General features: G+C 57.3%; 5 long non-coding RNA genes across 6 annotated transcripts; 1 reads left to right on the forward strand and 4 right to left on the reverse strand.

The window, feature by feature from the left end:
* The first annotated feature begins 4808 nt into the window (after positions 1-4808).
* On the forward strand, positions 4809-5513 carry LOC135408125 (uncharacterized). Its single transcript, XR_010427264.1, has 2 exons — positions 4809-4980; positions 5062-5513. It is a non-coding gene; the product is annotated as an uncharacterized LOC135408125 (long non-coding RNA).
* Positions 5514-9046: 3533 nt separating this feature from the next.
* LOC135408124 (uncharacterized) lies at positions 9047-17750 on the reverse strand. The gene is made up of 4 exons (XR_010427263.1): positions 17528-17750; positions 16546-16668; positions 10456-10578; positions 9047-9155 (listed from the first exon to the last, which is right to left on the reverse strand). It is a non-coding gene; the product is annotated as an uncharacterized LOC135408124 (long non-coding RNA).
* Positions 17751-19372: 1622 nt separating this feature from the next.
* LOC135408121 (uncharacterized) lies at positions 19373-21452 on the reverse strand. Its single transcript, XR_010427259.1, has 3 exons — positions 20308-21452; positions 19654-19765; positions 19373-19448 (listed from the first exon to the last, which is right to left on the reverse strand). It is a non-coding gene; the product is annotated as an uncharacterized LOC135408121 (long non-coding RNA).
* Positions 21453-24803: 3351 nt separating this feature from the next.
* LOC135408123 (uncharacterized) lies at positions 24804-26375 on the reverse strand. The gene is made up of 3 exons (XR_010427262.1): positions 26044-26375; positions 25390-25501; positions 24804-25072 (listed from the first exon to the last, which is right to left on the reverse strand). It is a non-coding gene; the product is annotated as an uncharacterized LOC135408123 (long non-coding RNA).
* A 1603-nt stretch (positions 26376-27978) lies between these two features.
* LOC135408122 (uncharacterized) lies at positions 27979-29016 on the reverse strand. 2 transcript variants are annotated; one of them, XR_010427260.1, is made up of 3 exons: positions 28910-29016; positions 28529-28653; positions 27979-28004 (listed from the first exon to the last, which is right to left on the reverse strand). It is a non-coding gene; the product is annotated as an uncharacterized LOC135408122 (long non-coding RNA). The 2 variants fall into 2 exon arrangements; XR_010427261.1 differs by having other exon boundaries at positions 27991-28001.
* Positions 29017-69706: the final 40690 nt, after the last annotated feature.

Raw genomic sequence — 69706 nt, forward strand, 5'->3', positions numbered from 1 at the left:
TATTACTTGATTTAAAAGTTTTACATTTCAATTGCATTTTACGTTTAAACAGTTATCAACTAAGAATTAATCTATTAGGTCTAATACAAGATGTTATCATATAATAAATTATTTACTGATAAGGGATATGCTTTCATAAAGTCATGGATATTGGTTTTTATATTTATAATGTTTATAAAGTTTTCTAAACGGTAAGTGTAATATATATATATATACTATGTATGAGCATATATGTTAAACGATTCTTTCCACCCCTTCCCCTACCTTTCCCTTTTATGTATTTCCATTATATATGTAACATATATAAAACATAAAATATTAAATCTAAAAAAAGGTATTCGCGAATAAAGCAATTAAATATTGTAACTACATTATACAACCAATTAAACACACAATAGCTTATCGCGATTAATTATTAATCAACGCTAATTAAAAAAGAACTAAAAAAATGCTCTAATACTTTAAAAGTAATAAGCAAAAAAGATTGCTTCTACAACAGTAGGTAGAATAAGTTAATAAACTAAAGTCATTGCGACACACTGTATGAAGATAATTCTTATACATCACATTATATATACTATATATATACAAAGATAAAACAGAATCATTAAGAATCTTTAAGAATCTAATCCCCCCCTTCCCCCCCCCTTCCCCCCCCTACCCCCCCCCTTCCCCCCCCTTCCCCCCCTTCCCCCCCACCCCCCCCTTCCCCCCCCTTCCCCCCCCACCCCCCCCTTCCCCCCCCTTCCCCCCCCTACCCCCCCCTTCCCCCCCCTACCCCCCCTTCCTCCCCCTACCCCCCCCCACCCCCCCCTTCCCCCCCCTTCCCCCCCCCTACCCCCCCTTCCCCCCCCGTCCCCCCTCGCCTTGCCTCCCACCCCCCCTCCGCCACTACTCCCCCCTTCTCCTTCCCCCCCCCCCCCCCCCCCCGCCTTCCCCCCCCGTTCCCCCCCGGGCAGGGGGTCCCGGGATGGGAGGAATCGCGGGGCGGATCTCCCCGCTCTGACCCCTCCCACCGCAGGACCCCACTCCCCCGGACGGGGGTCCCCCCGACCGCCCCCCGGGGCGGGGAGTCCCGAGGTGGGAGGGGCCAGAGGGGGGAATTCGCCCCTCCTCCCCTCCCACCCCGGGACCCCCTTTCCCGGAGGGGGCCCCCGCCCCCGACCGCCCCCCGGGGGAGGAGTCCCGGGGTGGGAGGGATCAGTGGGAGGAGTTCGCCCCTCTGACCCCTCCCACCGCGGGACCCCACTGCCCTGGAGGGGGTCCCCAGGCCACCCCTCAGGGCGGGGAGTCCCGGGGTGGGAGGGGCCCGACAGGGGGAAAACTCCCCCCTCCCACCCCGGAACCCCCTTCTCCGGAGGGGATCCCCCTGCCCCCCTCCCCTGGCCCCTCCTCCTCCCTCCTCCCTCCTCCCCCCTCCCCGAGCCCCCCCTGCCCCCGCCCACCTCCCCGAGCCCCCTCCTCCGGAGGGGACCCTCATCCCCTGCCCCCCCCGCCTCCCCCTCGTCCCCCCCGAGCCCCCTCCTCCGGAGGGGACCCTCATCCCCTGCCCCCCCCGCCACCCCCTCGTCCCCCCGCCCGCGGAGCCCCCCGTGTGATGTCGGGACGGGCCGGAGCCCCGGCGGTGTCGGGCGGTGCTTGTGAACTGCAGGGGGGACCCCGCCGAGCGGGCCCGGCCCCGTGGAAAGGGGGATCCAGGGGGGGCGCCGGCTCCGGCCCTCGCGGCTTTATTAAAGCGGCGCCCCCAAGCCCGCGGCTGCGGGGGACACGGCCCGGGGGACAGGGGGACGGACGGGACGGGCGGGGGGGGCAAGGACGGAGCGGGGGTGCGGGCAGGTCGGAGCAGCGAGGGGGGAGCAGGGGCAGGCAGGGGGGGCCGGGGGCAGGAGGGGGGGCCGGGCTGTGCAGGAGGGCAGCGACAGCGGCCGGGGAGAGGCGGCGTGCGGGGAGCGGGTGGAGGGTGGGGAGGAAGGGAGGGGACGAAAAAAAGGGGGAAAAGCAAAAGAAAGACAAAAACAAAAGCAAAGAAAAAGGGCCGCGGCAGCGAGAGGCTCCCGCGGCGCTGCTGCCTCCCCGCGCACTGCCCGAGCAAATGGCCGCGGGGGCGAGTTCCGGCGCTTAAATACCCCCGCCCCGACCCGCCCCCTGCCCGTCCCCGCCCCGCGCACCTGGACGGGCCCCGCCTCGCACACCTGTGCGGGCCCCGCTCCGCCCCGGCCCCGCCCCGGCCCCGCCCCGGCCGCGCCGTTTAAAGCCGGCAGAGCCGCGCTCGTCCCGAGTTTGCGGAGGAACCTCGTACCGGGATGCTGCGGGAGCGGTCGGCGCGTCGGAAGACCGAGGGTGGCGATGGAGCTCGGCAGGAGGACCGGGACAAGGATCGGGGCCAGGACCGGGACCGCGACCGGAGAAGCGAGGTTGGTTTGGGGCTGGGATGGGGCTCGGCATCCGGACGGGGACCAGGATCGGTGCCGGGCTCATCCCAGCCCGGCCTCGCCGCCTGTGCCCCGGCAACGCGGGCGAGAAGAGCCGCTCCGGGCCGGGCGCTGGGGCCGAGCGCGGCGGGGCCGCTCGGGCCGGGGCTCGGCCGGGGCCCGGTCGGGGGAGAACGGCGGCGCGTTCGTCGTGTAGACGCGGAGCCGGGGGCTGGGACCGGCCGGGGAGCGGGGACACGCCGGGCCGGCCCCGGGACCCCCCGAGGAGGGGTGCCGCCCGTACCCCCCCGCGGGATCGGAGCTTCCCCGCTCGGGCACCCCCGAGGCCACCGCACCCGCTCCCGGGGCGAACATCGCCCGTCTCCCCCTTAAACGCGGCCCCAGGAGGTTCCCACCCCCCAGGGCCCCCCGGGAACGAGGGCTCTGGGGCCCGCCGGGGCTCCGGCCACGGGCCCGCTCCGGCCGCGGGGAGCTGGGGGCCTGCCGGGGAGGGAAGAACGGCGGCAGCCCTTTCCCCCGTTCCTCCCGTGCTCCGGGACCCCGAGCAGAGCTGCTCGTTTGTCCCCGTGTCCCTGTGTCTGTCCTCAGGCGGCCCCAGGAGCTGGCACTGACCGTGCCGCGGGTGGTCTCGGGCACAGGCTGCTCCCAGCTCTGCCTGCGGAACTTCGGCAATTACCGACAGCAGTTCTTTGCCCTGCCATCCATAAGGTGCGGCTCATCTGACACCAGCCAGGTGAGACCTGAGGCTCTCCTTCCTCTCCCCCGCTTTCTCGGCAACTCGCACCCTCCCGGGGCAAACCCTCTGGTTTTCAAAATCCCGTTGAAACATTTCCTCTTGATTTGCAGACGGGGAAGGCCTTGCCTGGGAGGGAAACGGCTACAGGGGAGGAAACCAAGAAATGCTCCAACCGGATGGTGCTGCGCGAGTCAAAAGAGGGGCAAGACCGCGGGCAAATACAGTCAGGAAATGAGCTTTTATTCAATCTCTGCAGGAGCCCTTCGCAGCCACGGGCCGGAGGGAGCGCGGCCGGCTGGGCTGTGCCCGGCTGGGGACGGGCACCAATTCATCACTGCCCTGCTCAGGGAGGTTTTCCGGCCCCGTCCGGGCTTCACCCGACGGCTGCAAAGGTGCTCGTGCGGCATCCGAGCTCATTTCCAGGGATAAAGGAGCCAAACGAGTCCGGAGGGATCCCTCGCTCCGAGGCAAAGGCGTTTGGTCGAGTGTCGCCGCCTGGTCCCGCCTGCGGGGGAGCGTCTCCTCCAGGTGAGCCTTCGGAACCCAAAATGCCGGGGGGGCTCAGGTCGGGGCCGCTTTTCGGGCCCGGAGTTGGACGGAGCCCTCGGCGGCTCCCGCTTCCCGCCAGGAACGTTCTCGGGGCTCCCTGGGCAGTCCCAGCAGGGCAGGGAACGCGGACCGGGAGGAGGCCGGAGCGACAGACAGCGACCCAGCCCTGCTTGGGCTTCCTATTGCCAGGGGATGGATGAGCTGTGCCCTGGAGCCGTGCCCTACAGCCCCCGTGGGGTGGGCACGGGGAAAGGGCTGCCCGCGGCTCCTCAGCCGGGCGCTGCTCTGAACGGGGCCCCCTGAGATGCCTCACCCTGGACACGCCCCAGCGCCAGCCCCAAAGGACCCAAAGAATCCAGCTGGCACTCGGCAGTGTCGGCACGGCGGGGCTGCAGAGCAGCGCGGGCAGCCATTCCCAGGGCCCACCTCCCAGAGCTCCCCCGCGCCCCCCACGTGTGTCCCGCCCGCCCCAAATCCCTGCCCTTCCAGCCGGAGGTGCTCTGAAAGCAGGGCTGTGCATCCCTTTCCTCGGGGAAAAGAATTCCCCGGGGTCGCTCCCGAGGCTCGGAAGAGACAGCGGCTTCCCGGCCCGGAGAGACGTCCTCGCCCGTGCTCAGGGGCTGCCTCGCCCCGGGCCGGGAGCGCGTCCGGCCCCCGCCTTCTCCTGGGCGAACACATCCCCTGGAGCCCGGCCCGGGGCGGAGAATCGGCCGAATTCCAAGGAACTCGCTCAAGTCCCCCCAGCGCCACCGGCGGGGCTGGGGGAGGAGGGTTATAAACAGCAAAGTCTGTGGAAAATGAACCTGTCCTTGTCCCGATCCCGCTGAGCAGACCTGGAACCGTGGCTGCTTCCTGGCAAACCTGGCGTTAAAGTGGCAGCTCTGCGGGGGAAGATCCGGGCTCCAGGAGGCACTGGGAGGCTATTGCAGCAGGAATTCCCCATGGAATTGCGGGCTGTAGGTAGAATTCATCCAAACCTGCAATGCTGAGACCGGAACCCAAACCTGGGCCCCCCGCAGAGAACAATCTTTTTGCTGCCCTGTCGGCCAAAGCCGCTGCGCTGAGAGATCTTGGCGGCCTGAGAGAGGGCATTCTCTGCATCCCAGCAACCTCCATCTCCCTAGGGGACAATCAAAGTCCCAACCAATTCCTTTTGCCTTTCCACAGGGACACTGACCCTTATTTGGTCCTGCTCTTCCACGGTCCATTTTGGGGGATGAGTTTGTGCTGGTTTACGTTCCACGACTCCACCCACAGCTGGAGGTTTGGGGTTGTGCTTCTCTACTCCCAGCAAGTTCCCTAAGGAGCCAGATACTCCAACAATCCCCTCGTTTGACTTTCTAGGTGAATTGTGCACAAGCCAGTCCCCCATTCCCTATCCAGGCTGGGAGTGCTCTTGCCCTTGGTACAGTTGGCTCTGGCTGGGCAGGAACTGAGAGCAGGACACGGGGCAGAGTGGATCAGCTGCCCAGGGAACCTCTAGGAGATGAAGCTACGGGATCCTCATTCCAATCAAGGGAACACATTCTGTCTCTGGCAGAAGCCGGGAGCCAAAGCAGATCCCGCCTGGCCAGGCTGGGGGGCAGCAGTTGGATCCACTCTGGGGGAAACCCCCTGTGCCTGCCAGGAGCTCTGACTCTGTTTGTCCTGCCAGCTCCTGACCAGTGTCAGGGCCCCTGGGAGGGATTCAGAATCCAAAGAAACCCCAAATCCTACCGCAGGATTCAATCAAAGGAAGAAAGCCATTATTGTCATAAAAAGCTTAAAAAGCTGTTAAAAATTCTAGGACAGCAATACTGGGATTCCAGGAAACTTAGTAGTGTCTTGGTTCCATTTCAATGTATCTTTAGTCCCTCAATGAATAGCTTGGAGAACTTCCCCTGGGATTTGGAGGCTGAGCAGGGTTTGCTTTGGATTGCTTGGCACCTCTGGCCCCAGCTGGTGCAAACACAACTTGGGCCAATGTGGTTAAACACACTTTCCCACACAAACAGTTATTGCTGTATCCTGCAGAAATTACCCCAAGTTTGCAGATAAAACCTTCATCTCTGTCCCTCCTCAGTTATCCCAGGTTTTCCGGGCTGGGAGTTACAAGGAGGCTGTAAATTCAAAGGCAAAAAGAGAAGGTCTGTCAGTAAAAGGCACAAAGAAGGGGACAGGTTTCAAAAAACATTTCTGCAATCCAATGAATACCTCACTGAGGACCTCATTTATCCTTCAAAATATTCATTCTCTGCCCTGGACATTCCCTCAAGTTTTACCCCAAAGGTTTCCCCTCCTGCCCACCCCTGACTGCCTCAGTGTCCATCAGGAGGTACATCCTCTCTGCTGCAGGTGACCTCACACTGGACCCACTGCATTTTCCTGACCTCTCCACATCTCAGCAACTCACTTCTACCTCAAGATGTTCATTCTCTACCCAGCAGACCACCTCCAGTTTACTCTCAACACTTTCCCCACCTCTCCACCACCCAGGAACTCATTTTCACCTCAGAAGATTCACTCTCTGCCCTGCAGATTCCCACAAGTTTTACCCCCCACATTTTCCCTGCAGGTCCGCAAGGTTTACCCCAGTTTACCCCAGGAGGTGCATTCTCTCTCCTCCACATCACCTCTGATTTTACAAACACAAATTTTCCCTCCCTGCCCACCACTGACTGCCTCACTGGACCTCAAAAGCCTCATTTTCTCCCCTAGGTGACATCCACACTTACCCTCACAGTTTTCCCTGCTTGCAAACTACTTATTACCTCATTTTTACCTCCAAACATTCATCCTCTGCCACAGAGATGACCTCAAAGTTTCCCCCAAAACCTCCTCACCTGTCCACTACTGTTTGCCCCAGTTTACCCCAGGAGGTGCATTCTCTCTGCTGCACATTACCTCAGGTTTGACAAACAAAGATTTCCCTCCCTGCCCACTGCTGACTGCCTCACCTTACCCCAAAAGATTCATTCTCTCTGTGACAGATTGCCCCACATTTTACTCCCAACATCTGCCTTACTTGTCCACGTCTGACCAGCTCCTTTGTACCTACAGAGGGTCATTCTGCACCCCACACACACCTCAGGCTTATCTCAAACCTCTCCCCACCTGTCTGCCACCCAGTGCCTCATCTTTACCTCAACAGGTTCCTTCTCTTCCCAGCAGATCACCTGAACTTTAACACCCACAATTGTCTGTGTCTCTCACCACTCATCACCTCAGGTTACCTCAGTGTGTTCATTCCCTGCCCTGCAGAGAATGAACCTCCTTTTTAACCCCCAAACTTTCCCCTTCCAGCCCACTCCTGATTACCTCTTCTTGAACACAAAAGAGTCATTCTCTCCCCAGAGTCTTCCCTACTGCACACTCCTGATTACCTCTTTTGGACCTCCAAATATTCATTCTCTGCCCTCCAGATTTGCTCAAGTTTCACCCTCAGAAATTTCTCTGCCTCTCCCCTACTGACTGCCTCACTTTATTCCAAAATGTTCCTTCTCTCTGCTGCACATTGCCACAGATTTGACCCCCACAATTTTCCCTACAAGTCCACCACTGAGTACCTCATGTTCATCTCTCAATATTCATCCTCTACCATGCAGATTGCCTCAGATATTTCCCTCCCAATTTTCCCTACGAGTCCACAACTGATTACCCCAGTTTACCTCAGGATGTACATTCTCTGCTCCACGTGACCTCAAATTTTACAAACAGAATTTTTCCCTACCTGCCCAACACCGACTGCCTCACTTCACCCCAAGATATTCATTCTCTCTGCTACAGATTGCCCAGATTTTACTCCCAAAATTCTCCTTACCTACCCACACGTAGGGGTAGGTCAGCTCCTCTGTACAAATACATGTTCATTCTCTACCCTGTGAACTAACCCAAGTTTACCCTAAAACACTCCCCAGCTGTCCACCACTGAGTACCTCATTTATCCTTCAAAATATTCACTCTCTGCCCTGGATGTTCCCTCAAATTTTAACCCCAAAGGTTTCCCCCCATCCTGCCCACCCCTGACTGCCTCAGTGTCCATCAGGAGGTACATCCTCTCTGCTACACGTGACCTGAAATTTTACAAACACAAATTTTCCCGACCTGCCCACCACTGACTGCCTCACTTTATCTCTAAATGGTCCTTCTGTCCTCTACAGAGGAGACCAAGTCTTACCCCCAACATTTCCCTTCCTCTACATCACCCATTTTCTCTTCCTGACACCCCAACTTTCCATTCCATCCCTACACATTCCCTGAGTGTTTCCCTCCCAAGCATCCTTCCCTTCTTCCCTGTTTAAGAACTCACACTCCAGCCCCAGGCTCTCCACTCCCCCCTCAGTGGGACCCCTCCAAAATGCCACCTCCCTCCCCTTTGCAGCACCTCACCTTTTCCTACACAAACAGTTGCTGGGTCCCCTCAAAATTACATTTTTGCAATCCAATGAATAACTCTTTCCAGTTTCCCAGGGAGAAGAACAGGAACTCACAGCCACCAAGGCCTGACAGTCCCCTGCAGCCAGAGCTCAGCACACAGCCAGAGAGGCAATTCCAGCATCTGAAAGAAAAAAAAAGAAGAAAAAAGTGATTTATTTTGGTTTAAAGTTATTTTAAGTTGTTCCAAGCAAAGCAAGCCTTGCTCTGGTTTCAGTTGGGTGAACAGGGAGCGCTGGGCACAGGGCATGTCATTAATGCCCAGGGGATGGGGCTTTGTGGGGGAGGGAAGAGCAGCTGATGGAGTTGCCCAGTCCAATTCCTGCCCCAGGCCTGACTGGCCCAGGACAAACCCTCTGGCAGGCAGTGGTTTTGTTCCCTCTCATGGTCTGTGCCCAGTGTGTCCCTGTGGGCAGTGCCAGGCTGGGGACAGGCACACGCAGCTGGCAGCACTCTCTGCTCCAAAGACACTTCTGGCCTCCTTGGCAAACTGCCTCTGACACTTGGTTTTCTCCAGCAGAAATTAAGGAATTGCTCATGGCAGTTTGGAGATGAAGTTATCCCAAAGGGAAGGAAAGAACAAATATTCCTGTCAGAGCCCTTGGGATCTGCTGGGCTGAATTGGGAAGGGTCCATTATCTGCAGAGCAAATACAGGACAACCTCAAACACAAAGCCCAGCCTGTCCAGTGGGGTGTGAAAGCACCACTGGGACAAACCTCCACTCTCCTGATTCTTTTCAGGGACTGCTCCAATCCAGCTCTGAAGCTGCCAAGCCCAAACTGTCCCCAGCGCTCTGGAACAACAGGATCTTCTCAGGGATGATGCATTGGAAGCACAGCCCTCGTTCTCACCTTCCACACGCTCCCAGGCTCACCCCAAATTCAGGACAAGGGGCCAAAGGTCACTCAGGCCGGGGCTCTCTCTGTCTCTGCGGGCTCAGGGACTGCAGCCACCAGGGCCCTCCAGCACGGACAGCCTGGACCCAGAGCAGATCCCTGGGCATTGGCAGCGTCCTGGGCATACCTGGAGACCCACTCAGGGCTGGCTCCTGTTCCCTGGAGAACCTGCCCCAACCCCACTCTGGGCCAGCCTGAGCAGAAGCCACTGGGCTGCACAAGGAAGAACCCTCCCCTGGCTGCTGCAGCTGGAGGGAGATCCAGCTCCCAATGGAATCCTGGCAACAGCCTCCCAGAGGGTCTCTCCCCAGCCCTTGGCAGTGGCTCAGAATGGCAGCAGCTCCAGTGCCAGCTGGGTCCCTGCACGAGTCCTTGTCCCAGCCCTGCCACACGGACACACACGGGAGACACCCACGGGCACACAGGCCTTGCCTGCACAATTCCTCACCCACAGCTGAGGGAAAGCCACACAATATCAAGAAATACCCTGGGCTCAGAGCACTCATCACTCCAGTCCATCAGGACTTGGAGGCAGTTGGGGAGGCAACAGACCCAAATTCTAATCCTACCTCTACATTTCTAACAGGTTCTCTTAGAAAGATCCTGGACAGGAACTCAGACAACAGAACCCAAACACTGCACAAGCAATAGCAGAAGGTTTGCCAGGAAGAACAGAAGTTCCTTGTTTTCCTTAACACTCTGGGACTGTAGGACCCAATCTCTGCAACCAGGGGACACCAGAGATGGGATTAATACTTAAACCTCTCCCCCATGGTTCTGTCTCAGAGAACTGGGCCAGCCCTGAGCTACTCCCAGGTGCCTGCAGTGCTTTGGGGAGGGGCAGGACAATGTCCCACTTCTGCTTGGAAACATTCCAGATGAGGAAAAGCCACTTCTCTTCTCTCTCTCTGACCCAGAACCAAAGCAGTCCTGCGGGACAACACGGACTATACACGGAAGGCCCGAGTCAGTGGGGGGAAAAAAACCTAAACAAACCAAACCACCCCAAATTTCAAGATCAAAACAGGCTGCTTCCTTAACAGGAGCACATCAAACTCATTGAAGCCAGAGAGGAAATTACAAACAAACAAACAAACAAAAGACCCAAAGAGATACTTTGCATTGATCATTCCGAAGGAAATTCTCCACAGATCAGAAGCAAGTACCAATACTTTGTCCTTTGTTGAAAATTAATGACTTGAGGGGCTGGACATGTCCAGTGAGGGTTCAGGGCTCTGGTGGGTCCTTTATGGCTGATCCTGACCAGCCCAGGCCAAACCCAACCACTCCCATCCCAAACCTGGGGGCAACATTCAGACAGTTTGGAAATACTGCCCTTCCCTGCTACTGCGTCCTTCCTTACACATTCAGGGCCCAGGGAGCAAATGCCAACACCAGGAGGAGAGAAACGTGTCCCTCTGACTTACCCCACCCCACGGGCAGCACCAGGAGCCCCCAGCCCGGCCGGCGGGGCTGCAGCCTCTTGCCTTTGGCTGCTCCCAGCCCAGGGCACTTGGCAGAGCTGGGCTGGATCAGGGCTTTGGCCTGGCCTGGAAGAGAAAAGAACAAGGCAATTAAGGGCACGGGGCAAGTCAAAGGCTCCTGCCCTTCACCCTTCTCTTCAATTGCTCACTAGAGAGTTTTAGCCATGAAAAATCCAGGGGGGACAACAAATAAAATGGGACCTTTTCCAGCATTTTTATTCCTCTCTATTTCAGGCACTAAAAGGAGGCTCATCTTTCTTACTGCATTCCTTGCCCCATTTGAACAGAACCCTTTTCATTCCAAACCTCCCTTGGGAGTCAGTCAATCCTCTGCCATTGGACTTTGGGCAAAGGAAGAGACACCTGGGACGCTGGACCCCAGGAAATGAGGGAGAGAAACCTGACAGGGAAAGGATTCAAGGCACTCCAGAACTCAGAAATGTGTTCATGCCTTGCCAGCCCACCCCCATTCTGTGCCACCCACCTGAGCTGGGCAGGTGAGGCCAAGGCTCCCCTTCCTGCTGCCAATCACTGTCCCAGCACATGGATCCCTGTGCTGGACAGCACTTGGAAAAACCTGGGAAAGGCAAAAGGAAAATGGCACTGCCTGTCAGAAAACATGTCTGTGAACAAACCTTCTGGACAAATGTAATCCCATCCCTCTGCCCCAATAAACCCAGGGCAGGCAGGTCTCTCCAGCCCAGGGAGAACAGGAAGGAGAACTGCAGGAACACAGGCAGGCACAGGCAGCTCTTGGCACTGATTCCCTGCAGACCTCTCTGCACTTGGGGCTCCTGGCACTTCATTTATAAGGAATGGGGGGACAGCAGCCCAGGAATGCCCCTCAAAAACAGGGGCCTGGGCACCTGGAGATCAGAGGAGGGGAGTTGTGAGGGGAGACACGGAGAGAGAACAGGAACAGGGGTTGTTCGGGAACAGGCTGTGTCCAGCAGGGACGGGAACTGTAAGGAGGGAGGCTGGAGGAAGGCAGGGGGTGAGCACGGGCCTGCCTTGGATGGATCCTTTCTCCCTTTGCTCAGGGGCCTCAGCTCCACCCTCTCTGAGAGCAGCAGGGAACTGCTGCAGGGGAAGAGTTCATTTAGGCACAAGCCAGTGATGCAGCCACTGGGGCAGGGCAAGAGGGGAGAGGAACTGACATAAAAATGACACAATCACCACTGAAAGGGACTTTATTGAGCTGCAACACAAAGACATTCACAGCAGGCCAGGGCAAGAGGTGCCCCCAGGACCACCAACACAGCAGCTGGGCTTGAAGGAGCATCATCTACTCAAGTTATGGAGCCAGGGGCTGACAGTTGGGATCCATCCCAAAGATGCACTCAGGCATCAGGGCCAAGTCCTGCCCAGTCACTGCACACAGTTCAGCCCCAGCAGCAGTGGCATTTTCTGCCTCTCCCTCCAATATTATTTGGGACCCAACAGCTCAGTGCTGTGGAATTTCAGCTTCATAAATGTTTTACAAAGTTGTACTTCCTGAGAACTGGTGCATTTTTGAGTCTTCCTGACTCTTCCAGGGCTGCACTTGCCAGGATCCTTTGGGCCTGGTGTTTTGCTGACAGGCAGGGCACTCTAGGAAACAACTCCTCACCACTCATGGAATAACAGGAACAGCTGGAATCAGAGTGGGGAAAGGAATTCTGTTATCCTGATGATGTTGGGCTGCAGGACACAGGCAGCAGGTACCCAACAGTTGGACCAATATTCGCCTCGGGAGGATGATGCCAAACTGTGCCATCCCCTGCCCCAGCCGATCCCTTTGCTCTTTTGGCAGCACTTCCCAGAACAGCCCAGCAGGCAGAGCCCAGGGGACGGCCCTGCTGCTGTGACACTGGGGCTGTGACTGGCACCGCTCACACAGGGGGACAACGATGCCAGGGAGACCCCTGGAGCCAGCACCGTAAGGGAAACCACAGCACTGCATGGCAACAGTGCTCCCAGCCCCTGGAATCACATCCATCCAATCCCACTGAGGGCACCAACAGCCGCCCGCACAATGAGCCCGACAGACCCCGGCCCTGCCAGAGAGTCCCCCCGGGCACAAAGGGAGACTGACCCCTGGCCAAGGGCCATTTGCTTCCCAGGTCACCTTGTCCTGGGGTCCTGGTTTGGAGCTGCTTTTCCACCTCCATCCAAATCAAACCAAGTCACCCGACCCAGGCACCTTTTCCAGGGAACTTTCCAGGGAACAGCATCGCCCAGAGGGACCACAAGGGCTGTGAGGATGGCCAGGATCCACAGTTTCTGTAAGATATCAAGCTACAACATGGCAATATCATTCCCTCCACTAACATTTATTCACAGGAATATATTCCCATTTTCCTTGTCTGCATTTAATCACTAATTCCGTGATGGTGTCACTTGGGAGCCAAGTAGCCAAACCACTGCCAACTGACCCCAAATCCCTACAAACCTGACACTGCCCTAGTTCTTCCTGTTTCATTCCCACAGGTACAGTGTCTCACTCAGCTCATGGACTACTTTTGCCTCCCCCCTTTGTGACTTTAAACTCCCTCTGGCACGGGTTATAAGCTCCTGCTTTCCAAAAGTGCTTCCCACTGACACATGTGGCTGACCCAGCAGTGAGCCATGCATGCTCCCTCTCTGCTCCCAGCACTTGCTCTGGGGCTTTTCCCCATTTCCCCAGTGATTTGTGCTCACTGTCCAGGGGATCTACACTTGTTGCTTCAACCACAGGGCCAGGGGCAACTCCCTCCCGAGGCCTCGCTCCTGCCCCGACCCCTGCTCTGGCTCTGGCTTGGATACACCATCTCCATTCCATGGGGCTGCCTTCCTGAGCAGGGCCTGGCCTGGGCATCCTGGAGGAGCTTTTTACCCAAGGCCTTAGGGGGATTTCAGGCCCTCTTATCATTTATTAAGTTTCCACTAAAGCCCAAGAACATACTCAGAGCTGCTTCTCCAACAGGGTGTATCTTGGGCTGGCTGCCAGTAACTTCCTATTCCCAAATCCTAAGGGCACTTCATTCCTACCTGGAACAGTTCATTAGGATACAGGCCCAAAATAAAGACAAGTGCCACAAGCATTCAAACACACAAGATATCTTTATTGCAGTGAGAAGAATAATAATAATAAACTTAGCAAAGAGAATCAAAAGTTAAAAAAGGATACAAATGAACTGCCTTATCATGTGGCATTAAAACAAATACTAAGAACAGCATTCAATACAGTATAATATTAACTAGTGAAAAGGGAGTTAAAGGGATACCAAAAAGGATCTTAACACAATCTTATGGATAACTATTAACACGATATTTGGTCAGTACAAGGGGAAAGTAAAGGGAAAATATGAATACTAAATAAAGGGTATTAAAGGAACACTATAGGATGTTTAAAGTCTTCTTTCTCAGTTGCTTCCTATCACTAACCTGTGCCCACCCCCACAGCCAGGCAGGGCTGTCAGGATCTGCAGCAGCTGGTCGGTGCCCATCCCTTAGCGGGCGTCCCCGCGGAGCAACACAGGCTCGGTGGCAGGATGAGGATCGCTCAGCTCAGCAGTCCTGACAGCCCATTTGATCAGCTCCACATTACACCACGTAGGGCCAGGACGCAGTGTAAGGGGAGGCCTGACTGGCAGCCAAACCCCGCCTGATCATTGCCTGGTGGCAACAGTCTGGGCCTGCCCTACTTGTAGGGCAAGTGGCCAGCAACCCCTGACCACATCATCTTCCTCTCACCATCATCTTTCTCACCCCTAGGGATGACCTCTCCCATGGTGTTTCAAGGGTAGATGTACCTACCTTGCAAGATGTAGCAGAACCAAGGAAGAACTCAGCTCTGATAACAGGGGATATCAGGCTGACTTGCTGAAAAGCACAATGGACCTTACAATTAGCTTGTGCCATCAAGTTACATTGTACCACACTCCAGCTGGTTTCACAACCTAATATGATTTCTTTCTCACGCCTCTATGCTCCATTGATCATCTAATTCAAAAGTACCCCCCTTTCATTACCCTACTTCTGCCAGAGGCTCCAATTGGCATCATTAGCACTGGCAGGAACCTTCCGTTCCCCCTCTGGAGCTCGTATTGGCCACAGCTCTGGAGCCTGTTGAATTGCTCCCTGAGCTGTTTCCAACCCTCCCTGCTGCTCATTTCCCACTCAAACTCACACTTCTGCCCTGGGACTTTATGGCCCAGGCCAAGGATTGGTCCCAAAGGAGGACCTTGTTGTCACCAAAAGCCAAACCAACCAATAAACTGCTGGGCTTCCACCTTGCTCTGGGGGTGACCAAGCCTGAAGTCTCCTGCCTAGTCCTGGGCAATACTTCCTGGGGACCACAACACCTCTGAGTTCCTAAAACTATCACAGGTTGGGCAGGTGCTTGAATTCTGTCTGGATTAACTCCCCCCTTCCTTTCCATGTGCTGCCCTACTCATTCTAATGGTGCTTGTACTCCCTGAACCATTCCCTCACCCATCCAACCATCCCTTGTGCCCTCTCTGGCAAGGACAGTGGGTCCAGGTGTTCTGCCACGCTCCCAGGGCAGAGGGTGGGACTGTGGAGCCACCCTCGAGGGGGGAAACGTGCCCTGCCTGCCCTGCCCAGGGAAAGGGAACTGCCCCCAGTGTTCCCCAGCACAAGGCACCCTTGGGAATATCCACTGCAATGGGACACTCAGGGACAGCAACAAGCACTGCACAAGGCTGCTCTGGCACAGGACCAATTTTAAGCTCAGCTTTTCTCTGGACCACTGCACTTTGTTTCCCACCTCATCCTGCAGTCAGAACTTGCTGTCCTTGCAACTTTTTAGGGTGACCATAAATTACAGAGGCCTCTGCTCCAGCATCCACAAGGGCCTGAACCATCTGACAGGATCCATTTTTCCAGGGAATTCAAAGCTCCACCTGAGGACCAGGGTCTTTTCTCGCCCACCCCTCTGCTGCAGCTTGGCTTCCATCTCACTCTGCTTTCAGTTCTCTCCATGGTTGAACATTGGCAGCCCTGGCCCTGGGCGGAGCTCAGCATCCTGATCCCATCCCTCCTGGCCCCCGGAACCGCTGGCTCAGCAATGGGGGGCCCTCCATTGCCAAGGGCACGGTCCCGTCGGGGCTCACGGGGGGAGCAGGAGGTCGAAGGCTCCGTCCCTGCTGCTACAACCTTCCACCACTACAGCCAACAGAGGGGCCTCTCCAGCCCTGCCTCCCAAGGCATCCTGAACTAACCCATCCCAACTCCACAGGACAAACTGCTCCCTCTCTGCACAGTCCAGTCTACTCTCAGGAATGCCTGAATCCATGGCAGGGACCTTGCTTTGAGCTCCCCAGGGCCGGGCACCCCGAGGATCTCCCCGAATAATCCTTTCGGTGCGCGCTGGAGTCCTCGGGGTGCCCCAACCCGGGGGGCACCAACAGCACTGTCCCTCCAGGGGGCCAATTTGGTCTCAAGCTTGCCATGGACAGCCCAAAAGGCATTTCAGGAGCCCTTCTTTGGAACCCACCAACGGGGACGGGGAGGAAGCCACAAGAAGGCCTCATTTCTAAAGGCAGGGGGATCTTGCCTGTGTCCCAGACTGGTCCGGGGATCTGAGGCCCTTCCCGAGAAAATCTCGGTGCCGGCGTGAAGGGCCAGAGATCCCTTGGAGCCACGGGAGAGCAGGCACAGAGTCCCTCCTGCAGGGCCAATTCTGCTGCCTCAACTCAGCTCTTCAAAGAAGCCTCTAAGACTCAGCTGGTGAGTTTCAGAAGCCAGGCATTCCTTGCTTACAACACCCTGCCATGATCCCAGGCCCACGGGTGCCCTGGTAATCAGCTCCTAAAGGGCACACACAGGTATCTCTACTACAGCTGATGGGAGGGGTCAGCATTACAGGAGGATTCATTTTCCTTCCCTGCATTCCTGTTCCACAGTCAGGACATTTTCCAACACTTATCACCATACACACCTACCCTTAGAAGGTTTCCAAGGGGCTTCACCGAGGGCCTTCCCAGGTCTGCTCTGTCTGGAGCCCTCAAAGTCCTCAGTGCCTGCCTTAGGAACCTCAACACAACTCACCTGCTTACACAGCAACTTGCTGCTGCTTGGCTGCTGCCTCACTTTAATTCTTTCTTCACCTCCCTTTGTTGGTCCCTTTCAATCCCTTGGCTCAGCTCTGTGCAGTTTCCAGGCTACATCCCACTGCAAAAAGGATCAGCTCGTGTTACATCTCAACATGCACATATCATTCCCACTTTATACTTGACCCTAAGGATCCACTTTGTTCTGCTCACCAACCAAAAGGAGCTTTCTGAACTCAAGAATAACAGACCCCAGGTCCTTTTTCTGCAACTTCAGCTGCTATCAATGTGACCCACAAGACCTGGAAAGGCCCTTCCCACTTCACCTGCAGGGCTGGCAGTGCCACCACTGGACACGGACCCAGTGGCTGGGCAGGAACGGAGGGGCTGGGGCGTCCAATCCATCGGCCCAGGCGGCACCAGGAGTTCCTGGAGTTCCTGCAGGGGAGAGCCTCAAGACAACAAAGGATTATGGAGATCATTTTAAACTTTAATATGTATATCTCCTGGAATATGGGGACTTTGACAAGGCCTACTGGGGCAACAAGGACACACTCAAGGCTATCTATTCAAAGGATCTACCAGCACTCAAAAGCTATCACTATCCTTCTTGCAGGGCAAACTCAGCAAACTCTCTTTGCCAAGAGCCTCCTGGAGGATTTCCAGCTTTTGGGGCTCCCTTTTAACCATTTCTCCCATCACTGTAGCTGGGACTATCACCTGCCCTCCAGGGGGAACAGCCCACAAAGTTCACTTGCAGGGATGCCATTAACTCCAAGTCCCTTCTCAGGGGGGTCACTGCACACCTTGGCCTTTGTTTGCCCTCCCCACCAAAGATGCTTCCAACAGTTCTGAGACATCTGGCAGACCCAGAGCTCTCCTCAGGGAATGCTTCAGCTGCTTAAAGGCTGCCCTTGCACCATCTAGCCAAGGCAGCAAATGCTTACAGGCTGTTTGAGAAGTTGGCATAACAGTCTTACCACACATGCAGAGGGAGCAATCCAGAGTCCACCCTGTCCTACCATTCCCAGGAAGGCAGTTCATGGGCTGTCTGGGGCTCAGGGAGGAGTCAGGGGGCTTCTTTTCTTCCTTCCCGCTTTCCAGATTTTCTCCTTCCAAAGCAAAGGTTTCTTGGCTTTCCTTGCTCAAGGAGATGCAGCAAAGGCCATCTTTGCAATCCAATACTGGAAACTGCTTCAGGTTGTCATTGAAGATGGTTCTCTCAGGTCCTGCACTAATCAATCATCTTGGACATTGGTTTTCCTGGCAGATTCTTGCATTCACATCCTACAAGCAAACCAGGAGGAGCAAATTTAGCTGTTACTGCAACCAATCCAGTCTGGCATTCTGATTTTAAAGGATACTGGCTTTGCCTTACCAGGAGAGATCCCACATCAGGGGTAATACCTACAGGTTCTGCCCTCTCCCACTTTCCTGCAATTCCACTGGCCCACACCACAGGAACAACTGCAGCTGCCACTTCAGTCAGGACCTTGCTGCTGACAGGAGTTATTCCCTGCACAACAAGAGCTGCTGCTTGGACACATTTAGTGCCAGGAATTACAGTTTCAACATCCCCAGTTTTCCATTTCATTTCTGCCTCAACTTTTCCAGTGCATCTCTTCCGAGCACAGGTTTGGGTGAGTCTGGCAAATAGACCAACCGAGGAATTCCCCAATGTTTTCCCAGTTTAACCCCTGTCACACCAATCACCTTAACACTGCCAGTCCTTAATTCTCCCTCTACTGGGTTAAGGACTGAGGAAGTTGGACCTGTGTCTGACCAGGACATGTGCAAACCAAATGCTGGGGACTGGAACACACACCTGGCACTCCTGCACCTCTTACCATTACATTCAAGAGAAAACAGCCAATTGGACCATCACTGCTCATTTCTTAATCCCAATCCCACACTGCTTTGGCACTTGGAGCACCACTTTTAGAACCCAATTCCAGTCCATTAGAGAGCTCCATGTCTAGCAGGGACAGCTACCCCTGGGATACTCTCAGGAATGCCTGAATCCATTGCAGGGACCTTGCTTTGAGCTCCCCAGGGCCGGGCACCCCGAGGATCTCCCCGAATAATCCTTTCGGTGCGCGCTGGAGTCCTCGGGGTGCCCCAACCCGGGGGGCACCAACAGCACTGGCCCTCCAGGGCCAATTTGGTCTCAAGCTTGCCATGGACAGCCCAAAAGGCATTTCAAGAGGCCTTCTTTGGAACCCACCAACGGGGACGGGGAGGAAGCCACAAGAAGGCCTCATTTCTAAAGGCAGGGGGATCTTGCCTGTGTCCCAGACTGGTCCGGGGATCTGAGGCCCTTCCCAAGAAAATCTCGGTGCCGGCGTGAAGGGCCAGAGATCCCTTGGAGCCACGGGAGAGCAGGCACAGAGTCCCTCCTGCAGGGCCAATTCTGCTGCCTCAACTCAGCTCTTCAAAGAAGCCTCTAAGACTCAGCTAGTGAGTTTCAGAAGCCAGGCATTCCTTGCTTACAACACCCTGCCATGATCCCAGGCCCACGGGTGCCCTGGTAATCAGCTCCCAAAGGGCACACAGACCTATCTCCACTGCAGATGATGGGAGGGGTCAGCATTACAGGAGGGTTCATTTTCCTTCCCTGCATTCCTGTTCCACAGTCAGGACATTTTCCAACACTTATCACCATACACACCTACCCTTAGAAGGTTTCCAAGGGGCTTCACCGAGGGCCTTCCCAGGTCTGCTCTGTCTGGAGCCCTCAAAGTCCTCAGTGCCTGCCTTAGGAACCTCAACACAACTCACCTGCTTACACAGCAACTTGCTGCTGCTTGGCTGCTGCCTCACTTTAATTCTTTCTTCACCTCCCTTGCTTGGTCCCTTTCAATCCCTTGGCTCAGCTCTGTGCAGTTTCCAGACTACATCCCACTGCAAAAAGGATCAGCTCTTGTTACATCTCAACATGCACATATCATTCCCACTTTATACTTGACCCTAAGGATCCACTTTGTTCTGCTCACCAACCAAAAGGAGCTTTCTGAACTCAAGAATAACAGACCCCAGGTCCTTTTTCTGTAACTTCAGCTGCTATCAATGTGACCCACAAGACCTGGAAAGGCCCTTCCCACTTCACCTGCAGGGCTGGCAGTGCCACCACTGGACACGGACCCAGTGGCTGGGCAGGAACGGAGGGGCTGGGGCGTCCAATCCATCGGCCCAGGCGGCACCAGGAGTTCCTGGAGTTCCTGCAGGGGAGAGCCTCAAGACAACAAAGGATTATGGAGATCATTTTAAACTTTAATATGTATATCTCCTGGAATATGGGGACTTTGACAAGGCCTACTGGGGCAACAAGGACACACTCAAGGCTATCTATTCAAAGGATCTACCAGCACTCAAAAGCTATCACTATCCTTCTTGCAGGGCAAACTCAGCAAACTCTCTTTGCCAAGAGCCTCCTGGAGGATTTCCAGCTTTTGGGGCTCTCTTTTAACCATTTTTCCCATCACTGTAGCTGGGACTATCACCTGCCCTCCAGGGGGAACAGCCCACAAAGTTCACTTGCAGGGATGCCATTAACTCCAAGTCCCTTCTCAGGGGGGTCACTGCACACCTTGGCCTTTGTTTGCCCTCCCCACCAAAGATGCTTCCAACAGTTCTGAGACATCTGGCAGACCCAGAGCTCTCCTCAGGGAATGCTTCAGCTGCTTAAAGGCTGCCCTTGCACCATCTAGCCAAGGCAGCAAATGCTTACAGGCTGTTTGAGAAGTTGGCATAACAGTTTTACCACACATGCAGAGGGAGCAATCCAGAGTCCATCCTGTCCTACCATTCCCAGGAAGGCAGTTCATGGGCTGTCTGGGGCTCAGGGAGGAATCAGGGGGCTTCTTTTCTTCCTTCCCGCTTTCCAGATTTTCTCCTGCCAAAGCAAAGGTTTCTTGGCTTTCCTTGCTCAAGGAGATGCAGCAAAGGCCATCTTTGCAATCCGATACTGGAAACTGCTTCAGGTTGTCATTGAAGATGGTTCTCTCAGGTCCTGCACTAATCAATCATCTTGGACATTGGTTTTCTTGGCAGATTCTTGCATTCACATCCTACAAGCAAACCAGGAGGAGCAAATTTAGCTGTTACTGCAACCAATCCAGTCTGGCATTCTGATTTTAAAGGATACTGGCTTTGCCTTACCAGGAGAGATCCCACATCAGGGGTAATACCTACAGGTTCTGCCCTCTCCCACTTTCCTGCAATTCCACTGGCCCACACCACAGGAACAACTGCAGCTGCCACTTCAGTCGGGACCTTGCTGCTGACAGGAGTTATTCCCTGCACAACAAGAGCTGCTGCTTGGACACATTTAGTGCCAGCAATTACAGTTTCAACATCCCCAGTTTTCAATTTCATTTCTGCCTCAACTTTTCCAGTCCATCTCTTCGTAGCACAGGTTTGGGTGAGTTTGGCAAACAGACAAACTGAGGAATTCCCCAATGTTTTCCCAGTTTAACCCCTGTCACACCAATCACCTTAACACTGCCAGTCCTTAATTCTCCCTCTACTGGGTTAAGGACTGAGGAAGTTGGACCTGTGTCTGACCAGGACATGTGCAAAACAAATGCTGGGGACTGGAACACCCACCTGGCACTCCTGCAGCTCTTACCATTATATTCAAGAGAAAACAGCCAATTGGACCATCACTGCTCATTTATTAATCCCAATCCCACACTTCTTTGGCACTTGGAGCACCACTTTTAGAACCCAATTACAGTCCATTAGAGAGCTCCATGTCTAGCAGGGACAGGGACCCCTGGGATACTCTCAGCAATGCCTGAATCCATTGCAGGGACCTTGCTTTGAGCTCCCCAGGGCCGGGCACCCCGAGGATCTCCCCGAATAATCCTTTCGGTGCGCGCTGGAGTCCTCGGGGTGCCCCAACCCGGGGGGCACCAACAGCACTGTCCCTCCAGGGCCAATTTGGTCTCAAGCTTGCCATGGACAGCCCAAAAGGCATTTCAAGAGGCCTTCTTTGGAACCCACCAACGGGGACGGGGAGGAAGCCACAAGAAGGCCTCATTTCTAAAGGCAGGGGGATCTTGCCTGTGTCCCAGACTGGTCCGGGGATCTGAGGCCCTTCCCGAGAAAATCTCGGTGCCGGCGTGAAGGGCCAGAGATCCCTTGGAGCCACGGGAGAGCAGGCACAGAGTCCCTCCTGCAGGGCCAATTCTGCTGCCTCAACTCAGCTCTTCAAAGGAACCTCTAAGACTCAGTTGGTGAGTTTTAGAAGCCAGGTATTCCTTGCTTACAACACCCTGCCATGATCCCAGCCCGACGGGTGCCCTGGCAATCAGCTCCCAAAGGGCACACAGACCTATCTCCACTGCAGATGATGGGAGGGGTCAGCATTTCAGGAGGGTTCATTTTCCTTCCCTGCATTCCTGTTCCACAATCAGGACATTTTCCAAAACTCATTACCATACACACCTACCTTTAGAAGGTTTCCAAGGGGCTTCACTGAGGGCCTTCCCAGGCCTGCTCTGTCTGGAGCCCTCAAAGTCCTCAGTGCCTGCCTTAGGAACCTCAACACAACTCACCTGCTTACACAGCAACTTGCTACTGCTTGGCTGCAGCCTCACTTTCCTTCTTTCTTCACCTCCCTTGCTTGGTCCCTTTCAATCTCTTGGCTCAGCTCTGTGCACGTTCCAGGCTACATCCCACTGCAAAAATGATCACCACTTGTTACGTCTCAACACTCAGAGAGCATTCCCCCTTTATTCTTGACACTGGGCCATCAGGCCAGTGTCTCATTATTTAAAGCAGAGTTTGACTCCTCAGTGACAACAACAGCTACAGCCCTGAATCCTAACACAGGCTGAGACACAAACACGGATGGGAACTCTGAAGGATCCACTTTGTTCTGCTCACCAATCAAAAGGAGCTTTCTGAACTCAAGAAAAAGAGACCCCAGGTCCTTTTTCTGCAACTTCAGCTGCTATCAATGTGACCCACAAGACCTGCAAAGGCCCTTCCCACTTCACCTGCAGGGCTGGCAGTGCCACCACTGGACACGGACCCAGTGGCTGGGCAGGAACGGAGGGGCTGGGGCGTCCAATCCATCGGCCCAGGCGGCACCAGGAGTTCCTGGAGTTCCTGCAGGGGAGAGCCTCAAGACAACAAAGGATTATGGAGATCATTTTAAACTTTAATACGTATATCTCCTGGAATATGGGGACTTTGACAAGGCCTACTGGGGCAACAAAGACACACGCAAGGCTATCTATTAAAAGCATCTACTAGCACTCAAAAGCTATCACTGTCCATCTTTCAGGGGCAACTCAGCAAACTCTGTTTGCCAAGAGCCTCCAGGAGCATTTCCAGCTTTTTGGGCTCTCTTTTAACTATTTTTATCATCACTGTAGCTGGGATTGTCACCTGCCCTACAGGGGGAACAGCCCACACAGTTCACTTGCAGGGATGCCATTAACTCAAAGTCCCTTCTCAGGGGGGCCACTGCACACCTTGGCCTTTGTTTGCCCTCCCCACCAAAGATGCTTCCAACAGTTCTGAGACATCTGGCAGACCCAGAGCTCACCTCAGGGAATGCTTCAGCTGCTTAAAGGCTGCCCTTGCACCATCTAGCCAAGGCAGCAAATGCTTACAGGCTGTTTGAGAAGTTGGCAGAACAGTCTTACCACACATCCAGAGGGAGTAATCCAGAGTCCATCCTGTCCTACCATTCCCAGGAAGGCAGTTCATGGGCTGTCTGGGGCTCAGGAGGAGTCATGGGGCTTCTTTTCTTCCTTCCTGCTTTCCAGGTTTTCTCCTTCAAAAGCAACAGCCATCTTTTAATCCTAAGGTTGTCATTGAAGGGGGTTCTCTCAGGTCCTGCACTCATCATTCATCTTGGACATTGGTTTTCTTGGCAGATTCTTGCATTCACATCCTACAAGCAAACCAGGAGGAGCCAATTTAGCTGTTACTGCAACCAATCCAGTCTGGCATTCTGATTTTAAAGGATACTGGCTTGGCCTTACCCATATAGATCCCACATCAGGGGTAATACCCACAGGTTCTGCCCTCTTCCACTCTCCTGGAAGTCCACTGGCCCCCACCACAGGAACAACTGCAGCTGCTACTTCAGCCAGGACCTTGCTACTGACAGGAGTTATTCCCTGCACAACAAGAGCTGCTGCTTGGACACACTTAGTTCCAGCAATTACAGTTTCAATAGCCCCAGTTTTCCATTTCATTTCTGCCTCAACTTTTCTACTCAATCTCTTCCGAGCACAGGTTTGGGTGAGTTTGGCAAACAGACAAACTGAGGAATTCCCCAATGTTTTCCCAGTTTCACCCCTGTCACACCAATCACCTTAACACTGCCAGTCCTTAATTCTCCCTCTACTGGGTTAAGGACTGAGGAAGTTGGACCTGTGTCTGACCAGGACATGTGCAAACCAAATGGTGGGGACTGGAACACACACCTGGCACTCCTGCACCTCTTACCATTACATTCAAGAGAAAACAGCCAATTGCACCATCACTGCTCATTTCTTAATCCCAATCCCACACTTCTTTGGCACTTGGAGCACCACTTTTAGAACCCAATTACAGTCCATTAGAGAGCTCCATGTCTAGCAGGGACAGCTACCCCTGGGATACTCTCAGGAATGCCTGAATCCATTGCAGGGACCTTGCTTTGAGCTCCCCAGGGCCGGGCACCCCGAGGATCTCCCCGAATAATCCTTTCGGTGCGCGCTGGAGTCCTCGGGGTGCCCCAACCCGGGGGGCACCAACAGCACTGGCCCTCCAGGGGGCCCAATTTGGTCTCAAGCTTGCCATGGACAGCCTAAAAGGCATTTCAGGAGGCCTTCTTGGAACCCACCAACAGGTATGGGGAGGAAGCCACAAGAAGGCCTCATTTCTAAAGGCAGGGGGATCTTGCCTGTGTCCCAGACTGGTCCGGGGATCTGAGGCCCTTCCCGAGAAAATCTCGGTGCCGGCGTGAAGGGCCAGAGATCCCTTGGAGCCACGGGAGAGCAGGCACAGAGTCCCTCCTGGGGGGCCAATTTTCCTGCCTGAAATCAGCTCTTCAAAGAAACTTCTAAGACTCAGTTGGTGAGTTTTAGAAGCCAGGCAATCTTTTATTCCTATGCTCTTGAATCATTCCAGACCGCCAGGTGCCCTGGCAATCAGCTCCCAAAGGGCACACACAGGTATCTCCACTGCAGCTGATATGGAAGCAATACAGGAGGGTTCATTTTCCTTCCCTGCATTTCTGTTCCACAGTCAGGACATTTTCCAACACTCATTACCATACACACCTACCCTTAGAAGGTTTCCAAAGGGCTTCACCGAGGGCCTTCCCAGGTCTGCTCTGTCTGGAGCCCTCAAAGTCCTCAGTGCCTGCCTGAGGAACCTCAACACAACTCACCTGCTTACAGTGTAACTTAGAGGTGCTTGTCTACTGCCTCAGTTCCCTTCTTCCTTCTTTCTTCACCTCCCTTGGTTGGTCCCTTTAAATCCCTTGGCTCAGCTCTGTGCGGTTTCCAGGCTACATCCCACTGCAAAAAGGATCAGCTCTTGTTACATCTCAACACTCAGGTATCATTCCCTCTTTATTCTTGACACTTGTCCACTAGGCCAGTGTCTCATGATTTAAAGCAGAGTTTGACTCCTCAGTGACAACAACAGCTACAGCCCTGAATCCTAACACAGGCTGAGACACAAACACGGATGGGAACTCTGAAGGATCCACTTTGCCCTGCTCACCAATCAAAAGGAGCTTTCCGAACTCAAGAAGAGACCCAACATCCTTTTTCTGCAACTTTGGCTACTATAAATGGATCCACAAGACCTACAAAGGCCCTTCCCACTTCACCTGCAGGGCTGGCAGTGCCACCACTGGACACGGACCCAGGGGCTGGGCAGGAACGGAGGGGCTGGGGCGTCCAATCCATCGGCCCAGGCGGCACCAGGAGTTCCTGGAGTTCCTGCAGGGGAGAGCCTCAAGACAACAAAGGACTATGGAGATCATTTTAAACTTCAATATGCATATCTCCTGGAATATTGGGACTTTGGCAAGGCCTACTGGTGCAACAAGGACACACTCAAGGCTATCTACTCAAAGGATCTATCAGCACTCAAAAGCTATCACTGTCCTTCTTGCAGGGGGAAGTCAGGAAACTCTGTTGGCCAAGAGCCTCCAGGAGGATTTCCAGCTTTTGGGGCTCTCTTTTAACCATTTCTCCCATCACTGCAGCTGGGACTGTCACCTGCCCTACAGGGGGAACAGCCCACAAAGTTCACTTGCAGGGATGCCATTAACTCCAAGTCCCTTCTCAGGGGGGTCACTGCACACCTTGGCCTTTGTTTGCCCTCCCCACCAAAGATGCTTCCAACAGTTCTGAGACATCTGGCAGACCCAGAGCTCTCCTCAGGGAATGCTTTAGCTGCTTAAGTGTTGCCCTTGCACCATCTAGCCAAGGCAGCAAATGCTTACAGGCTGTTGGAAAAGTTGGCAGAACAGTCTTACCACACATCCAGAGGGAGCAATCCAGAGTCCACCCCGTCCTACCATTCCCAGCAAGGCAGTTCATGGGCTGTCTGGGGCTCAGAAGGAATCAGGGGGCTTCTTTTCTTCCTTCCCGCTTTCCAGGTTTTCTCCTGCCAAAGCAAAGGTTTCTTGGCTTTCCTTGCTCAAGGAGATGCAGCAAAGGCCATCTTTTCAATCCAATACTGGAAACTACTCGAGATTGTCATTCAAGGTGGTTCTCTCAGGCCCTGCACTCATCAATCATCTTGGTCATTGGTTCCTTGGCAGGTTCTTGCATTCACATCCTACAAGCAAACCAGGATGAGCAAATTCAGCTGTTACTGCAACCAATCCAGTCTGCCATTCTGATTTTAAAGGATACTGGCTTTGCCTTACCAGGAGAGATCCCACATCAGGGGTAATACCTACAGGTTCTGCCCCCTCCCACTTTCCTGCAATTCCACTGGCCCACATCACAGGAACAACTGCAGCTGCCACTTCAGTCGCGACCTTGCTGCTGACAGGAGTTATTCCCTGCACAACAAGAGCTGCTGCTTGGACACATTTAGTTCCAGCAATTATAGTTTCAACATCCCCAGTTTTCCATTTCATTTCTGCCTCAACTTTTCCAGTGCATCTCTTCCTAGCACAGGTTTGGGTGAGTTGGGCAAACAGACAAACTGAGGAATTCCCCAATGTTTTCCCAGTTTCACCCCTGTCACACCAATCACCTTAACACTGCCAGTCCTTAATTCTCCCTCTACTGGGTTAAGGACTGAGGAAGTTGGACCTGTGTCTGACCAGGACATGTGCAAAACAAATGCTGGGGACTGGAACACACACCTGGCACTCCTGCACCTCTTACCATTACATTCAAGAGAAAACAGCCAATTGCACCATCACTGCTCATTTCTTAATCCCAATCCCACACTTCTTTGGCACTTGGAGCACCACTTTTAGAACCCAATTACAGTCCATTAGAGAGCTCCATGTCTAGCAGGGACAGGGACCCCTGGGATACTCTCAGGAATGCCTGAATCCATTGCAGGGACCTTGCTTTGAGCTCCCCAGGGCCGGGCACCCCGAGGATCTCCCCGAATAATCCTTTCGGTGCGCGCTGGAGTCCTCGGGGTGCCCCAACCCGGGGGGCACCAACAGCACTGGCCCTCCAGGGGGCCCAATTTGGTCTCAAGCTTGCCATGGACAGCCCAAAAGGCATTTCAGGAGGCCTTCTTTGGAACCCACCAACAGGTATGGGGAGGAAGCCACAAGAAGGCCTCATTTCTAAAGGCAGGGGGATCTTGCCTGTGTCCCAGACTGGTCCGGGGATCTGAGGCCCTTCCCAAGAAAATCTCGGTGCCGGCGTGAAGGGCCAGAGATCCCTTGGAGCCACGGGAGAGCAGGCACAGAGTCCCTCCTGGGGGGGGCAATTTTCCTGTCTGAAATCAGCTCTTCAAAGAAACTTCTAAGACTCAGTTGGTGAGTTTTAGAAGCCAGGCATTCCTACACACTGTGAGATATTTTAAAAGCTTACTGAGTGAAAAAACAAAGCTTTTATCAGTGACATCTGATCTCAAACAGACAGCTCCTTTCTCCTTTCAGTACAAAATTATTTTCATGGAATCATTTAATAGGAAGTGCCCAGGAACCCCAGACTGTGCTTTCCAGAACAGAAAATAAACAGAGGGAAGGAGCTTTGCACAAGTGTAACATACCCCAGAACACACCTGACTTTAGTTTTACTCTGTATGTTCAAATATAGCAGAAGACAAAAACTCCAGCAGGAGAGCTGGCACATTACCCATGGTACCCTGAAAGTCCACCTTAAGAGACCTGGAGAAAAATCGCAGTTGTGCGAGTCCCTTTTGCCTGCAGATGTCTGGGGATCCTCTCCATCCACCTCGTGCTCTCCCAACAGCAGAAAGGGGAACCTCAGGGACACGGTGTCACTCGACATCCTGCTGAGAGAACAAGGAAACCTTTAGCATAAAGGGGAGTTGGAATCTAAAACTTCCTTTCCTGGGAGCTTTGTGAAGCCTGCAACCAAGAGGGGGGAAATTTGCATCTCCTTTGGTGCAGGTGTCAACAGAGGCCAACAGAGCTTTCACCTTTTTCAGACCACTGTGCCCTTTTTGGCTCCCTGGCAGCTCCAATGGCACCAGAACCCCCTTCCTGCACACCCACGGGTGTCACACACAGGCACCCACACACCTTTGCTCCAGCCCACACGGGGCCAACATTTCCTCAGCATGGACATCCCAAGGGGAGTATTTTTGCTAGAGAGCACAGCAACCCCCCTGTCCTCACAAACTGCCTCCCTGCAAAAAAAAGGAATAATTTCTCCTGGACACTCCTCCCACAGTCAAGGGCTTTTCAAATGTGCTCAGGGTCCCTCCCAGCTTCTGCCTGTCCTTGCATTTAAAGGCATGGGCATGTTTCAACAGCAAACCCAGCTCCTCACTGGCAGTATAAGCCCTGCTCTCACCTGGACAGACTCCCGGGCTCGGCACAGCTGTGGCTCATGGAGCAGCTTCCCAAGGCCCTTCTCTCTCCCAGCAGGAAGCACAACTCGCCTCCACTCCCCAGCACCAGGGGAAACCACGAGCCAGGCTGGAAACTGACACACAACGAGCAAAAAGCATTAATGCAGCACCAAAAAAACAAGTTAAAGAAGTCTTTGTCTCATAACCCTGCACGGGGAAAGGCTTTGGGATTCCGAGGCAATCCCTGAGACACCCAGAGAGCAACAGCCCCGCAGCCCTGCCACGGCTCCCCCGGGGTCACCCGGCAGGTAAGGGGCTTACCCGGCCCCCGCTGCCCAGCACAAGGCGCCCCTAAACGCCCCCCGGCTCCCCCGGTCCATAACCCAGCGGCCAAGGCGCTCTCCCCTCCGCAGCCCGGGCAGCAGCGAGGCCGCACCCTCAGCCCTCACACACAACCGACCGCACCCGCCCCGCCGGCCCTTTATACCGCGGGCCGGCAGCGCTGCCCAATCAGCGCTCGAGCGCCGCCGCCCAATCCCAGCCCGCCTGGCCCTGCGGCCCCGCCCCGCCCGCTCAGCTGAGGGAGATCGGGAACTGGGGACAGGAACCTGCTGCTGGGGGAGAGCCTGGAGATGGAATTGCACACGGGCACCTGAAACCCAGGCGATTTGCTTGCCTTGGCAAGGCCCTGTCACAGGAAATCTTGCTCCCAGTCACAGGAAATCTCTGTTTCCCTGCCCATCCCTGGAGACAGGTGGCCCCTAAAATGCCCGGCAATCAGGAAGCACAGGCTGGAGGAGCTGGCAGGACCCAGTGGCCATGTGTGCTGTGTGACACCGTGTCCTGCAGCCCCACGGACCTGCACAGCAGGGACAGGTCCTGGCAGCGTTTCAGTGCCGAGGCCAAAGCTGGGGCTCAGGGACAGCTGGGGCACGTGGCAGCTCTGGGAATCTCTGCCATGGATGGCTGGGCATTCCAGGACTGCCTGCTGGGCAAAGGAGCTTCTCTGCAGACTGTGGAACCAACAGGTCTCGGACTGTAAGAAGCCAGAACTGCTGCAGGACTGTAGAGGAATCTGGGTCAGAAGAGACAGTTCAAGGTCTCTAAGTGTGACCTCCTGCTCAGGCCACAGCCACCAATGGGATCGGACCGGGCTGCTCAGGGAGGGATCCAGTCATGGTTTGAAACATTCCACGGATGGGGATACAACAACCTCCCCAGGCAACCCGTTCCATGAGCGACTGTCCTGACAAAATACCTCCCCTCCTATGCGGTTGGCAGCAACAGCTGGGCTGGCAGGAGCAGAACCTCCCTGCTGGGCCATTCCCCAGCAGCCCAAATGCCCTGCACAGGGCTTGGTGCGGAGGCCTGGGCGGCTCATTCCTACAGCTGGGCATTTTAGGAGCTGCCCTTGCCCCGTCACTGCCAAGTCCCTCTGGCAGTGGTGCAGCTCCTCAGCTGGAGTGCCTCTGAGGGACCCCCGGCCATGTTTCCCAGCAGCTGAAGGAAGGGAGGGTCACCCCCCAAGCTGGGCTGCCTTTCTCTCGCTGCCTTTTCCCCACCTTTACACCGCAGTGACAAGAGCTGCACTTTCCCAGGGAACGGGGCAGTGACAGGGCAGAGCAGCAGGCAGGAACCCCCTTCTTTTCTGCAGGCCAATGACTAACTGTGTGTGAAAGGACAGCGACTCTGGTACCAACTCCACCTCCCACTTCTTGTCACAGATCGATCTGAGGCACTTGTCAGGTCAATACCTGCTCTTTTCAGGAGCATCAGGCTTTTGTTCAGTGTCCTCATTGTAGCCCATGAATCCCTCTAGGTGTTAAATCAGCCTCTCTGTCCTGATTCTTCTCATGAAGAATTAGCATTTAATGAGATATACAAATTATCCTGAGAGGGTCTATGTTACAAGCTCAGTTTGGCAGTGTTGCTATCCTGAAAAGTGTGGAACAGTGACTGTCAGTTCTCCTTATGCTGCTCTTAAACACCATCCCTACATTCCCAGGAGAACTCTGGAGGGAGAGACAGAGAGTTTAGAACATGAAACCTTGGCATTGCAATTGTTATTTCTAAGGATGTGTTTCTATCTGATACAGTTGTTGGGGTGATTACTCTGGAGAGTGTTTTGTACCTCAGGCAGTAAGTCTGGTGTATCAGCCTCCTCGTGAGCAGGAACCAGCAGGTTCCCCAAAGGAATGTTCTGTCAGACTCTGTCAAACACAGCACGGAGGTGAGCAGGAGTGGTGCTTGTGCACAGCTGAAGTGAAGCACCCTTGGATTCGAACTGCTCTGGGAGATCTTTGTTGAGATGGGTATTTCTGCACAGCTTCTTGTGACATGTTGAATTTAGAGATGAGCTGATAAAGGCAGTGACACTGTTCTGTCATCACTGAGCTTTTGAGGATTTCAAACCCCTTCCTCTTAAGTCGGGGGCTCGTTGCCGGGGGTCCGTGCTCGGGGGTTTGTTCCCGGGGCTCGTTGCCGGGTCCCGCCCGTGCCCGCTGCGGGTCCTGGCCGGTGCCGCCTCTCGCCCGGCAGGCGGAGTGGGGGCCCCGCGGCGGGAGGACCGAGGTGGGATTGGGGCTGGGACCCCCCCAGGGAACGGGACACGGTCCCGCTCGGGCCGGGGGAGCCGGGGCTGTGCCTTGGCACGGGAGAGCGGTGACCCCGGTGGGCACGACCGGGACTGCAGCCCCGGGGCGCGACCCAAAAGCGGGGGATGGACCCCAAAGCACGGCTGGGATCAGAGAGTGTGTCGTGGGTGGCCATAACCACTTGTCCCTCCCGCAGTCCTCGGCCCTGTCGGTCAAGTCCTGCAGTGCGGACTCGCCGTTCCCGGTAGCCGGAGAGGGCTCCCAGCCCCGGGCAGCCCCAACGCCCCTAAATCCCGCAGCTCCTGCTCCCGATCCCGGGGTGCCGGGTCTTCTCGTCCCGCCCCTGCCGCAGGTATCTGTACGAGTACGCCAGCAGCTACAGCCAGGCGCCTCTGCCTGTGCTCCTGGGCTCCACCAGGACCTTCCTCTCCATGGTCTCCACCTGCTGCATCTCCCCTGCACCCAGCACCTGCTTCCTGAAGGAGGTGACACCCCTGGCACCAGTGGGCTCATCTCCGTGCTGCTCCTTGGCAATCCAGGCGAACCAATGACGCCTGCTTCCAAATTGCCAGCCACTCCCCCATACCACCACAGTGATCCTCAGATCTCAATTCAATCAGACAAGACTCGACACATAAGGAGCGAAAATGGACATGAACTCTCCCATAAATGCATAAAGCTACTTTATTTTCAGTATACATTTCATTTTGAAAAATATAAATGCTAAAGTATCTCATCATCTTCATCTTTTGATTCACAAAAGTCACAATAGAGAGCTTCATAAAACTCTAAAATACTATAATGTTATAAAGAATTTCATGGTTTATATTACTGGAAAAAAAAAATCACTTTAATAATATTTGAAACGTTTTCCGCTTTTTTCCTTTTTGTTCCACCATCCTGATCCACTTCATTTCATCCCAAGTTTTCATTCTCTCCTCCAAAGCAAATACAGACTTAGGAGAATTAAAAACAATAATAAAAGTAGCTGAAAGTGCTGTTGATTCAAAATACAAATACAAATACAAAGGTGTATCAGCAGGCCAGAGGCTGGTGGCCACCGTGTTCCCGGAGCTGGGACAAAGCTGGCTGTGGCTGGTGGCCGTCGGGGTCCCACCGGGAGCTGGGACCTTGGATTTGTGAGGGGAAGGTCGTTGTTGACGGCCGACTCTGATCTCAGAGGGCTTTGGGTCAGCCTCCACACCTATTCCCTGAAGCGCCCACCCAGGCTTTTCCTACGAAATACCCAATTTGGATTGAGCTGCTCCTCTTCAGGCCTTTTCCCATGTCTCTCGAGCCTTTTCAGAGTAGGTTTCAGCTGCGTTCCTGTGACACACAACACAGCTTTCATGGAAACGGAAGCGAAGACCCCTTGAGAGTGAGCGGGGGATGTACGGAGGTGACGGCTCCTTCGTGGGAACAGATGCTAAAATTTGGCATTTAAGGTCTCAGCACAATCAGAAAATCCTCTCGACTTCACCAACAGGAACTTTGGTTTCACAAGGACCAAGCGGCAGCACGTGCCCTTCCTCTGCAGTGGGGTTGCCTCCATCAGGGAATTCAACTGGACAGCTCAGGGATTCTTTCTTCTTTTAATTTTTGGACGAAGCTTTTAGTGTGTTCCCTCATGTCCCCAGCGTCCTCCTCTAAACCCGACACAAATGAGAATTCCTCGCAGGGAAAAGGTGCCAGCACAGAAAGTCCAGGTTGGCCAGAGAGTGCCCAGGCTGCGCCACACACTGCACCTGAAAGCCAAACCTCACAAGCTTTCTGTCCCAGGAAAAGAAGACTGCTGCTGTCACACTTTGGTCAGCCCCGCCCCGCCATTACCGGCCACCCGATACAAATCCGATCCAAATGAGGATTCCTTGCAGGGAAAAGGTGCCAGCACAGAAAGTCCAGGTTGGCCAGAGAATGCCCAGGCTGTGCCACACACTGCACCTGAAAGCCAAACCTCACAAGCTTTCTGTCCCGGGAAACAGAGCTGCTGTCCCCCCTTTGGTCAGCCCCGCCCCGCCATTTTAGCAGCCCCCCCAAAACCCCATCCAAATGAGGATTCCTCGCAGGGAAAAGGTGCCAGCACAGAAAGCCCTGCCTGCCCACAGAGTGTCCAGGCAGCGCCACACACTGCACCTGAAAGCCAAACTTCACAAGCTTTCTGTCCCGGGAAACAGGGCTGCTGTCCCCCCTTTGGTCAGCCCCGCCCCGCCATTTTAGCAGCCCCCCCAAAACCCGATCCAAATGAGGATTCCTCGCAGGGAAAAGGTGCCAGCACAGAAAGGTCTGCCTGCTCACGGACACCCCAGTCTGCGCCACACACTGCACCTGAAAGCCAAACCTCACAAGCTTTCTGTCCCGGGAAACAGGGCTGCTGTCCCCCCTTTGGTCAGCCCCGCCCCGCCATTGCCGGCCACCAGATCCAAACCCGATGCAAATGAGGATTCCTCGCAGGGAAAAGGGGCCAGCACAGAAAGCCCTGCCTGCTCACGGACACCCCAGGCTGCGCCACACACTGCACCTGAAATCCAAACCTCACAAGCTCTCTGTCCTGGGAAAAGAAGGCTGCTGCTGTCACATTTGGTCAGCCCCGCCCCGCCATTGCCGGCCACCCGATACAAATCCGATCCAAATGAGGATCCCTCGCAGGGAAAAGGTGCCAGCACAGAAAGTCCAGGTTGGCCAGAGAGTGCCCAGGCTGTGCCACACACTGCACCTGAAAGCCAAACCTCACAAGCTTTCTGTCCCGGGAAACAGGGCTACTGTTCCCCCCTTTGATCAGCCCCGCCCCGCCATTTTAGCAGCCCCCCCAAAACCCGATCCAAATGAGGATTCCTCGCAGGGAAAAGGTGCCAGCACAGAAAGCCCTGGCTGCCCACAGAGTGCCCAGGCTGCGCCACACACTGCACCTGAAAGCCAAACCTCACAAGCTTTCTGTCCCGGGAAACAGGGTTGCTGTCCCCCCTTTGGTCAGCCCCGCCCCGCCATTGCCGGCCACCCGATCCAAACCCGATGCAAATGAGGATTCCTCGCAGGGAAAAGGTGCCAGCACAGAAAACCCTGCCTGCTCACGGACACCCCAGGCTGCGCCACACACTGCATCTGAAAGCCAAACTTCACAAGCTTTCTGTCCCGGGAAACAGGGCTGCTGTCCCCCCTTTGGTCAGCCCCGCCCCGCCATTTTAGCAGCCCCCCCAAAACCCGATCCAAATGAGGATTCCTCGCAGGGAAAAGGTGCCAGCACAGAAAGGTCTGCCTGCTCACGGACACCCCAGGCTGCGCCACACACTGCACCTGAAAGCCAAACCTCACAAGCTTTCTGTCCCGGGAAAAGAAGACTGCTGCTGTCCCCCCTTTGCTCAGCCCCGCCCCGCCATTTTAGCAGCCCCCCCAAAACCCGATCCAAATGAGGAATCCTTGCAGGGAAAAGGTGCCAGCACAGAAAACCCTGCCTGCCCACAGAGTGCCCAGGCTGCACCACACACTGCACCTGAAAGCCAAACCTCACAAGCTTTCTGTCCCGGGAAAAGAAGACTGCTGCTGTCCCCCCTTTGGTCAGCCCCGCCCCGCCATTGCCGGCCACCCGATCCAAACCCGATCCAAATGAGGATTCCTCGCAGGGAAAAGGTGCCAGCACAGAAAGCCCTGCCTGCCCACAGAGTGCCCAGGCTGCGCCACACACTGCACCTAAAAGCCAAACCTCACAAGCTTTCTGTCCCGGGAAACAGGGCTGCTGTCCCCCCTTTGGTCAGCCCCGCCCCGCCACTGCCGGCCACCCGATCCAAACCCGATGCAAATGAGGATTCCTTGCAGGGAAAAGGTGCCAGCACAGAAAGTCCAGGTTGGCCACAGAGTGCCCAGGCTGTGCCACACACTGCACCTGAAAGCCAAACCTCACAAGCTTTCTGTCCCGGGAAACAGGGCTACTGTTCCCCCCTTTGATCAGCCCCGCCCCGCCATTTTAGCAGCCCCCCCAAAACCCGATCCAAATGAGGATTCCTTGCAGGGAAAAGGTGCCAGCACAGAAAGCCCTGCCTGCCCACAGAGTGCCCAGGCTGCGCCACACACTGCACCTGAAAGCCAAACCTCACAAGCTTTCTGTCCCGGGAAAAGAAGACTGCTGCTGTCCCCCCTTTGGTCAGCCCCGCCCCGCCATTGCCGGCCACCCGATCCAAACCCGATCCAAATGAGGATTCCTCGCAGGGAAAAGGTGCCAGCACAGAAAGCCCTGGCTGCCCACAGAGTGCCCAGGCTGCGCCACACACTGCACCTGAAAGCCAAACCTCACAAGCTTTCTGTCCCGGGAAACAGGGTTGCTGTCCCCCCTTTGGTCAGCCCCGCCCCGCCATTGCCGGCCACCCGATCCAAACCCGATGCAAATGAGGATTCCTCGCAGGGAAAAGGTGCCAGCACAGAAAGCCCTGCCTGCTCACGGACACCCCAGGCTGCGCCACACACTGCACCTGAAAGCCAAACTTCACAAGCTTTCTGTCCCGGGAAACAGAGCTGCTGTCCCCCCTTTGGTCAGCCCCGCCCCGCCATTTTAGCAGCCCCCCCAAAACCCGATGCAAATGAGGATTCCTCGCAGGGAAAAGGTGCCAGCACAGAAAGCCCTGCCTGCCCACAGAGTGTCCAGGCAGTGCCACACACTGCACCTGAAAGCCAAACCTCACAAGCTTTCTGTCCCGGGAAACAGGGCTGCTGTCCCCCCCTTTGGTCAGCCCCGCCCCGCCATTTTAGCAGCCCCCCCAAAACCCGATCCAAATGAGGAATACTTGCAGGGAAAATGTGCCAGCACAGAAAACCCTGCCTGCCCACAGAGTGCCCAGGCTGCACCACACACTGCACCTGAAAGCCAAACCTCACAAGCTTTCTGTCCCGGGAAAAGAAGACTGCTGCTGTCCCCCCTTTGGTCAGCCCCGCCCCGCCATTGCCGGCCACCCGATCCAAACCCGATCCAAATGAGGATTCCTCGCAGGGAAAAGGTGCCAGCACAGAAAGCCCTGCCTGCCCACAGAGTGCCCAGGCTGCGCCACACACTGCACCTAAAAGCCAAACCTCACAAGCTTTCTGTCCCGGGAAACAGGGTTGCTGTCCCCCCCTTTGGTCAGCCCCGCCCCGCCATTGCCGGCAACCCGATCCAGACCCGATCCAAATGAGGATTCCTCGCAGGGAAAAGGTGCCAGCACAGAAAGCCCTGCCTGCCCACAGAGTGCCCAGGCTGCGCCACACACTGCACCTGAAAGCCAAACCTCACAAGCTTTCTGTCCCGGGAAACAGGGCTGCTGTCCCCCCTTTGGTCAGCCCCGCCCCGCCATTGCCGGCCACCCGATCCAAACCCGATGCAAATGAGGATTCCTTGCAGGGAAAAGGTGCCAGCACAGAAAGTCCAGGTTGGCCAGAGAATGCCCAGGCTGTGCCACACACTGCACCTGAAAGCCAAACTTCACAAGCTTTCTGTCCCGGGAAACAGAGGTGCTGTCCCCCCTTTGATCAGCCCCGCCCCGCCATTTTAGCAGCCCCCCCAAAACCCGATCCAAATGAGGATTCCTCGCAGGGAAAAGGTGCCAGCACAGAAAGGTCTGCCTGCTCACGGACACCCCAGGCTGCGCCACACACTGCACCTGAAAGCCAAACTTCACAAGCTTTCTGTCCCGGGAAACAGGGCTGCTGTCCCCCCTTTGGTCAGCCCCGCCCCGCCATTGCCGGCCACCCGATCCAAACCCGATCCAAATGAGGATTCCTCGCAGGGAAAAGGTGCCAGCACAGAAAGCCCTGCCTGCTCACGGACACCCCAGGCTGCGCCACACACTGCACCTGAAAGCCAAACCTCACAAGCTTTCTGTCCCGGGAAAAGAAGACTGCTGCTGTCCCCCCTTTGGTCAGCCCCGCCCCGCCATTGCCGGCCACCCGATCCAAACCCGATGCAAATGAGGATTCCTTGCAGGGAAAAGGTGCCAGCACAGAAAGTCCAGGTTGGCCACAGAGTGCCCAGGCTGTGCCACACACTGCACCTGAAAGCCAAACCTCACAAGCTTTCTGTCCCGGGAAACAGGGCTACTGTTCCCCCCTTTGATCAGTCCCGCCCCGCCATTTTAGCAGCCCCCCCAAAACCCGATCCAAATGAGGATTCCTCGCAGGGAAAAGGTGCCAGCACAGAAAGCCCTGCCTGCCCACAGAGTGCCCAGGCTGCGCCACACACTGCACCTGAAAGCCAAACCTCACAAGCTTTCTGTCCCGGGAAAAGAAGACTGCTGCTGTCCCCCCTTTGGTCAGCCCCGCCCCGCCATTGCCGGCCACCCGATCCAAACCCGATCCAAATGAGGATTCCTCGCAGGGAAAAGGTGCCAGCACAGAAAGCCCTGCCTGCCCACAGAGTGCCCAGGCTGCGCCACACACTGCACCTGAAAGCCAAACCTCACAAGCTTTCTGTCCCGGGAAACAGGGTTGCTGTCCCCCCTTTGGTCAGCCCCGCCCCGCCATTGCCGGCCACCCGATCCAAACCCGATCCAAATGAGGATTCCTCGCAGGGAAAAGGTGCCAGCACAGAAAGCCCTGCCTGCTCACGGACACCCCAGGCTGCGCCACACACTGCACCTGAAAGCCAAACTTCACAAGCTTTCTGTCCCGGGAAACAGGGCTGCTGTCCCCCCTTTGGTCAGCCCCGCCCCGCCATTTTAGCAGCCCCCCCAAAACCCGATGCAAATGAGGATTCCTCGCAGGGAAAAGGTGCCAGCACAGAAAGCCCTGGCTGCCCACAAAGTGCCCAGGCTGTGCCACACACTGCACCTGAAAGCCAAACCTCACAAGCTTTCTGTCCCGGGAAACAGGGCTGCTGTCCCCCGTTTGGTCAGCCCCGCCCCGCCATTTTAGCAGCTCCCCCAAAACCCAATCTAAATGAGGATTCCTCGCAGGGAAAAGGTGCCAGCACAGAAAGGTCTGCCAGCCCACAGAGTGCCCAGGCTGCACCACACACTGCACCTGAAAGCCAAACCTCACAAGCTTTCTGTCCCGGGAAAAGAAGACTGCTGCTGTCCCCCCTTTGGTCAGCCCCGCCCCGCCATTGCCGGCCACCCGATCCAAACCCGATCCAAATGAGGATTCCTCGCAGGGAAAAGGTGCCAGCACAGAAAGCCCTGCCTGCTCACGGACACCCCAGGCTGCGCCACACACTGCACCTGAAAGCCAAACTTCACAAGCTTTCTGTCCCGGGAAGCAGGGCTGCTGTCCCCCCTTTGGTCATCCCCGCCCCGCCATTTTAGCAGCCCCCCCAAAACCCCATCCAAATGAGGATTCCTCGCAGGGAAAAGGTGCCAGCACAGAAAGCCCTGCCTGCCCACAGAGTGCCCAGGCTGCGCCACACACTGCACCTGAAAGCCAAACCTCACAAGCTTTCTGTCCCGGGAAAAGAAGACTGCTGCTGTCCCCCCTTTGCTCAGCCCCGCCCCGCCATTGCCGGCCACCCGATCCAAACCCGATCCAAATGAGGATTCCTCGCAGGGAAAAGGTGCCAGCACAGAAAGCCCTGCCTGCTCACGGACACCCCAGGCTGCGCCACACACTGCACCTGAAAGCCAAACCTCACAAGCTTTCTGTCCCGGGAAAAGAAGACTGCTGCTGTCCCCCCTTTGGTCAGCCCCGCCCCGCCATTGCCGGCCACCCGATCCAAACCCGATGCAAATGAGGATTCCTTGCAGGGAAAAGGTGCCAGCACAGAAAGTCCAGGTTGGCCAGAGAGTGCCCAGGCTGTGCCACACACTGCACCTGAAAGCCAAACCTCACAAGCTTTCTGTCCCGGGAAACAGGGCTACTGTTCCCCCGTTTGGTCAGCCCAGCCCCGCCATTTTAGCAGCCCCCCCAAAACCCGATCCAAATGAGGATTCCTCGCAGGGAAAAGGTGCCAGCACAGAAAGCCCTGCCTGCTCACGGACACCCCAGGCTGCGCCACACACTGCACCTGAAAGCCAAACCTCACAAGCTTTCTGTCCCGGGAAACAGGGCTGCTGTCCCCCCTTTGGTCAGCCCCGCCCCGCCATTGCCGGCCACCCGATCCAAACCCGATCCAAATGAGGATTCCTCGCAGGGAAAAGGTGCCAGCACAGAAAACCCTGCCTGCCCACAGAGTGCCCAGGCTGCACCACACACTGCACCTGAAAGCCAAACCTCACAAGCTTTCTGTCCCGGGAAAAGAAGACTGCTGCTGTCCCCCCTTTGGTCAGCCCCGCCCCGCCATTGCCGGCCACCCGATCCAAACCCGATCCAAATGAGGATTCCTCGCAGGGAAAAGGTGCCAGCACAGAAAGTCCAGGTTGGCCAGAGAGTGCCCAGGCTGTGCCACACACTGCACCTGAAAGCCAAACCTCACAAGCTTTCTGTCCCGGGAAACAGAGCTGCTGTCCCCCCTTTGATCAGCCCCGCCCCGCCATTTTAGCAGCCCCCCCAAAACCCTATCCAAATGAGGATTCCTCGCAGGGAAAAGGTGCCAGCACAGAAAGCCCTGCCTGCTCACGGACACCCCAGGTTGCGCCACACACTGCACCTGAAAGCCAAACTTCACAAGCTTTCTGTCCCGGGAAACAGGGCTGCTGTCCCCCCTTTGGTCAGCCCCGCCCCGCCATTTTAGCAGCCCCCCCAAAACCCCATCCAAATGAGGATTCCTCGCAGGGAAAAGGTGCCAGCACAGAAAGCCCTGCCTGCTCACGGACACCCCAGGCTGCGCCACACACTGCACCTGAAAGCCAAACTTCACAAGCTTTCTGTCCCGGGAAACAGGGCTGCTGTCCCCCCTTTGGTCAGCCCCGCCCCGCCATTTTAGCAGCCCCCCCAAAACCCCATCCAAATGAGGATTCCTCGCAGGGAAAAGGTGCCAGCACAGAAAGCCCTGCCTGCCCACAGAGTGCCCAGGCTGCGCCACACACTGCACCTGAAAGCCAAACTTCACAAGCTTTCTGTCCCGGGAAACAGGGCTGCTGTCCCCCCTTTGGTCAGCCCCGCCCCGCCACTGCCGGCCACCCGATCCAAACCCGATGCAAATGAGGATTCCTTGCAGGGAAAAGGTGCCAGCACAGAAAGTCCAGGTTGGCCACAGAGTGCCCAGGCTGTGCCACACACTGCACCTGAAAGCCAAACCTCACAAGCTTTCTGTCCCGGGAAACAGGGCTACTGTTCCCCCCTTTGATCAGCCCCGCCCCGCCATTTTAGCAGCCCCCCCAAAACCCGATCCAAATGAGGATTCCTTGCAGGGAAAAGGTGCCAGCACAGAAAGCCCTGCCTGCCCACAGAGTGCCCAGGCTGCGCCACACACTGCACCTGAAAGCCAAACCTCACAAGCTTTCTGTCCCGGGAAAAGAAGACTGCTGCTGTCCCCCCTTTGGTCAGCCCCGCCCCGCCATTGCCGGCCACCCGATCCAAACCCGATCCAAATGAGGATTCCTCGCAGGGAAAAGGTGCCAGCACAGAAAGCCCTGGCTGCCCACAGAGTGCCCAGGCTGCGCCACACACTGCACCTGAAAGCCAAACCTCACAAGCTTTCTGTCCCGGGAAACAAGGTTGCTGTCCCCCCTTTGGTCAGCCCCGCCCCGCCATTGCCGGCCACCCGATCCAAACCCGATGCAAATGAGGATTCCTCGCAGGGAAAAGGTGCCAGCACAGAAAGCCCTGCCTGCTCACGGACACCCCAGGCTGCGCCACACACTGCACCTGAAAGCCAAACTTCACAAGCTTTCTGTCCCGGGAAACAGGGCTGCTGTCCCCCCTTTGGTCAGCCCCGCCCCGCCATTTTAGCAGCCCCCCCAAAACCCGATGCAAATGAGGATTCCTCGCAGGGAAAAGGTGCCAGCACAGAAAGCCCTGGCTGCCCACAAAGTGCCCAGGCTGCGCCACACACTGCACCTGAAAGCCAAACCTCACAAGCTTTCTGTCCCGGGAAACAGGGCTGCTGTCCCCCCTTTGGTCAGCCCCGCCCCGCCATTTTAGCAGCCCCCCCAAAACCCGATCCAAATGAGGATTCCTCGCAGGGAAAAGGTGCCAGCACAGAAAGGTCTGCCTGCTCACGGACACCCCAGTCTGCGCCACACACTGCACCTGAAAGCCAAACCTCACAAGCTTTCTGTCCCGGGAAACAGGGCTGCTGTCCCCCCCTTGGTCAGCCCCGCCCCGCCATTGCCGGCCACCCGATCCAAACCCGATGCAAATAAGGATTCCTCGCAGGGAAAAGGTGCCAGCACAGAAAGCCCTGCCTGCTCACGGACACCCCAGGCTGCGCCACACACTGCACCTGAAATCCAAACCTCACAAGCTCTCTGTCCTGGGAAAAGAAGGCTGCTGCTGTCACATTTGGTCAGCCCCGCCCCGCCATTGCCGGCCACCCGATACAAATCCGATCCAAATGAGGATTCCTCGCAGGGAAAAGGTGCCAGCACAGAAAGTCCAGGTTGGCCAGAGAGTGCCCAGGCTGTGCCACACACTGCACCTGAAAGCCAAACCTCACAAGCTTTCTGTCCCGGGAAACAGAGCTGCTGTCCCCCCTTTGATCAGCCCCGCCCCGCCATTTTAGCAACCCCCCAAAACCCTATCCAAATGAGGATTCCTCGCAGGGAAAAGGTGCCAGCACAGAAAGCCCTGCCTGCTCACGGACACCCCAGGCTGCGCCACACACTGCACCTGAAAGCCAAACTTCACAAGCTTTCTGTCCCGGGAAACAGGGCTGCTGTCCCCCCTTTGGTCAGCCCCGCCCCGCCATTTTAGCAGCCCCCCCAAAACCCCATCCAAATGAGGATTCCTCGCAGGGAAAAGGTGCCAGCACAGAAAGGTCTGCCTGCTCACGGACACCCCAGGCTGCGCCACACACTGCACCTGAAAGCCAAACCTCACAAGCTTTCTGTCCCGGGAAAAGAAGACTGCTGCTGTCCCCCCTTTGGTCAGCCCCGCCCCGCCATTGCCGGCCACCCGATCCAAACCCGATGCAAATGAGGATTCCTCGCAGGGAAAAGGTGCCAGCACAGAAAGCCCTGCCTGCCCACAGAGTGTCCAGGCAGCGCCACACACTGCACCTGAAAGCCAAACCTCACAAGCTTTCTGTCCCGGGAAACAGGGCTGCTGTCCCCCCCTTTGGTCAGCCCCGCCCCGCCATTTTAGCAGCCCCCCCAAAACCCGATCCAAATGAGGAATCCTTGCAGGGAAAAGGTGCCAGCACAGAAAACCCTGCCTGCCCACAGAGTGCCCAGGCTGCACCACACACTGCACCTGAAAGCCAAACCTCACAAGCTTTCTGTCCCGGGAAAAGAAGACTGCTGCTGTCCCCCCTTTGGTCAGCCCCGCCCCGCCATTGCCGGCCACCCGATCCAAACCCGATGCAAATGAGGATTCCTTGCAGGGAAAAGGTGCCAGCACAGAAAGTCCAGGTTGGCCAGAGAATGCCCAGGCTGTGCCACACACTGCACCTGAAAGCCAAACTTCAAAAGCTTTCTGTCCCGGGAAACAGAGGTGCTGTCCCCCCTTTGATCAGCCCCGCCCCGCCATTTTAGCAGCCCCCCCAAAACCCGATCCAAATGAGGATTCCTCGCAGGGAAAAGGTGCCAGCACAGAAAGGTCTGCCTGCTCACGGACACCCCAGGCTGCGCCACACACTGCACCTGAAAGCCAAACTTCACAAGCTTTCTGTCCCGGGAAACAGGGCTGCTGTCCCCCCTTTGGTCAGCCCCGCCCCGCCATTGCCGGCCACCCGATCCAAACCCGATCCAAATGAGGATTCCTCGCAGGGAAAAGGTGCCAGCACAGAAAGCCCTGCCTGCTCACGGACACCCCAGGCTGCGCCACACACTGCACCTGAAAGCCAAACCTCACAAGCTTTCTGTCCCGGGAAAAGAAGACTGCTGCTGTCCCCCCTTTGGTCAGCCCCGCCCCGCCATTGCCGGCCACCCGATCCAAACCCGATGCAAATGAGGATTCCTTGCAGGGAAAAGGTGCCAGCACAGAAAGTCCAGGTTGGCCACAGAGTGCCCAGGCTGTGCCACACACTGCACCTGAAAGCCAAACCTCACAAGCTTTCTGTCCCGGGAAACAGGGCTACTGTTCCCCCCTTTGATCAGTCCCGCCCCGCCATTTTAGCAGCCCCCCCAAAACCCGATCCAAATGAGGATTCCTCGCAGGGAAAAGGTGCCAGCACAGAAAGCCCTGCCTGCCCACAGAGTGCCCAGGCTGCGCCACACACTGCACCTGAAAGCCAAACCTCACAAGCTTTCTGTCCCGGGAAAAGAAGACTGCTGCTGTCCCCCCTTTGGTCAGCCCCGCCCCGCCATTGCCGGCCACCCGATCCAAACCCGATCCAAATGAGGATTCCTCGCAGGGAAAAGGTGCCAGCACAGAAAGCCCTGCCTGCCCACAGAGTGCCCAGGCTGCGCCACACACTGCACCTGAAAGCCAAACCTCACAAGCTTTCTGTCCCGGGAAACAGGGTTGCTGTCCCCCCTTTGGTCAGCCCCGCCCCGCCATTGCCGGCCACCCGATCCAAACCCTATCCAAATGAGGATTCCTCGCAGGGAAAAGGTGCCAGCACAGAAAGCCCTGCCTGCTCACGGACACCCCAGGTTGCGCCACACACTGCACCTGAAAGCCAAACTTCACAAGGTTTCTGTCCCGGGAAACAGGGCTGCTGTCCCCCCTTTGGTCAGCCCCGCCCCGCCATTTTAGCAGCCCCCCCAAAACCCCATCCAAATGAGGATTCCTCGCAGGGAAAAGGTGCCAGCACAGAAAGGTCTGCCTGCTCACGGACACCCCAGGCTGCGCCACACACTGCACCTGAAAGCCAAACCTCACAAGCTTTCTGTCCCGGGAAACAGGGTTGCTGTCCCCCCCTTTGGTCAGCCCCGCCCCGCCATTGCCGGCCACCCGATCCAAACCCGATCCAAATGAGGATTCCTCGCAGGGAAAAGGTGCCAGCACAGAAAGCCCTGCCTGCTCACGGACACCCCAGGCTGCGCCACACACTGCACCTGAAAGCCAAACCTCACAAGCTTTCTGTCCCGGGAAAAGAAGACTGCTGCTGTCCCCCCTTTGGTCAGCCCCGCCCCGCCATTGCCGGCCACCCGATCCAAACCCGATGCAAATGAGGATTCCTTGCAGGGAAAAGGTGCCAGCACAGAAAGTCCAGGTTGGCCAGAGAGTGCCCAGGCTGTGCCACACACTGCACCTGAAAGCCAAACCTCACAAGCTTTCTGTCCCGGGAAACAGGGCTACTGTTCCCCCCTTTGGTCAGCCCAGCCCCGCCATTTTAGCAGCCCCCCCAAAACCCGATCCAAATGAGGATTCCTCGCAGGGAAAAGGTGCCAGCACAGAAAGCCCTGCCTGCCCACAGAGTGCCCAGGCTGCGCCACACACTGCACCTGAAAGCCAAACCTCACAAGCTTTCTGTCCCGGGAAAAGAAGACTGCTGCTGTCCCCCCTTTGGTCAGCCCCGCCCCGCCATTGCCGGCCACCCGATCCAAACCCGATCCAAATGAGGATTCCTCGCAGGGAAAAGGTGCCAGCACAGAAAGTCCAGGTTGGCCAGAGAGTGCCCAGGCTGTGCCACACACTGCACCTGAAAGCCAAACCTCACAAGCTTTCTGTCCCGGGAAACAGGGCTGCTGTCCCCCTTTGATCAGCCCCGCCCCGCCATTTTAGCAGCCCCCCCAAAACCCTATCCAAATGAGGATTCCTCGCAGGGAAAAGGTGCCAGCACAGAAAGCCCTGCCTGCTCACGGACACCCCAGGCTGCGCCACACACTGCACCTGAAAGCCAAACTTCACAAGCTTTCTGTCCCGGGAAACAGGGCTGCTGTCCCCCCTTTGGTCAGCCCCGCCCCGCCATTTTAGCAGCCCCCCCAAAACCCGATCCAAATGAGGATTCCTCGCAGGGAAAAGGTGCCAGCACAGAAAGCCCTGCCTGCCCACAGAGTGCCCAGGCTGCGCCACACACTGCACCTGAAAGCCAAACCTCACAAGCTTTCTGTCCCGGGAAAAGAAGACTGCTGCTGTCCCCCCTTTGGTCAGCCCCGCCTCGCCATTGCCGGCCACCCGATACAAATCCGATCCAAATGAGGATTCCTTGCAGGGAAAAGGTGCCAGCACAGAAAGTCCAGGTTGGCCAGAGAGTGCCCAGGCTGTGCCACACACTGCACCTGAAAGCCAAACCTCACAAGCTTTCTGTCCCGGGAAACAGAGGTGCTGTCCCCCCTTTGATCAGCCCCGACCCGCCATTTTAGCAGCCCCCCCAAAACCCGATCCAAATGAGGATTACTCGCAGGGAAAAGGTGCCAGCACAGAAAGGTCTGCCTGCTCACGGACACCCCAGGCTGCGCCACACACTGCACCTGAAAGCCAAACCTCACAAGCTTTCTGTCCCGGGAAAAGAAGACTGCTGCTGTCCCCCCTTTGGTCAGCCCCGCCCCGCCATTGCCGGCCACCCGATCCAAACCCGATCCAAATGAGGATTCCTCGCAGGGAAAAGGTGCCAGCACAGAAAGCCCTGCCTGCTCACGGACACCCCAGGCTGCGCCACACACTGCACCTGAAAGCCAAACCTCACAAGCTTTCTGTCCCGGAAAAGAAGACTGCTGCTGTCCCCCCTATGGTCAGCCCCGCCCCGCCATTGCCGGCCACCCGATCCAAACCCGATGCAAATGAGGATTCCTTGCAGGGAAAAGGTGCCAGCACAGAAAGTCCAGGTTGGCCAGAGAGTGCCCAGGCTGTGCCACACACTGCACCTGAAAGCCAAACCTCACAAGCTTTCTGTCCCGGGAAACAGGGCTACTGTTCCCCCGTTTGGTCAGCCCAGCCCCGCCATTTTAGCAGCCCCCCCAAAACCCGATCCAAATGAGGATTCCTCGCAGGGAAAAGGTGCCAGCACAGAAAGCCCTGCCTGCTCACGGACACCCCAGGCTGCGCCACACACTGCACCTGAAAGCCAAACCTCACAAGCTTTCTGTCCCGGGAAACAGGGCTGCTGTCCCCCCTTTGGTCAGCCCCGCCCCGCCATTTTAGCAGCCCCCCCAAAACCCGATCCAAATGAGGATTCCTCGCAGGGAAAAGGTGCCAGCACAGAAAGCCCTGCCTGCTCACGGACACCCCAGGCTGCGCCACACACTGCACCTGAAAGCCAAACCTCACAAGCTTTCTGTCCCGGGAAACAGGGCTGCTGTCCCCCCTTTGGTCAGCCCCGCCCCGCCATTGCCGGCCACCCGATCCAAACCCGATGCAAATGAGGATTCCTCGCAGGGAAAAGGTGCCAGCACAGAAAGCCCTGCCTGTCCACAGAGTGTCCAGGCTGCGCCACACACTGCACCTGAAAGCCAAACCTCACAAGCTTTCTGTCCCGGGAAACAGGGCTGCTGTCCCCCCCTTTGGTCAGCCCCGCCCCGCCATTTTAGCAGCCCCCCCAAAACCCCATCCAAATGAGGATTCCTCGCAGGGAAAAGGTGCCAGCACAGAAAGCCCTGCCTGCTCACAGACACCCCAGGCTGTGCCACACACTGCACCTGAAAGCCAAACCTCACAAGCTTTCTGTCCCGGGAAACAGGGCTGCTGTCCCCCGTTTGGTCAGCCCCGCCCCGCCATTTTAGCAGCTCCCCCAAAACCCGATCCAAATGAGGAATCCTTGCAGGGAAAAGGTGCCAGCACAGAAAACCCTGCCTGCCCACAGAGTGCCCAGGCTGCACCACACACTGCACCTGAAAGCCAAACCTCACAAGCTTTCTGTCCCGGGAAAAGAAGACTGCTGCTGTCCCCCCTTTGGTCAGCCCCGCCCCGCCATTGCCGGCCACCCGATCCAAACCCGATCCAAATGAGGATTCCTCGCAGGGAAAAGGTGCCAGCACAGAAAGTCCAGGTTGGCCAGAGAGTGCCCAGGCTGTGCCACACACTGCACCTGAAAGCCAAACCTCACAAGCTTTCTGTCCCGGGAAACAGAGCTGCTGTCCCCCCTTTGATCAGCCCCGCCCCGCCATTTTAGCAGCCCCCCCAAAACCCCATCCAAATGAGGATTCCTCGCAGGGAAAAGGTGCCAGCACAGAAAGCCCTGCCTGCTCACGGACACCCCAGGTTGCGCCACACACTGCACCTGAAAGCCAAACTTCACAAGCTTTCTGTCCCGGGAAACAGGGCTGCTGTCCCCTCTTTGGTCAGCCCCGCCCCGCCATTTTAGCAGCCCCCCCAAAACCCCATCCAAATGAGGATTCCTCGCAGGGAAAAGGTGCCAGCACAGAAAGGTCTGCCTGCTCACGGACACCCCAGGCTGCGCCACACACTGCACCTGAAAGCCAAACCTCACAAGCTTTCTGTCCCGGGAAACAGGGTTGCTGTCCCCCCCTTTGGTCAGCCCCGCCCCGCCATTTTAGCAGCCCCCCCAAAACCCCATCCAAATGAGGATTCCTCGCAGGGAAAAGGTGCCAGCACAGAAAGCCCTGCCTGCTCACGGACACCCCAGGCTGCGCCACACACTGCACCTGAAAGCCAAACCTCACAAGCTTTCTGTCCCGGGAAAAGAAGACTGCTGCTGTCCCCCCTTTGGTCAGCCCCGCCCCGCCATTGCCGGCCACCCGATCCAAACCCGATCCAAATGAGGATTCCTCGCAGGGAAAAGGTGCCAGCACAGAAAGTCCAGGTTGGCCAGAGAGTGCCCAGGCTGTGCCACACACTGCACCTGAAAGCCAAACCTCACAAGCTTTCTGTCCCGGGAAACAGAGCTGCTGTCCCCCCTTTGGTCAGCCCCGCCCCGCCATTTTAGCAGCCCCCCCAAAACCCCATCCAAATGAGGATTCCTCGCAGGGAAAAGGTGCCAGCACAGAAAGGTCTGCCTGCTCACGGACACCCCAGGCTGCGCCACACACTGCACCTGAAAGCCAAACCTCACAAGCTTTCTGTCCCGGGAAACAGGGCTGCTGTCCCCCCTTTGGTCAGCCCCGCCCCGCCATTGCCGGCCACCCGATCCAAACCCGATCCAAATGAGGATTCCTCGCAGGGAAAAGGTGCCAGCACAGAAAGCCCTGCCTGTCCACAGAGTGTCCAGGCAGCGCCACACACTGCACCTGAAAGCCAAACCTCACAAGCTTTCTGTCCCGGGAAACAGGGCTGCTGTCCCCCCCTTTGGTCAGCCCCGCCCCGCCATTTTAGCAGCTCCCCCAAAACCCGATCCAAATGAGGAATCCTTGCAGGGAAAAGGTGCCAGCACAGAAAACCCTGCCTGCCCACAGAGTGCCCAGGCTGCACCACACACTGCACCTGAAAGCCAAACCTCACAAGCTTTCTGTCCCGGGAAAAGAAGACTGCTGCTGTCCCCCCTTTGGTCAGCCCCGCCCCGCCATTGCCGGCCACCCGATCCAAATCCGATCCAAATGAGGATTCCTCGCAGGGAAAAGGTGCCAGCACAGAAAGCCCTGCCTACTCACGGACACCCCAGGCTGCGCCCCACACTACACCTGAAAGCCAAACTTCACAAGCTTTCTGTCCCGGGAAACAGGGCTGCTGTCCCCCCCTTGGTCAGCCCCGCCCCGCCATTGCCGGCCACCCGATCCAAACCCGATGCAAATGAGGATTCCTCGCAGGGAAAAGGGGCCAGCACAGAAAGCCCTGCCTGCTCACGGACACCCCAGGCTGCGCCACACACTGCACCTGAAATCCAAACCTCACAAGCTCTCTGTCCTGGGAAAAGAAGGCTGCTGCTGTCACATTTGGTCAGCCCCGCCCCGCCATTGCCGGCCACCCGATACAAATCCGATCCAAATGAGGATTCCTCGCAGGGAAAAGGTGCCAGCACAGAAAGTCCAGGTTGGCCAGAGAGTGCCCAGGCTGTGCCACACACTGCACCTGAAAGCCAAACCTCACAAGCTTTCTGTCCCGGGAAACAGAGCTGCTGTCCCCCCTTTGATCAGCCCCGCCCCGCCATTTTAACAGCCCCCCCAAAACCCTATCCAAATGAGGATTCCTCGCAGGGAAAAGGTGCCAGCACAGAAAGCCCTGCCTGCTCACGGACACCCCAGGCTGCGCCACACACTGCACCTGAAAGCCAAACTTCACAAGCTTTCTGTCCCGGGAAACAGGGCTGCTGTCCCCCCTTTGGTCAGCCCCGCCCCGCCATTTTAGCAGCCCCCCCAAAACCCCATCCAAATGAGGATTCCTCGCAGGGAAAAGGTGCCAGCACAGAAAGGTCTGCCTGCTCACGGACACCCCAGGCTGCGCCACACACTGCACCTGAAAGCCAAACCTCACAAGCTTTCTGTCCCGGGAAAAGAAGACTGCTGCTGTCCCCCCTTTGGTCAGCCCCGCCCCGCCATTGCCGGCCACCCGATCCAAACCCGATCCAAATGAGGATTCCTCGCAGGGAAAAGGTGCCAGCACAGAAAGCCCTGCCTGCCCACAGAGTGTCCAGGCAGCGCCACACACTGCACCTGAAAGCCAAACCTCACAAGCTTTCTGTCCCGGGAAACAGGGCTGCTGTCCCCCCCTTTGGTCAGCCCCGCCCCGCCATTTTAGCAGCCCCCCCAAAACCCGATCCAAATGAGGAATCCTTGCAGGGAAAAGGTGCCAGCACAGAAAACCCTGCCTGCCCACAGAGTGCCCAGGCTGCACCACACACTGCACCTGAAAGCCAAACCTCACAAGCTTTCTGTCCCGGGAAAAGAAGACTGCTGCTGTCCCCCCTTTGGTCAGCCCCGCCCCGCCATTGCCGGCCACCCGATCCAAACCCGATGCAAATGAGGATTCCTTGCAGGGAAAAGGTGCCAGCACAGAAAGTCCAGGTTGGCCAGAGAATGCCCAGGCTGTGCCACACACTGCACCTGAAAGCCAAACTTCAAAAGCTTTCTGTCCCGGGAAACAGAGGTGCTGTCCCCCCTTTGATCAGCCCCGCCCCGCCATTTTAGCAGCCCCCCCAAAACCCGATCCAAATGAGGATTCCTCGCAGGGAAAAGGTGCCAGCACAGAAAGGTCTGCCTGCTCACGGACACCCCAGGCTGCGCCACACACTGCACCTGAAAGCCAAACTTCACAAGCTTTCTGTCCCGGGAAACAGGGTTGCTGTCCCCCCTTTGGTCAGCCCCGCCCCGCCATTGCCGGCCACCCGATCCAAACCCGATCCAAATGAGGATTCCTCGCAGGGAAAAGGTGCCAGCACAGAAAGCCCTGCCTGCTCACGGACACCCCAGGCTGCGCCACACACTGCACCTGAAAGCCAAACCTCACAAGCTTTCTGTCCCGGGAAAAGAAGACTGCTGCTGTCCCCCCTTTGGTCAGCCCCGCCCCGCCATTGCCGGCCACCCGATCCAAACCCGATGCAAATGAGGATTCCTTGCAGGGAAAAGGTGCCAGCACAGAAAGTCCAGGTTGGCCACAGAGTGCCCAGGCTGTACCACACACTGCACCTGAAAGCCAAACCTCACAAGCTTTCTGTCCCGGGAAACAGGGCTACTGTTCCCCCCTTTGATCAGTCCCGCCCCGCCATTTTAGCAGCCCCCCCAAAACCCGATCCAAATGAGGATTCCTCGCAGGGAAAAGGTGCCAGCACAGAAAGCCCTGCCTGCCCACAGAGTGCCCAGGCTGCGCCACACACTGCACCTGAAAGCCAAACCTCACAAGCTTTCTGTCCCGGGAAAAGAAGACTGCTGCTGTCCCCCCTTTGGTCAGCCCCGCCCCGCCATTGCCGGCCACCCGATCCAAACCCGATCCAAATGAGGATTCCTCGCAGGGAAAAGGTGCCAGCACAGAAAGCCCTGCCTGCCCACAGAGTGCCCAGGCTGCGCCACACACTGCACCTGAAAGCCAAACCTCACAAGCTTTCTGTCCCGGGAAACAGGGTTGCTGTCCCCCCTTTGGTCAGCCCCGCCCCGCCATTGCCGGCCACCCGATCCAAACCCGATCCAAATGAGGATTCCTCGCAGGGAAAAGGTGCCAGCACAGAAAGCCCTGCCTGCTCACGGACACCCCAGGTTGCGCCACACACTGCACCTGAAAGCCAAACTTCACAAGGTTTCTGTCCCGGGAAACAGGGCTGCTGTCCCCCCTTTGGTCAGACCCGCCCCGCCATTTTAGCAGCCCCCCCAAAACCCCATCCAAATGAGGATTCCTCGCAGGGAAAAGGTGCCAGCACAGAAAGGTCTGCCTGCTCACGGACACCCCAGGCTGCGCCACACACTGCACCTGAAAGCCAAACCTCACAAGCTTTCTGTCCCGGGAAACAGGGTTGCTGTCCCCCCCTTTGGTCAGCCCCGCCCCGCCATTGCCGGCCACCCGATCCAAACCCGATCCAAATGAGGATTCCTCGCAGGGAAAAGGTGCCAGCACAGAAAGCCCTGCCTGCTCACGGACACCCCAGGCTGCGCCACACACTGCACCTGAAAGCCAAACCTCACAAGCTTTCTGTCCCGGGAAAAGAAGACTGCTGCTGTCCCCCCTTTGGTCAGCCCCGCCCCGCCATTGCCGGCCACCCGATCCAAACCCGATGCAAATGAGGATTCCTTGCAGGGAAAAGGTGCCAGCACAGAAAGTCCAGGTTGGCCAGAGAGTGCCCAGGCTGTGCCACACACTGCACCTGAAAGCCAAACCTCACAAGCTTTCTGTCCCGGGAAACAGGGCTACTGTTCCCCCCTTTGGTCAGCCCAGCCCCGCCATTTTAGCAGCCCCCCCAAAACCCGATCCAAATGAGGATTCCTCGCAGGGAAAAGGTGCCAGCACAGAAAGCCCTGCCTGCCCACAGAGTGCCCAGGCTGCGCCACACACTGCACCTGAAAGCCAAACCTCACAAGCTTTCTGTCCCGGGAAAAGAAGACTGCTGCTGTCCCCCCTTTGGTCAGCCCCGCCCCGCCATTGCCGGCCACCCGATCCAAACCCGATCCAAATGAGGATTCCTCGCAGGGAAAAGGTGCCAGCACAGAAAGTCCAGGTTGGCCAGAGAGTGCCCAGGCTGTGCCACACACTGCACCTGAAAGCCAAACCTCACAAGCTTTCTGTCCCGGGAAACAGAGCTGCTGTCCCCCCTTTGATCAGCCCCGCCCCGCCATTTTAGCAGCCCCCCCAAAACCCTATCCAAATGAGGATTCCTCGCAGGGAAAAGGTGCCAGCACAGAAAGCCCTGCCTGCTCACGGACACCCCAGGCTGCGCCACACACTGCACCTGAAAGCCAAACTTCACAAGCTTTCTGTCCCGGGAAACAGGGCTGCTGTCCCCCCTTTGGTCAGCCCCGCCCCGCCATTTTAGCAGCCCCCCCAAAACCCCATCCAAATGAGGATTCCTCGCAGGGAAAAGGTGCCAGCACAGAAAGCCCTGCCTGCCCACAGAGTGCCCAGGCTGCGCCACACACTGCACCTGAAAGCCAAACCTCACAAGCTTTCTGTCCCGGGAAAAGAAGACTGCTGCTGTCCCCCCTTTGGTCAGCCCCGCCTCGCCATTGCCGGCCACCCGATACAAATCCGATCCAAATGAGGATTCCTTGCAGGGAAAAGGTGCCAGCACAGAAAGTCCAGGTTGGCCAGAGAGTGCCCAGGCTGTGCCACACACTGCACCTGAAAGCCAAACCTCACAAGCTTTCTGTCCCGGGAAACAGAGGTGCTGTCCCCCCTTTGATCAGCCCCGACCCGCCATTTTAGCAGCCCCCCCAAAACCCGATCCAAATGAGGATTACTCGCAGGGAAAAGGTGCCAGCACAGAAAGGTCTGCCTGCTCACGGACACCCCAGGCTGCGCCACACACTGCACCTGAAAGCCAAACCTCACAAGCTTTCTGTCCCGGGAAAAGAAGACTGCTGCTGTCCCCCCTTTGGTCAGCCCCGCCCCGCCATTGCCGGCCACCCGATCCAAACCCGATCCAAATGAGGATTCCTCGCAGGGAAAAGGTGCCAGCACAGAAAGCCCTGCCTGCTCACGGACACCCCAGGCTGCGCCACACACTGCACCTGAAAGCCAAACCTCACAAGCTTTCTGTCCCGGGAAAAGAAGACTGCTGCTGTCCCCCCTTTGGTCAGCCCCGCCCCGCCATTGCCGGCCACCCGATCCAAACCCGATGCAAATGAGGATTCCTTGCAGGGAAAAGGTGCCAGCACAGAAAGTCCAGGTTGGCCAGAGAGTGCCCAGGCTGTGCCACACACTGCACCTGAAAGCCAAACCTCACAAGCTTTCTGTCCCGGGAAACAGGGCTACTGTTCCCCCGTTTGGTCAGCCCAGCCCCGCCATTTTAGCAGCCCCCCCAAAACCCGATCCAAATGAGGATTCCTCGCAGGGAAAAGGTGCCAGCACAGAAAGCCCTGCCTGCTCACAGACACCCCAGGCTGCGCCACACACTGCACCTGAAAGCCAAACCTCACAAGCTTTCTGTCCCGGGAAACAGGGCTGCTGTCCCCCCTTTGGTCAGACCCGCCCCGCCATTTTAGCAGCCCCCCCAAAACCCGATCCAAATGAGGATTCCTCGCAGGGAAAAGGTGCCAGCACAGAAAGCCCTGCCTGCTCACGGACACCCCAGGCTGCGCCACACACTGCACCTGAAAGCCAAACCTCACAAGCTTTCTGTCCCGGGAAACAGGGCTGCTGTCCCCCCTTTGGTCAGCCCCGCCCCGCCATTGCCGGCCACCCGATCCAAACCCGATGCAAATGAGGATTCCTCGCAGGGAAAAGGTGCCAGCACAGAAAGCCCTGCCTGTCCACAGAGTGTCCAGGCTGCGCCACACACTGCACCTGAAAGCCAAACCTCACAAGCTTTCTGTCCCGGGAAACAGGGCTGCTGTCCCCCCCTTTGGTCAGCCCCGCCCCGCCATTTTAGCAGCCCCCCCAAAACCCCATCCAAATGAGGATTCCTCGCAGGGAAAAGGTGCCAGCACAGAAAGCCCTGCCTGCTCACAGACACCCCAGGCTGTGCCACACACTGCACCTGAAAGCCAAACCTCACAAGCTTTCTGTCCCGAAAAACAGGGCTGCTGTCCCCCGTTTGGTCAGCCCCGCCCCGCCATTTTAGCAGCTCCCCCAAAACCCGATCCAAATGAGGAATCCTTGCAGGGAAAAGGTGCCAGCACAGAAAACCCTGCCTGCCCACAGAGTGCCCAGGCTGCACCACACACTGCACCTGAAAGCCAAACCTCACAAGCTTTCTGTCCCGGGAAAAGAAGACTGCTGCTGTCCCCCCTTTGGTCAGCCCCGCCCCGCCATTGCCGGCCACCCGATCCAAACCCGATCCAAATGAGGATTCCTCGCAGGGAAAAGGTGCCAGCACAGAAAGTCCAGGTTGGCCAGAGAGTGCCCAGGCTGTGCCACACACTGCACCTGAAAGCCAAACCTCACAAGCTTTCTGTCCCGGGAAACAGAGCTGCTGTCCCCCCTTTGATCAGCCCCGCCCCGCCATTTTAGCAGCCCCCCCAAAACCCTATCCAAATGAGGATTCCTCGCAGGGAAAAGGTGCCAGCACAGAAAGGTCTGCCTGCTCACGGACACCCCAGGCTGCGCCACACACTGCACCTGAAAGCCAAACCTCACAAGCTTTCTGTCCCGGGAAACAGGGTTGCTGTCCCCCCCTTTGGTCAGCCCCGCCCCGCCATTTTAGCAGCCCCCCCAAAACCCCATCCAAATGAGGATTCCTCGCAGGGAAAAGGTGCCAGCACAGAAAGCCCTGCCTGCTCACGGACACCCCAGGCTGCGCCACACACTGCACCTGAAAGCCAAACCTCACAAGCTTTCTGTCCCGGGAAAAGAAGACTGCTGCTGTCCCCCCTTTGGTCAGCCCCGCCCCGCCATTGCCGGCCACCCGATCCAAACCCGATCCAAATGAGGATTCCTCGCAGGGAAAAGGTGCCAGCACAGAAAGCCCTGCCTGCCCACAGAGTGCCCAGGCTGCGCCACACACTGCACCTGAAAGCCAAACCTCACAAGCTTTCTGTCCCGGGAAAAGAAGACTGCTGCTGTCCCCCCTTTGGTCAGCCCCGCCCCGCCATTGCCGGCCACCCGATCCAAACCCGATCCAAATGAGGATTCCTCGCAGGGAAAAGGTGCCAGCACAGAAAGCCCTGGCTGCCCACAGAGTGCCCAGGCTGCGCCACACACTGCACCTGAAAGCCAAACTTCACAAGCTTTCTGTCCCGGGAAACAGGGCTGCTGTCCCCCCTTTGGTCAGCCCCGCCCCGCCATTTTAGCAGCCCCCACAAAACCCGATGCAAATGAGGATTCCTCGCAGGGAAAATGTGCCAGCACAGAAAGCCCTGCCTGCCCACAGAGTGCCCAGGCTGCGCCACACACTGCACCTGAAAGCCAAACCTCACAAGCTTTCTGTCCCGGGAAAAGAAGACTGCTGCTGTCCCCCCTTTGCTCAGCCCCGCCCCGCCATTGCCGGCCACCCGATCCAAACCCGATCCAAATGAGGATTCCTCGCAGGGAAAAGGTGCCAGCACAGAAAGCCCTGCCTGCTCACGGACAACCCAGGCTGCGCCACACACTGCACCTGAAAGCCAAACTTCACAAGCTTTCTGTCCCGGGAAACAGGGCTGCTCTCCCCCCTTTGGTCAGCCCCGCCCCGCCATTTTAGCAGCCCCCCCAAAACCCGATCCAAATGAGGATTCCTCGCAGGGAAAAGGTGCCAGCACAGAAAGCCCTGCCTGCTCACGGACACCCCAGGCTGCGCCACACACTGCACCTGAAAGCCAAACCTCACAAGCTTTCTGTCCCGGGAAACAGGGCTGCTGTCCCCCCTTTGGTCAGCCCCGCCCCGCCATTGCCGGCCACCCGATCCAAACCCGATCCAAATGAGGATTCCTCGCAGGGAAAAGGTGCCAGCACAGAAAGCCCTGCCTGTCCACAGAGTGTCCAGGCAGCGCCACACACTGCACCTGAAAGCCAAACCTCACAAGCTTTCTGTCCCGGGAAACAGGGCTGCTGTCCCCCCCTTTGGTCAGCCCCGCCCCGCCATTTTAGCAGCTCCCCCAAAACCCGATCCAAATGAGGAATCCTTGCAGGGAAAAGGTGCCAGCACAGAAAACCCTGCCTGCCCACAGAGTGCCCAGGCTGCACCACACACTGCACCTGAAAGCCAAACCTCACAAGCTTTCTGTCCCGGGAAAAGAAGACTGCTGCTGTCCCCCCTTTGGTCAGCCCCGCCCCGCCATTGCCGGCCACCCGATACAAATCCGATCCAAATGAGGATTCCTCGCAGGGAAAAGGTGCCAGCACAGAAAGCCCTGCCTACTCACGGACACCCCAGGCTGCGCCCCACACTACACCTGAAAGCCAAACTTCACAAGCTTTCTGTCCCGGGAAACAGGGCTGCTGTCCCCCCTTTGGTCAGCCCCGCCCCGCCATTTTAGCAGCCCCCCCAAAACCCTATCCAAATGAGGATTCCTCGCAGGGAAAAGGTGCCAGCACAGAAAGCCCTGCCTGCCCACAGAGTGCCCAGGCAGCGCCACACACTGCACCTGAAAGCCAAACCTCACAAGCTTTCTGTCCCGGGAAAAGAAGACTGCTGCTGTCCCCCCTTTGGTCAGCCCCGCCCCGCCATTGCCGGCCACCCGATCCAAACCCGATCCAAATGAGGATTCCTCGCAGGGAAAAGGTGCCAGCACAGAAAGCCCTGCCTGCCCACAGAGTGTCCAGGCAGCGCCACACACTGCACCTGAAAGCCAAACTTCACAAGCTTTCTGTCCCGGGAAACAGGGCTGCTGTCCCCCCTTTGGTCAGCCCCGCCCCGCCATTTTAGCAGCCCCCCCAAAACCCCATCCAAATGAGGATTCCTCGCAGGGAAAAGGTGCCAGCACAGAAAGCCCTGCCTGCTCACGGACACCCCAGGCTGTGCCACAAACTGCACCTGAAAGCCAAACCTCACAAGCTTTCTGTCCCGGGAAACAGGGCTGCTGTCCCCCGTTTGGTCAGCCCCGCCCCGCCATTTTAGCAGCTCCCCCAAAACCCGATCCAAATGAGGAATCCTTGCAGGGAAAAGGTGCCAGCACAGAAAGCCCTGCCTGCCCACAGAGTGCCCAGGCTGCACCACACACTGCACCTGAAAGCCAAACCTCACAAGCTTTCTGTCCCGGGAAAAGAAGACTGCTGCTGTCCCCCCTTTGGTCAGCCCCGCCCCGCCATTGCCGGCCACCCGATCAAAACCCGATCCAAATGAGGATTCCTCGCAGGGAAAAGGTGCCAGCACAGAAAGCCCTGCATGCCCACAGAGTGCCCAGGCTGCGCCACACACTGCACCTGAAAGCCAAACCTCACAAGCTTTCTGTCCCGGGAAAAGAAGACTGCTGCTGTCCCCCCTTTGGTCAGCCCCGCCCCGCCATTGCCGGCCACCCGATACAAATCCGATCCAAATGAGGATTCCTTGCAGGGAAAAGGTGCCAGCACAGAAAGTCCAGGTTGGCCAGAGAGTGCCCAGGCTGTGCCACACACTGCACCTGAAAGCCAAACCTCACAAGCTTTCTGTCCCGGGAAACAGAGGTGCTGTCCCCCCTTTAATCAGCCCCGCCCCGCCATTTTAGCAGCCCCCCAAAACCCGATCCAAATGAGGATTCCTCGCAGGGAAAAGGTGCCAGCACAGAAAGCCCTGCCTGCTCACGGACACCCCAGGCTGCGCCACACACTGCACCTGAAAGCCAAACCTCACAAGCTTTCTGTTCCGGGAAACAGGGCTGCTGTCCCCCCTTTGGTCAGCCCCGCCCCGCCATTGCCGGCCACCCGATCCAAACCCGATGCAAATGAGGATTCCTCGCAGGGAAAAGGTGCCAGCACAGAAAGCCCTGCCTGCTCACGGACACCCCAGGCTGCGCCACACACTGCACCTGAAAGCCAAACTTCACAAGCTTTCTGTCCCGGGAAACAGGGCTGCTGTCCCCCCTTTGGTCAGCCCCGCCCCGCCATTGCCGGCCACCCGATCCAAACCCGATCCAAATGAGGATTCCTCGCAGGGAAAAGGGGCCAGCACAGAAAGCCCTGCCTGCTCACGGACACCCCAGGCTGCGCCACACACTGCACCTGAAAGCCAAACTTCACAAGCTCTCTGTCCTGGGAAAAGAAGGCTGCTGCTGTCACACTTTGGTCAGCCCCGCCCCGCCATTGCCGGCCACCCGATCCAAACCCGATCCAAATGAGGATTCCTCGCAGGGAAAAGGTGCCAGCACAGAAAGCCCTGGTTGCCCACAGAGTGCCCAGGCTGCGCCACACACTGCACCTGAAAGCCAAACCTCACAAGCTTTCTGTCCCGGGAAACAGGGCTGCTGTCCCCCCTTTGGTCAGCCCCGCCCCGCCATTGCCGGCCACCCGATCCAAACCCGATCCAAATGAGGATTCCTCGCAGGGAAAAGGTGCCAGCACAGAAAGCCCTGCCTGCTCACGGACACCCCAGGCTGCACCACACACTGCACCTGAAAGCCAAACTTCACAAGCTTTCTGTCCCGGGAAACAGGGCTGCTGTCCCCCCTTTGGTCAGCCCCGCCCCGCCATTTTAGCAGCCCCCCCAAAACCCCATCCAAATGAGGATTCCTCGCAGGGAAAAGGTGCCAGCACAGAAAGCCCTGGCTGCCCACAAAGTGCCCAGGCTGCGCCACACACTGCACCTGAAAGCCAAACCTCACAAGCTTTCTGTCCCGGGAAACAGGGCTGCTGTCCCCCCCTTTGGTCAGCCCCGCCCCGCCATTTTAGCAGCCCCCCCAAAACCCCATCCAAATGAGGATTCCTCGCAGGGAAAAGGTGCCAGCACAGAAAGCCCTGCCTGCTCACAGACACCCCAGGCTGTGCCACACACTGCACCTGAAAGCCAAACCTCACAAGCTTTCTGTCCCGGGAAACAGGGCTGCTGTCCCCCGTTTGGTCAGCCCCGCCCCGCCATTTTAGCAGCTCCCCCAAAACCCGATCCAAATGAGGAATCCTTGCAGGGAAAAGGTGCCAGCACAGAAAACCCTGCCTGCCCACAGAGTGCCCAGGCTGCACCACACACTGCACCTGAAAGCCAAACCTCACAAGCTTTCTGTCCCGGGAAAAGAAGACTGCTGCTGTCCCCCCTTTGGTCAGCCCCGCCCCGCCATTGCCGGCCACCCGATCCAAACCCGATCCAAATGAGGATTCCTCGCAGGGAAAAGGTGCCAGCACAGAAAGTCCAGGTTGGCCAGAGAGTGCCCAGGCTGTGCCACACACTGCACCTGAAAGCCAAACCTCACAAGCTTTCTGTCCCGGGAAACAGAGCTGCTGTCCCCCCTTTGATCAGCCCCGCCCCGCCATTTTAGCAGCCCCCCCAAAACCCTATCCAAATGAGGATTCCTCGCAGGGAAAAGGTGCCAGCACAGAAAGCCCTGCCTGCTCACGGACACCCCAGGTTGCGCCACACACTGCACCTGAAAGCCAAACTTCACAAGCTTTCTGTCCCGGGAAACAGGGCTGCTGTCCCCTCTTTGGTCAGCCCCGCCCCGCCATTTTAGCAGCCCCCCCAAAACCCCATCCAAATGAGGATTCCTCGCAGGGAAAAGGTGCCAGCACAGAAAGGTCTGCCTGCTCACGGACACCCCAGGCTGCGCCACACACTGCACCTGAAAGCCAAACCTCACAAGCTTTCTGTCCCGGGAAACAGGGTTGCTGTCCCCCCCTTTGGTCAGCCCCGCCCCGCCATTTTAGCAGCCCCCCCAAAACCCCATCCAAATGAGGATTCCTCGCAGGGAAAAGGTGCCAGCACAGAAAGCCCTGCCTGCTCACGGACACCCCAGGCTGCGCCACACACTGCACCTGAAAGCCAAACCTCACAAGCTTTCTGTCCCGGGAAAAGAAGACTGCTGCTGTCCCCCCTTTGGTCAGCCCCGCCCCGCCATTGCCGGCCACCCGATCCAAACCCGATCCAAATGAGGATTCCTCGCAGGGAAAAGGTGCCAGCACAGAAAGCCCTGCCTGCCCACAGAGTGCCCAGGCTGCGCCACACACTGCACCTGAAAGCCAAACCTCACAAGCTTTCTGTCCCGGGAAAAGAAGACTGCTGCTGTCCCCCCTTTGGTCAGCCCCGCCCCGCCATTGCCGGCCACCCGATCCAAACCCGATCCAAATGAGGATTCCTTGCAGGGAAAAGGTGCCAGCACAGAAAGTCCAGGTTGGCCAGAGAGTGCCCAGGCTGTGCCACACACTGCACCTGAAAGCCAAACCTCACAAGCTTTCTGTCCCGGGAAACAGAGCTGCTGTCCCCCCTTTGATCAGCCCCGCCCCGCCATTTTAGCAGCCCCCCCAAAACCCGATCCAAATGAGGATTCCTCGCAGGGAAAAGGTGCCAGCACAGAAAGCCCTGCCTGCTCACGGACACCCCAGGCTGCGCCACACACTGCACCTGAAAGCCAAACTTCACAAGCTTTCTGTCCCGGGAAACAGGGCTGCTGTCCCCCCTTTGGTCAGCCCCGCCCCGCCATTTTAGCAGCTCCCCCAAAACCCGATCCAAATGAGGAATCCTTGCAGGGAAAAGGTGCCAGCACAGAAAACCCTGCCTGCCCACAGAGTGCCCAGGCTGCACCACACACTGCACCTGAAAGCCAAACCTCACAAGCTTTCTGTCCCGGGAAAAGAAGACTGCTGCTGTCCCCCCTTTGGTCAGCCCCGCCCCGCCATTGCCGGCCACCCGATCCAAACCCGATCCAAATGAGGATTCCTCGCAGGGAAAAGGTGCCAGCACAGAAAGTCCAGGTTGGCCAGAGAGTGCCCAGGCTGTGCCACACACTGCACCTGAAAGCCAAACCTCACAAGCTTTCTGTCCCGGGAAACAGGGCTGCTGTCCCCCCTTTGGTCAGCCCCGCTCCGCCATTTTAGCAGCCCCCCAAAACCCCATCCAAATGAGGATTCCTCGCAGGGAAAAGGTGCCAGCACAGAAAGCCCTGCCTGCCCACAGAGTGCCCAGGCTGCGCCACACACTGCACCTGAAAGCCAAACCTCACAAGCTTTCTGTCCCGGGAAAAGAAGACTGCTGCTGTCCCCCCTTTGGTCAGCCCCGCCCCGCCATTGCCGGCCACCCGATCCAAACCCGATCCAAATGAGGATTCCTCGCAGGGAAAAGGTGCCAGCACAGAAAGCCCTGCCTGCTCACGGACAACCCAGGCTGCGCCACACACTGCACCTGAAAGCCAAACTTCACAAGCTTTCTGTCCCGGGAAACAGGGCTGCTGTCCCCCCTTTGGTCAGCCCCGCCCCGCCATTTTAGCAGCCCCCCCAAAACCCGATCCAAATGAGGATTCCTCGCAGGGAAAAGGTGCCAGCACAGAAAGCCCTGCCTGCTCACGGACACCCCAGGCTGCGCCACACACTGCACCTGAAAGCCAAACCTCACAAGCTTTCTGTCCCGGGAAACAGGGCTGCTGTCCCCCCTTTGGTCAGCCCCGCCCCGCCATTGCCGGCCACCCGATCCAAACCCGATCCAAATGAGGATTCCTCGCAGGGAAAAGGTGCCAGCACAGAAAGCCCTGCCTGTCCACAGAGTGTCCAGGCAGCGCCACACACTGCACCTGAAAGCCAAACCTCACAAGCTTTCTGTCCCGGGAAACAGGGCTGCTGTCCCCCCCTTTGGTCAGCCCCGCCCCGCCATTTTAGCAGCCCCCCCAAAACCCGATCCAAATGAGGATTCCTCGCAGGGAAAAGGTGCCAGCACAGAAAGCCCTGCCTGCTCACGGACACCCCAGGCTGTGCCACACACTGCACCTGAAAGCCAAACCTCACAAGCTTTCTGTCCCGGGAAACAGGGCTGCTGTCCCCCGTTTGGTCAGCCCCGCCCCGCCATTTTAGCAGCTCCCCCAAAACCCGATCCAAATGAGGAATCCTTGCAGGGAAAAGGTGCCAGCACAGAAAACCCTGCCTGCCCACAGAGTGCCCAGGCTGCACCACACACTGCACCTGAAAGCCAAACCTCACAAGCTTTCTGTCCCGGGAAAAGAAGACTGCTGCTGTCCCCCCTTTGGTCAGCCCCGCCCCGCCATTTTAGCAGCCCCCACAAAACCCGATGCAAATGAGGATTCCTCGCAGGGAAAAGGTGCCAGCACAGAAAGCCCTGCCTGCCCACAGAGTGCCCAGGCTGCGCCACACACTGCACCTGAAAGCCAAACCTCACAAGCTTTCTGTCCCGGGAAAAGAAGACTGCTGCTGTCCCCCCTTTGGTCAGCCCCGCCCCGCCATTGCCGGCCACCCGATACAAATCCGATCCAAATGAGGATTCCTCGCAGGGAAAAGGTGCCAGCACAGAAAGCCCTGCCTACTCACGGACACCCCAGGCTGCGCCCCACACTACACCTGAAAGCCAAACTTCACAAGCTTTCTGTCCCGGGAAACAGGGCTGCTGTCCCCCCTTTGGTCAGCCCCGCCCCGCCATTTTAGCAGCCCCCCCAAAACCCTATCCAAATGAGGATTCCTCGCAGGGAAAAGGTGCCAGCACAGAAAGCCCTGCCTGCCCACAGAGTGCCCAGGCTGCGCCACACACTGCACCTGAAAGCCAAACCTCACAAGCTTTCTGTCCCGGGAAAAGAAGACTGCTGCTGTCCCCCCTTTGGTCAGCCCCGCCCCGCCATTGCCGGCCACCCGATCCAAACCCGATGCAAATGAGGATTCCTCGCAGGGAAAAGGTGCCAGCACAGAAAGCCCTGCCTGCTCACGGACACCCCAGGCTGCGCCACACACTGCACCTGAAAGCCAAACTTCACAAGCTTTCTGTCCCGGGAAACAGGGCTGCTGTCCCCCCTTTGGTCAGCCCCGCCCCGCCATTGCCGGCCACCCGATCCAAACCCGATCCAAATGAGGATTCCTCGCAGGGAAAAGGGGCCAGCACAGAAAGCCCTGCCTGCTCACGGACACCCCAGGCTGCGCCACACACTGCACCTGAAAGCCAAACTTCACAAGCTCTCTGTCCTGGGAAAAGAAGGCTGCTGCTGTCACACTTTGGTCAGCCCCGCCCCGCCATTGCCGGCCACCCGATACAAATCCGATCCAAATGAGGATTCCTCGCAGGGAAAAGGTGCCAGCACAGAAAGCCCTGCCTGCTCACGGACACCCCAGGCTGCGCCACACACTGCACCTGAAAGCCAAACTTCACAAGCTCTCTGTCCTGGGAAAAGAAGGCTGCTGCTGTCCCCCCTTTGGTCAGCCCCGCCCCGCCATTGCCGGCCACCCGATAGAAATCCGATCCAAATGAGGATTCCTCGCAGGGAAAAGGTGCCAGCACAGAAAGTCCAGGTTGGCCAGAGAGTGCCCAGGCTGTGCCACACACTGCACCTGAAAGCCAAACCTCACAAGCTTTCTGTCCCGGGAAACAGGGCTGCTGTCCCCCCTTTGGTCAGCCCCGCCCCGCCATTTTAGCAGCCCCCCCAAAACCCGATCCAAATGAGGATTCCTCGCAGGGAAAAGGTGCCAGCACAGAAAGCCCTGCCTGCCCACAGAGTGCCCAGGCTGCGCCACACACTGCACCTGAAAGCCAAACCTCACAAGCTTTCTGTCCCGGGAAAAGAAGACTGCTGCTGTCCCCCCTTTGGTCAGCCCCGCCCCGCCATTGCCGGCCACCCGATCAAAACCCGATCCAAATGAGGATTCCTCGCAGGGAAAAGGTGCCAGCACAGAAAGCCCTGCCTGCCCACAGAGTGCCCAGGCTGCGCCACACACTGCACCTGAAAGCCAAACCTCACAAGCTTTCTGTCCCGGGAAAAGAAGACTGCTGCTGTCCCCCCTTTGGTCAGCCCCGCCCCGCCATTGCCGGCCACCCGATACAAATCCTATCCAAATGAGGATTCCTTGCAGGGAAAAGGTGCCAGCACAGAAAGTCCAGGTTGGCCAGAGAGTGCCCAGGCTGTGCCACACACTGCACCTGAAAGCCAAACCTCACAAGCTTTCTGTCCCGGGAAACAGAGGTGCTGTCCCCCTTTGATCAGCCCCGCCCCGCCATTTTAGCAGCCCCCCCAAAACCCGATCCAAATGAGGATTCCTCGCAGGGAAAAGGTGCCAGCACAGAAAGCCCTGCCTGCTCACGGACACCCCAGGCTGCGCCACACACTGCACCTGAAAGCCAAACTTCACAAGCTTTCTGTCCCGGGAAACAGGGCTGCTGTCCCCCCTTTGGTCAGCCCCGCCCCGCCATTGCCGGCCACCCGATCCAAACCCGATGCAAATGAGGATTCCTCGCAGGGAAAAGGTGCCAGCACAGAAAGCCCTGCCTGCTCACGGACACCCCAGGCTGCGCCACACACTGCACCTGAAGCCAAACCTCACAAGCTCTCTGTCCTGGGAAAAGAAGGCTGCTGCTGTCACACTTTGGTCAGCCCCGCCCCGCCATTGCCGGCCACCCGATACAAATCCGATCCAAATGAGGATTCCTCGCAGGGAAAAGGTGCCAGCACAGAAAGTCCAGGTTGGCCAGAGAGTGCCCAGGCTGTGCCACACACTGCACCTGAAAGCCAAACCTCACAAGCTTTCTGTCCCGGGAAACAGGGCTGCTGTCCCCCCTTTGATCAGCCCCGCCCCGCCATTTTAGCAGCCCCCCCAAAACCCGATGCAAATGAGGATTCCTCGCAGGGAAAAGGTGCCAGCACAGAAAGCCCTGCCTGCTCACGGACACCCCAGGCTGCGCCACACACTGCACCTGAAAGCCAAACTTCACAAGCTTTCTGTCCCGGGAAACAGGGCTGCTGTCCCCCGTTTGGTCAGCCCCGCCCCGCCATTTTAGCAGCCCCCCCAAAACGCGATCCAAATGAGGATTCCTTGCAGGGAAAAGGTGCCAGCACAGAAAGCCCTGCCTGCCCACGGAGTGCCCAGGCTGCGCCACACACTGCACCTGAAAGCCAAACCTCACAAGCTTTCTGTCCCGGGAAAAGAAGACTGCTGCTGTCCCCCCTTTGGTCAGCCCCGCCCCGCCATTGCCGGCCACCCGATCCAAACCCGATGCAAATGAGGATTCCTCGCAGGGAAAAGGTGCCAGCACAGAAAGCCCTGCCTGCTCACGGACACCCCAGGCTGCGCCACACACTGCACCTGAAAGCCAAACTTCACAAGCTTTCTGTCCCGGGAAACAGGGCTGCTGTCCCCCCTTTGGTCAGCCCCGCCCCGCCATTGCCGGCCACCCGATCCAAACCCGATGCAAATGAGGATTCCTCGCAGGGAAAAGGTGCCAGCACAGAAAGCCCTGCCTGCTCACGGACACCCCAGGCTGCGCCACACACTGCACCTGAAAGCCAAACTTCACAAGCTTTCTGTCCCGGGAAACAGGGCTGCTGTCCCCCCTTTGGTCAGCCCCGCCCCGCCATTGCCGGCCACCCGATCCAAACCCGATGCAAATGAGGATTCCTCGCAGGGAAAAGGTGCCAGCACAGAAAGCCCTGCCTGCCCACAGAGTGCCCAGGCTGCACCACACACTGCACCTGAAAGCCAAACCTCACAAGCTTTCTGTCCCGGGAAAAGAAGACTGCTGCTGTCCCCCCCTTTGGTCAGCCCCGCCCCGCCATTGCCGGCCACCCGATCCAAACCGGATCCAAATGAGGATTCCTCGCAGGGAAAAGGTGCCAGCACAGAAAGCCCTGCCTGCCCACAGAGTGCCCAGGCTGCGCCACACACTGCACCTGAAAGCCAAACCTCACAAGCTTTCTGTCCCGGGAAACAGGGTTGCTGTCCCCCCCTTTGGTCAGCCCCGCCCCGCCATTGCCGGCAACCCGATCCAAACCCGATGCAAATGAGGATTCCTCGCAGGGAAAAGGTGCCAGCACAGAAAGCCCTGCCTGCCCACAGAGTGCCCAGGCTGCGCCACACACTGCACCTGAAAGCCAAACCTCACAAGCTTTCTGTCCCGGGAAAAGAAGACTGCTGCTGTCCCCCCTTTGGTCAGCCCCGCCCCGCCATTGCCGGCCACCCGATCCAAACCCGACCCAAATGAGGATTCCTCGCAGGGAAAAGGTGCCAGCACAGAAAGCCCTGCCTGCTCACGGACACCCCAGGCTGCGCCACACACTGCACCTGAAAGCCAAACCTCACAAGCTTTCTGTCCCGGGAAAAGAAGACTGCTGCTGTCCCCCCTTTGGTCAGCCCCGCCCCGCCATTGCCGGCCACCCGATACAAATCCGATCCAAATGAGGATTCCTTGCAGGGAAAAGGTGCCAGCACAGAAAGTCCAGGTTGGCCAGAGAGTGCCCAGGCTGTGCCACACACTGCACCTGAAAGCCAAACCTCACAAGCTTTCTGTCCCGGGAAACAGAGGTGCTGTCCCCCCTTTGATCAACCCCGACCCGCCATTTTAGCAGCCCCCCCAAAACCCGATCCAAATGAGGATTCCTCGCAGGGAAAAGGTGCCAGCACAGAAAGCCCTGCCTGCTCACGGACACCCCAGGCTGCGCCACACACTGCACCAGAAAGCCAAACCTCACAAGCTTTCTGTCCCGGGAAACAGGGCTGCTGTCCCCCCTTTGGTCAGCCCCGCCCCGCCATTGCCGGCCACCCGATCCAAACCCGATGCAAATGAGGATTCCTCGCAGGGAAAAGGTGCCAGCACAGAAAGCCCTGCCTGCCCACAGAGTGTCCAGGCTGCGCCACACACTGCACCTGAAAGCCAAACCTCACAAGCTTTCTGTCCCGGGAAACAGGGCTGCTGTCCCCCCCTTTGGTCAGCCCCGCCCCGACATTTTAGCAGCCCCCCCCAAATCCCGATCCAAATGAGGATTCCTCGCAGGGAAAAGGTGCCAGCACAGAAAGGTCTGCCAGCCCACAGAGTGCCCAGGCTGCGCCACACACTGCACCTGAAAGCCAAACCTCACAAGCTTTCTGTCCCGGGAAAAGAAGACTGCTGCTGTCCCCCCTTTGGTCAGCCCCGCCCCGCCATTGCCGGCCACCCGATCCAAACCCGATGCAAATGAGGATTCCTCGCAGGGAAAAGGTGCCAGCACAGAAAGCCCTGCCTGCCCACAGAGTGCCCAGGCTGCGCCACACACTGCACCTGAAAGCCAAACCTCACAAGCTTTCTGTCCCGGGAAAAGAAGACTGCTGCTGTCCCCCCTTTGGTCAGCCCCGCCCCGCCATTGCCGGCCACCCGATACAAATCCTATCCAAATGAGGATTCCTTGCAGGGAAAAGGTGCCAGCACAGAAAGTCCAGGTTGGCCAGAGAGTGCCCAGGCTGTGCCACACACTGCACCTGAAAGCCAAACCTCACAAGCTTTCTGTCCCGGGAAACAGGGCTGCTGTCCCCCCTTTGATCAGCCCCGCCCCGCCATTTTAGCAGCCCCCCCAAAACCCGATCCAAATGAGGATTCCTCGCAGGGAAAAGGTGCCAGCACAGAAAGCCCTGCCTGCTCACGGACACCCCAGGCTGCGCCACACACTGCACCTGAAAGCCAAACCTCACAAGCTTTCTGTCCCGGGAAACAGGGCTGCTGTCCCCCCTTTGGTCAGCCCCGCCCCGCCATTGCCGGCCACCCGATCCAAACCCGATGCAAATGAGGATTCCTCGCAGGGAAAAGGTGCCAGCACAGAAAGCCCTGCCTGCTCACGGACACCCCAGGCTGCGCCACACACTGCACCTGAAAGCCAAACTTCACAAGCTTTCTGTCCCGGGAAACAGGGCTGCTGTCCCCCGTTTGGTCAGCCCCGCCCCGCCATTTTAGCAGCCCCCCCAAAACGCGATCCAAATGAGGATTCCTTGCAGGGAAAAGGTGCCAGCACAGAAAGCCCTGCCTGCCCACGGAGTGCCCAGGCTGCACCACACACTGCACCTGAAAGCCAAACCTCACAAGCTTTCTGTCCCGGGAAAAGAAGACTGCTGCTGTCCCCCCCTTTGGTCAGCCCCGCCCCGCCATTGCCGGCCACCCGATCCAAACCGGATCCAAATGAGGATTCCTCGCAGGGAAAAGGTGCCAGCACAGAAAGCCCTGCCTGCCCACAGAGTGCCCAGGCTGCGCCACACACTGCACCTGAAAGCCAAACCTCACAAGCTTTCTGTCCCGGGAAACAGGATTGCTGTCCCCCCCTTTGGTCAGCCCCGCCCCGCCATTGCCGGCAACCCGATCCAAACCCGATGCAAATGAGGATTCCTCGCAGGGAAAAGGGGCCAGCACAGAAAGCCCTGCCTGCTCACGGACACCCCAGGCTGCGCCACACACTGCACCTGAAAGCCAAACTTCACAAGCTCTCTGTCCTGGGAAAAGAAGGCTGCTGCTGTCACACTTTGGTCAGCCCCGACCCGCCATTGCCGGCCACCCGATACAAATCCGATCCAAATGAGGATTCCTCGCAGGGAAAAGGTGCCAGCACAGAAAGTCCAGGTTGGCCAGAGAGTGCCCAGGCTGTGCCACACACTGCACCTGAAAGCCAAACCTCACAAGCTTTCTGTCCCGGGAAACAGGGCTGCTGTCCCCCCTTTGGTCAGCCCCGCCCCGCCATTGCCGGCCACCCGATCAAAACCCGATCCAAATGAGGATTCCTCGCAGGGAAAAGGTGCCAGCACAGAAAGCCCTGCCTGCCCACAGAGTGCCCAGGCTGCGCCACACACTGCACCTGAAAGCCAAACCTCACAAGCTTTCTGTCCCGGGAAAAGAAGACTGCTGCTGTCCCCCCTTTGGTCAGCCCCGCCCCGCCACTGCCGGCCACCCGATCCAAACCCGATGCAAATGAGGATTCCTCGCAGGGAAAAGGTGCCAGCACAGAAAGCCCTGCCTGCTCACGGACACCCCAGGCTGCGCCACACACTGCACCTGAAAGCCAAACTTCACAAGCTTTCTGTCCCGGGAAACAGGGCTGCTGTCCCCCCTTTGGTCAGCCCCGCCCCGCCATTGCCGGCCACCCGATCCAAACCCGATGCAAATGAGGATTCCTCGCAGGGAAAAGGTGCCAGCACAGAAAGCCCTGCCTGCTCACGGACACCCCAGGCTGCGCCACACACTGCACCTGAAAGCCAAACTTCACAAGCTTTCTGTCCCGGGAAACAGGGCTGCTGTCCCCCCTTTGGTCAGCCCCGCCCCGCCATTGCCGGCCACCCGATCCAAACCCGATGCAAATGAGGATTCCTCGCAGGGAAAAGGTGCCAGCACAGAAAGCCCTGCCTGCTCACGGACACCCCAGGCTGCGCCACACACTGCACCTGAAAGCCAAACTTCACAAGCTCTCTGTCCTGGGAAAAGAAGGCTGCTGCTGTCACACTTTGGTCAGCCCCGCCCCGCCATTGCCGGCCACCCGATACAAATCCGATCCAAATGAGGATTCCTCGCAGGGAAAAGGTGCCAGCACAGAAAGTCCAGGTTGGCCAGAGAGTGCCCAGGCTGTGCCACACACTGCACCTGAAAGCCAAACCTCACAAGCTTTCTGTCCCGGGAAACAGGGCTGCTGTCCCCCCTTTGATCAGCCCCGCCCCGCCATTTTAGCAGCCCCCCCAAAACCCGATCCAAATGAGGATTCCTCGCAGGGAAAAGGTGCCAGCACAGAAAGCCCTGCCTGCTCACGGACACCCCAGGCTGCGCCACACACTGCACCTGAAAGCCAAACTTCACAAGCTTTCTGTCCCGGGAAACAGGGCTGCTGTCCCCCGTTTGGTCAGCCCCGCCCCGCCATTTTAGCAGCCCCCCCAAAACGCGATCCAAATGAGGATTCCTTGCAGGGAAAAGGTGCCAGCACAGAAAGCCCTGCCTGCCCACAG

Source organism: Pseudopipra pipra, unplaced genomic scaffold (genome assembly GCF_036250125.1).
Source record: "Pseudopipra pipra isolate bDixPip1 unplaced genomic scaffold, bDixPip1.hap1 HAP1_SCAFFOLD_187, whole genome shotgun sequence".
Taxonomy (NCBI): domain Eukaryota; kingdom Metazoa; phylum Chordata; class Aves; order Passeriformes; family Pipridae; genus Pseudopipra; species Pseudopipra pipra.